The sequence below is a fragment of the Meles meles genome, chromosome 18, assembly GCF_922984935.1.
Source record: "Meles meles chromosome 18, mMelMel3.1 paternal haplotype, whole genome shotgun sequence".
In the NCBI taxonomy this organism is placed as follows: domain Eukaryota; kingdom Metazoa; phylum Chordata; class Mammalia; order Carnivora; family Mustelidae; genus Meles; species Meles meles.
The window spans coordinates 39,243,723-39,298,800 of NC_060083.1; the positions used below are offsets into that span (position 1 = coordinate 39,243,723).

At 50.8% G+C, this 55,078-nt stretch overlaps 2 protein-coding genes across 2 annotated transcripts; both read left to right on the top strand.

Annotated features, from left to right (window-relative positions):
- The first annotated feature begins 946 nt into the window (after positions 1–946).
- Positions 947–45,651, top strand: FAM117A (family with sequence similarity 117 member A). The gene is made up of 8 exons (XM_045985777.1): positions 947–1,177; positions 27,606–27,775; positions 35,531–35,626; positions 37,872–37,982; positions 38,444–38,578; positions 39,755–39,953; positions 41,358–41,508; positions 44,423–45,651. The coding sequence occupies exons 1-8, from the start codon at positions 982–984 to the stop codon at positions 44,721–44,723; spliced, it is 1,359 nt and encodes a 452-aa protein (XP_045841733.1). The 5' UTR covers positions 947–981; the 3' UTR covers positions 44,724–45,651.
- A 2,483-nt stretch (positions 45,652–48,134) lies between these two features.
- On the top strand, positions 48,135–54,822 carry SLC35B1 (solute carrier family 35 member B1). Its single transcript, XM_045986311.1, has 9 exons — positions 48,135–48,424; positions 49,072–49,175; positions 49,729–49,859; positions 50,134–50,164; positions 50,741–50,898; positions 52,037–52,163; positions 52,905–53,011; positions 53,164–53,317; positions 54,566–54,822. Exons 1-9 carry the CDS (start codon positions 48,213–48,215, stop codon positions 54,616–54,618), a joined length of 1,077 nt encoding a protein of 358 aa, XP_045842267.1. The 5' UTR covers positions 48,135–48,212; the 3' UTR covers positions 54,619–54,822.
- The last annotated feature ends 256 nt before the right edge of the window (positions 54,823–55,078 follow it).

Sequence of the window (55,078 nt, forward strand, 5' to 3'; positions counted from 1 at the left end):
TGCATGCATTCTCTTTGGGACCATCTCACTGTAGGTCAGAGAGCATTGAACTGGGAAGACCAGGATTTGTTAATGGAGTCACTGTACAAATTTGGGCACGTTTCTCAGTCACTTTGTTCCTTCCACTCCGCTGAGCTAGACTTGGAATGGACGGCTCTGAAGGGAAATTCCCTGCTCCTTTTCAGTCTCAGTATAATTTACCGGCTAGCGCTGGGTGTTTTTTGGGGGCGGGGGGAGTTGGACCCACACCAGCTAGGGACTTGGAAACGTGGAAAAAGATAAATGTGGGTGTCACATGAGGCACGGTGGCCATTAAGTGCATGAATATAATGCAAATCGCATGCAAATATATGCATACTTTGCATTAATTTGTAGAATCTTACTTTGGCGCTAGCGAGCAGCACTGGGATCCTATGAGGACTCACAGCTAATATTTTTAGGTTAAATCAAAAGTAATGCTTTTTGAAGTTATCGCTTTCTCGGCGCTTGCCGGGCTCAACTACTCAAAATTTGACACTCCTCCCTACCCCCCATAATAATTTCACTAGCGCTCGATTCCGTCTTACACCCGGCCCCACCCCCGCTTAGCCTGACGTCACGTGATAGTGTATTTGCATACTACCTGGGACTGGGTGTGACGCTCCCCTTTTCTGCGTCTTCTCATTGGTGGCACCGGAGAACCAGCCCTCTTCCAGACGGACCAATCAGCGCCCCCTCGGACAGAGGCAAGCGGGAGGGGGCGGGATGAGGGTGGGGTCTTGTGTTGGATCGCTAGGCATATCGGCCAGTCATCCTCCTGAATGGGAAGAACAAGCCGAGGATTGGCTGGGGGGCGGGGTCTGGGACTCTGTAGGCCAATGAGAGTTCTGGGCTGAGGGGGCCGGTCTCCGCCCCGCAGAGCAGATAAGCAGCAGCAGCGGGGGTTGGGGGGCTGTGTGGGGCTCGCTGTGGGGCCGAGGCAGGCAGGCTGTTGGGCTGGCGATGGCGGGGGCCGCAGCGGGCGGCAGAGGCGGAGGTTCTTGGGGGCCCGGGCGCGGAGGGGCCGGGGGGCTCCGGCGGGGCTGCTCTCCCCCAGCCCCCGCCGGCTCCCCCCGGGCTGGGTTGCAGCCGCTCAGGGCCACGGTCCCGTTCCAGCTGCAGCAGCCGCACCAGCGCCGGGACGGGGGTGGCCGCGCAGGTGAGCCGGGCCTGGAGCGGGTGCCGGGGGGAGGAGCCGTTGGGGGAGGGGGGGCGCGTGACGGGGGGGAGGGGTACGGGGAGAAGCGTGAGGGGAAAGTGGATGGGAGCGAAGGAAGAGAAGGGGGTCGCGCGGAGTCTGCGAGGGAGGAGGGAGCGAGAGCGAGGAGCGGTGAACGCAGGGTCCACCGCTGGGACAGAGTGTGCAGGGAGTCGGGGCCAGGAGGTGAGGGGAGGGACATGGCAGACGGAGGCTGGCTTTGGGGGCGTAACCGAAAAGTGGGCAGAGGTGTCGTGTGGGGGTGAGTGGAAGATGCAGGGGTGGCAGCGAGGTGTGAGGAATAAGTGAGTGGCGCGTGATGGGGGCGCCCTGTGCCGGCTGGCGCTGGAGCGAGGAGCTGGTGGGCGCTGGAAGTCTGCACGGGGAGGGGGAGGGGCATGGAGGAGAGCCCCGTGGAGCCATGTGTTACTTCTCCAACTTGAGTTTGGCCCCGGCATCCCGCTCTACGCCTCTGGAGTTCACCCCCCCACCCCCACTTTCACGTGCACTTCCCTATATTGCCACCTCCCGGAGCTGATTTCATCCGAGCCGTTGGAATAAGTTAGTTTAACGGCTTTTACTACGGTGCAAACGCTCTACTCCGATTCCCTACTTTCCTCTTGGTTGGTCCAGAAGTTGTATGTTGCCAGATCATTGACCTGCTTAATATGGCTGTCTCATTCCAGCCATCGTGTGCGTGTGTGTATAGGGCCTGGGCAGTTTGCCCCCGGCCTTTCTCTCCTGCCCCCACCCAGGCTATTTAGTCCCCGGCATTGCCAGCCAACGTGGCAGTGGGGTGAGGGCTACAGGCAAGTACACTGTGGCAAATACCCCCACTTTCTGAACAGCCCTGAAACGGCGTCTTAATAGCAGCTTGCCATGCTGGGTGTGGGGAAATGAGGGAGGAGCAAGATTTAACCTTGCTTTCACACTCAAGAGCTGTGATGGATCCCCCGCAAAGGCAGGCAATGAGGAATGGGAAAAGGAACCTACTTGCATGAGGAGGTTGGCAGTAAGTTGAAAGTGAGGCGTGCATTTGATTCACACCAGATGTGAAAAAGATCATTGCACACTTCCAAAGCCTCAGAGCCTACCAAATGTACAGAAGTCGTGGTCCCCACCATCTAATGGTTAATGACATTGTCACCAGAATTTCTTGAGCTCTTTGTAATTACTAGGCTTCACTCCCTCCTGAAAGTATAGCTGCTACAGTGCTTTTCTAGGTAGGATTGGGGTTAGGAGGGTCTCTGAAGTAGAAAGGCCAACTCTATCTGGACCTCACGGTAAATGTTAACCTTGCATATTGGAACGCAGAAACTTGGTCAAATCTGGTAGCAAGGTGGTGACCAATTAGTCAAAGTATGCCTAGACTCTGGTGGTGGAGAGCAGAGCAATGCCCAGACTTATGCCTATCATGAGCTATAAATCAAAACCACAAGACTACAAACCTGTTGGTTTTGTTTGGATTTCCTTGGAGTCCAGGGAAGTTAGTAGTAACAGCAAGCACTAGAACCTTAGTCACTTTTAGTAGAAATCAACAGAAAGCCTGCCTATGCGGTAGCTGGAAATCTATTAGCAGTCATTTTTTTTAAAGATTTTATTTATTTATTTGACAGAGATCACAAGTAGGCAGAGAGGGAGGCAGAGAGAGAGGGAAAAGCAGGCTCCACACGGAGCAGAGAGCCCGATGTGGGGCTCAATTCCAGGACCCTGGGATCATGACCTGATCTGAAGGCAGAGGCTTTAACCCACTGAGCCACCCAGGTGCCCCTAGCAGTCATATTTTAAGGGCAGTTGTTTTATGTCTGCTATAGAACTAACATGAAAGGCACAAACACTGATGGATGCTGTGGAATGGAGAAGAGTGTAGGTTTGGATGACTGGGTTCTTTTCATGGCCTCTTCCTTTTTATAGGGCCAGGGTCCCGAAGATCCTGGTAAAAAACCATAGGAAGCTAGAGTTCTGCCTAACTTGTTGGATGATTCAGGGCAAGTTGAGTGGTCTCTTGTGTATGAATTGGGCCTGGGGTGATCCCTCCACCTTTCTTTTTTTTTTTTTTTTAAAGATTTTATTTATTTATTTGACAGAGATCACAAATATGCAGAGAGGCAGGCAGAGAGAGGTGGGGGGGGGGGGGAAGCAGGCTCCCCGCTGAGCAGAGAACGTGGGGCTTGATTCCAGCACCCTGAGATCATGACCTGAGCCAAAGGCAGAGGCTTTAACCCACTGAGTCACCCAGGCGCCCCCCCCCCCACCTTTTAGTATCCAAGAGAACTTAATGAGACACTTACCTTGTGTTTATTGTCTATTATCTGTAGATTATCTATAGATTTTCAGTGAGGCTGGAGAGAGGAAAGATAGAAGGAAAGAGTGGTCTGAGCCTGTGGACTTCCTCCTGAGCACGCATTAAGGGAATGTACCTGGCCTTTGATTTGGGAGCACATTGGGTCTTCTATGCGTTAACTTTACTCCCTGTGTGTTCAGATTGTTTCCATTCCTTGCACTTGAGAAGTGGCAGAAGTGGTTTCCTCTAGGCCAGGGGCGTACTTGCGATAGGAGGAAACGCCTTACGTTCATAAACCCTTGAGAGAATCCTCCTAGCGTTGGGGGCCAGGATTCCTGAATTTCAATTCCAGGCTCTGCCATTTACTAGGTGTGTGGCATGGAAGAAGTTTCTTAACTTCTGTGCCTCCGTTTCCTCATCTGTTAGGATGTGAATCATAACTACATCCTGAGTTAACAGTTATAAAGTGCCGAGGCACCTAGAAGATGCCATCCGTGTTCGCCGCTGCTTACATCGTTCCTCTTCTCTCCACCCCGCAAGGTGAGAGAGCATTGTTGGCCAAAACCCATTGCCTTTCAGGCTTCAAAGAGCAAACCCATATTGGTCTGAAACCAGTACTGCAGGTTTCAGAATTTCAAGGCCTCCTCTTGCACTTGTATTCCCTCATCTTTTGAAATGAGGGCTTTCTAATCAGGGCTCCAGACCCCAACTGTTGAAAGAGGCATGTGAGCTGGGACTGGGTTTCAGGGACAGTTTGGTGTTGTCACTTTCTTTCCCATCCCAGAGTGCCGAAGTGCTCTGGGCTGTGCACTTACCTGTACCACATGCCCTGTTGGGTTCCAGACAAGATATGTTAGACCTTGTAAAAACAGGGTAATGATGTAAAGAACAGGATTTACCTTCTGTGACCATTCATCCATGCAGGATGTCTTCATAAAGTGAGGAATGGCTTCATTTTTCTGAGCCTGGGCTAGGGGTGTGGAAGGCAAAAGAGAACAGCTAGAAAAATGAAGGTCAAGTCTAAGAAAGCTAAGATTCCCCCCGTGGGGAATAGCAACCCAGGTTGCTATTGCTATTACTAATTGCTATTACTGCTATTATGGCAGTTCCCCCTTTAATTAAATTCTTGTTTGTGTCTTAGGTCAGTTGGAGGCTGCTAACTTTTATGTTCCTCCAGGATTACTGATGGACAAAATGGGACTGGGAAAATTGTTCTGGGTTCTGGTTTTAACTATCCTGTCTAGTGTTTAGTGTCTCTGTCTCTAGAAAGAAGATAATGTTTAACTGAGCTTTACAAATTCCCTAGTGGACCAGCCTCCCAGGGGTCAGCTGGGTCCTGGGGGAGCCCCATGTTGCCTCTGTACCTCCTCTGCACACCAGAACCTTCTTAAACCCAGGGTTGGCAATTATGGCTTGCAGGCCAAATCTAGGCCTCTGCCTGCTTTTTTAATTAAGATTTTAAAAAAAAATTTTAAAAAGATTTTTGTTTATTTATTTGACAGAGAGAGAGCACACAAGCAGGGGGAGCTGCAGGCAGAGGGAGAGGAGGAAGCAGGCTCCCCGCTGAGCAGAGACCCTGATGCAGGGCCTGATCCCAGGACCCTAGGATTATCACCTGAGCCAAAGGCAGACACTTAACCGACTGAGCCACGCAGCCACCCTGTAAATAAAGATCTATTGAAAACACAGCCATGCCCCTTCATTTAGTATTGTCTGTGGCTGCTTTTGCACAACAGTGACAGAGTTGAGTGGTTGTGAAAGAGACCAGAAGGCCCATAAAGCTTAAAATATTGACTACCGTGGCACTTAACAGGAAAAGTTGGCCTACCCTTGTCTTAAATAATGTTCCTTCCCATTATTCCTACATAAAGATGAGTTTTAGTGCGTGTGGCGTACACCTTCTCAGAATATTCTAAGGGGATAAAGAAAAGTAACAAGCCTGTATCCCCACTTCTGTTTTAGGTGAAAAGAGAAGGGGGGGTGGTCATCAGATTCCAGTCAGTTCTCAGTCTTTGTGGAGGATCAGCACATGTGAATGGAGGCTGCCTCCCTGCCCGCACCCCCCCCCCCCATTGTCAGGTGGCATGTGTTCAGTAGACATTAATTTGGATTTACATAAAAGCTTGACTGTTAGGCAAATGTGCACCCTCTCCCCTCATAACCCTTCCCAAACCGTCCACAACTGCAGGGAACACATTTCAGATCAGTTGGAAATGGCTTTAGGTTTATGTCCTCTCTGGGATTTTTCTCGCTACCTTTTATTTTTCCAAACAGATCACTGACAGCTGGCAGTAGTCTTAAAATACTGACTTCCCCGCAGGGATGTAGGATGGGTTTATTTCAGACGAGATCGGGCGCATTCAGGGTGGTATGGCTGTAGACGGATGGGTTTATTTCAAACCTGCATTTGGTTCTCCAGGATGGCCGATTCAGTGAATATAAGGCAGCATTGTTATTAGCAGTGCTATTGGTAATTATTAAACTCCTTTCCTTTGCAATGCTTTGAAAACTTAGCCCTTGGGGAATGGGTGTTTAGATAGGTCTGGAACCACATAAAGGAGGTCCCTTATTAGGGACCTTGAGAAAAAGCCCTCCTCCAGTCATGGTCCTTCTGGACTCTCGAGCTAGAAGCAGTCCAACTTCTCAATGCCAAGGACCCATCTTGCTATGATGAAGCCTGGGAGTGCATTTAAAGGCCTTTAAGAGCTACTACCATCCTTGAATGTTCTGTGATTGAGGCAGCCTGTGTTTGGGAAGCACTGGATATTGCTTAGCCTGATGCTGCTAGCTTGCTTTTGACAGCTTTGCTCGCCCCAGACACATGTGGTCCCCAGGAGGTACTGCTGAAATCTGTCTTAAAGGTTATCACCAGGGACGGCATCCTTTTAATTTGGGTTCCAAAGTACCTAACTGCTTTATCCCGTCAGTATCTAAAGGAGCATGGGTCCGTGTGTTCTACTGTGTTTTGGATAGCAAAGGATTGTAGAGATGGGAAGCTCTCCACTCATGTAATATAGAGCTGGGATATCTTATACCATTTGAGATCAGTGGAGGAGGGGTGAGAACAAAAGTGGGTGTGGTGATAAGAGGACATCATTCTCTCTGATTCCAAATATAGATGGATCTCCAGAAGATTTGGGGCAGGATTGCAAAACTTCCAGTTACGGTGGCAATGTGAGTGTTGCCAAAGTAGTTGGTGGGCTTTAATGGCAGAGAACACTTTACTCATAGTTTTTGGCTAATTTATACTGAATGGTATGATGGGCACCCACGCCACACTGTTCTTTGATCTTGTTCTTTTTTTAATTACAGTATTATGTTAGTTTTGGTTGTACAGCATAAGGACTTAACAGTTCTGTACATTACTCAGCGTATCCCTCGATCTTCATGGAACTCTTAGAAATCAAGCGTCCTCAGGGGCGCCTGACTGGCTCAGTCAGTAGAGCATGCGACTGATTCTCCAGGTTGTGCGTTCGAGCCCCACATAGGGAGTAGAGATTACTTTAAAAAAAAAAAGAAAGAAAAGAAAAGAAATCAAGCATTCTCCTCTGGATTTTTATACCTCTCACATAGAGCCTTTGTGCCATAAGGATTCACACTTTAGGGTGTGACACGTTCTGGAGACAGGTCTGGTGTTGAAACCTCACTGACACTATCGATTTTATCAGTGCCGTGTGATGTCAAGCTCCAGTGCTTTCCTAGTCTTGCCTGGGCTTACCCTCACTCTGTAGGCAGTTTGGAGCCCTTTGAAGGGGCTGGAAAGGGAAACCTTGTGTTTCCTTTCCAGTTCAGGATGGAGGTGGGTGCCCACCAGCACGTTTGTTGAGTGGGAGTAGACAGTCTCTCCCTGGGTTAGTAAGTGTTTTTTTAAGATTTTTAATTTTTTTATTAGAGCGCACAAGTCGGGGGGAGAGGCAGGCAGAGGGAGAGGGAGAAGCAGTCTCCCCTGCTGAGCAGGGGAAGTCCCATATGGGACTCGATTCCAGGATCACGACCGGAGCCGGAGGCAGTGGCTTAACCAACTGAGCCACCCAGGCGCCCCCTGGGTTAGCAAAGTTTTAACCCCACTTCTAAGGGGTTAGAAGAAGGGCTGGGAAGAGTGGAAACACGAAAGATGAGTGAGAAACCCAGTCACCACCCCCTCCGTGCCCCGGCTGAGGCCTGAGTGGAGTCTTCATAGAGGGCTGCGCTGTTTGCTTTGCAGGGTTATGAATTAACCAAACACCAGCCGAATCTATTCACATTGTTAGGTCAAAAACAAATCCTGATCTCTGAGAGAGAAAAGAGTTTTGGATTCTATTTGAAGTTCTAAATTATCCGTGCTCCAGTTCCTCTCCAGCGGTGTGGAGCTTGTGAAGGGGCCGTTGTTCTTGGGAACAGCTGGATGGAGGGAGTTTCTCTACAGCTGGCTGCCCACACTCCAGCCTCCAGCTCAGGGTCCCCACCAAACCTCCTGGTTTGGAAGACTCTTCCAGGCACTTGGCTCTCCTCCTCCATGCTTTTTCCTCAGTGTCACTACAAAGTTGCATGCTCAGCTGAGAGCCATTTAAATGTTTATCCTCAGGCCCGAATAAGCCTCAGTGGACTTCTACTGTGTCAGAAAACCACAGCCAGCCAAGGGTGGCTTTAATGAACTTAAAAGAAGACTATCGAAGTATTTCATAATAGGGAATCTTTTAGCACCAGCCCTTGGGGAACCTGGAAGTGAAGTCGGAGCTCTGGACACCTCCCATATGCCCTGCTCGTGTGCCCCAGCCGGCTGATGTTGGGGACGGATGGAGAGCCTTGGGTTCAGCTGTGTCTGCGCACAAGCAGTTTCTGCTTCCAGCTCCTTAATAAAATGGGTGGAGGTTGGAGAAGGCCTGGGAAGATTGCTCTGAGGGCTTTGGTTGATCTGAAGCAGTAGGCCTGTGATCGGATGGTAGTTTTCTCTGAGGCCGCCTGGATGTGGCTTCTTAGAATATTTGATTTGGCAGGGCAGAGCTGTAAGTCTGGGATGCCTCTTCTCAGACCATGAGCTCCCCATCTTATGAACGAGTGTGGCTTTTTGAGGTGGAGAGAACTATGCCAATAAGCATAGGTTTAGTCCCTCCCCAGCTCTGTTACCTGAATCCCCTGTCATCTGATCCTCAATGAAAACATGCAGGAGAGCACTGAGGTCTCACCTCCTTAAAAGAGAAAGGTAGGATAAACATAGACTCCAAAAGCAAATGACTAACATGTCCACAAGGGGATAAAATTTAATTCAAGCTGAAGGAGGCATAGAATAAAGGAATATTTATTCTTTTTGTGTTAGGTAGGGTTAATTGGAGAATTAACTGGGATATTTCCAGTAAGCTTTTTTTTTTTAATTGGCCAGTGTGTTTTTCTCCCTAAGGTTAAATGAAATTTTGACTCTTCTTTCTTTCCTTCCCTTTCAAAAGTGGCATATTGGTGTGGCCCTATCTGGTCAGCCGTGTTTCTTCACTTTCTCAGCTCTCTTTAGTCCCTTCAGCCCGTGCTGCAGATTGTGTGCCTGCCTTTTTAAAAGGTAGGCACCTCATGTTTCAAGTTCAAGTGCAACGGAACTCACCCTGCAGCTTGAACAGATTTGAGTGTTTTTGCAGAGGGAGGGCCAGGGCAGATGGGGAGTGTCGTGCTCAATAAATACTTGTTGGATTGAGTTGCTGGAAAGGCAGCAGGGGTGGGGAGAGCGAGTCACACTTCCCCCAGTCTCCCTTGAGATGGTTTTTCCCACTTCTGGTCCCCACACACTGTGCCCCCTTTATAATACCCCTCTCTGCAGCTACTTCCAAGGCAACCTCCCCCCCACCCCCACTGAAGTGTTAGTGTTCTCTCTCTCTTTAAATCACTGGTCTCCTATTCATCCTGGTCATTGGGCCTGAAGCCCAGCTGGTGGCAAAGACGTGGCATTTCCATGGATGTCATTGCTAAGCTTGTAGGTTCCCTTCCCCTCGCACTTAAAGCCAGAGGGGTGAGCTTGGGCAGTTGGTTACCAGGTTGATCCATGGAAACAGCCAACACCTAGGATTTTGTTAGGATTTTATTTTAAAAAACCCAGACTCCCTGGCTTGAGGCTTAGAAGTGGATATGGGTGACAGGCCAAGGAAAGCGAGACGAATACTGGGTCTCCTTTCACTCCAGGTAGATTTACAACAAATTCCTAGTAGGGCTAATGTATAGGAAAGGGAAACAGAAAAATGAAATCTGCATCAGTGACTTTTCTAGGTTAGGGAACAGAACTGTATATGGGCCTAAGGGGGGGCTTCATAGAGGTGTGATCAGGCTGGAAGCCCCCTTTCCCAAGCCAGGCACCATCCTGTTTCACCTTCTTTCCCCACACCTGCCCCTCCCGGCCCAAGCAAGTTGGGAAATGCTGGAAAGAGATGCTTATTAGCATTCCCAGCTCCCTGAACACACACACTGCCATCCATGGGACCCACGTTGTCCTGTTGTTCGGGTTGCCAACCATGGACCTGATAGCTTAGTCAGGTGGTTTTCTGAACCTGCCCAGCTGGGGGTAACTTGGAACAGAGTAAAACTGCAATTGAGAAGAAGGAAAGAGCGCTTCTCTTACCTTGCCTTCCCTTCTCCTCTTCCCTGCCCCACACACTGCCTTCCCTTTAACGAGTTTTCTGTGCTCAGTGCGTGTTTGATCTGTTTGATCGCCCACATTGCTTTGAGAGAACCACCGCTGATAACACGTGCGCTCCCTGCCCCACACCTGCAAGCTGGCGCGGTCTCCATTTAGGGATTGTTTTTGTAACTCATACCCATCAGATAGGACATGCCAGGGCTGAGGGTGGGGGCTGGATGCCATTTGGTGAGCCCAAGGGGATGCAGCCAGAGAGCCGTCGCAGGATTATGTGGTCCGGGGCAGAGATTGGGAAGACGACAGTGTGAGTCACCCCGAGTGGTGCATGCACTCCTCACCGCCCAGAGTAGCACCTGGGTTCTCTGTTACTGGTACCACAGTCCTTAGTAGTTGTGCGTTTGTGGGAGAAGGCAAAAACAGCTGCTTCAGTGGAAAGAAAGAGCTTGGGAATCCCAACAAATTGTTGTACTTTTCAGGGAAGTAGAGCATATAGATAGCTTTCGTTTTAACAGTGTGTTCCATTCATTTAGCTCTTTGTGGCTCCTGGTGGGAACTCCAGAATGTTTCTCATTTATCCTCCTGACACTCAACGCAGGTACAGGTGGCATGGACTTGTTTTTGCAGAGAAGTTACATGAGGCCTAGGAAGGAAGTGACTTGCCCAAGACCATGTGACTCTAGAGCCCTTTTGCTTCCAATCCTGGGACTCTTCCCACACATGCGGGGCGAGTCCATTGTGAATGGGCTCCTGAGCTGGCATCGTCTGTGTGCTGGCCCAGCACATGCCCAGCCCGTGTTTCCCTTCTGCTCGCATGCCTGGATCCCAGGAGCAAAAAAATCATCTGTTCAGTTGACCAAAAGAAAATTGGAAAGGCAGATGGGCTGCAGTGAAGTCTGTTGTTCCTTCAGCGCCCCGTATGGGACTGTTCTCTTGGTGTGGCTAATTGGAAGGTGACGGTTGTTACATTAAATGTGTGACACGGTGGCGGCCCTTGAGTACCTCCCACCAGATTTGAGATACGCAGTTTCCAGGCGGAACGAGAAGCTAACCCCAGCGGCAGATAGACCCAAGGAGGCAGGCAGGGTTTTCCTGCTTTTAAGGGGGAGTCATGGTCATGGTTACTGGGCTTGGGGCCATGTCAGGAAGATAACGCCAAGATGGAACTTATAGGAAGGGGTGTCTCTTTTCTATGTGGAACCCCAAAGAGCACCTGGGGATAAATGTGGGTGGCGCATTCCTTTGATGGGGGTAGGTTCAGGTGGCATGTCATCTTGGTGACAGCTTAGTCTTCCATGTAGGGAACCCGTGGTGCAAACCACCCCCACCCTCCCTGCCACGCTCTGTTTTGAGTATGTCCCCTCCTCCTAGCTTTAGGTTACGTGGAAGTGGAATCACTGTGATACATGGTAATGCCTTTATGAGACAAGTGTGTGCCCAGTAGAGGGGACTAGTGGGGCCTTGAACTCGAGAGAAGGCTCCATCTAGGGACTTGGTATCACAGAGAATTGCTTGGCCTGCTTCACAGAGATTACCTAGCCCTCCTGAGAGGATTCCGGGCAGCTCTTAACCCACTTACCTCTCTTACGAAATCAGGCTCTGTATAGAATTCTTTTTTTTTTTTTTTTTAAAGATTTTATTTATTTATTTGACAGAGAGAGAGATCACAAGTAGGCAGAGAGAGAGGAGGAAGCAGGCTCCCTGCAGAGCAGAGAGCCCGATGCGGGGCTCGATCCCAGGACCCTGAGATCATGACCTGAGCCAAAGGCAGCGGCTTAATCCACTGAGCCACCCAGGTGCCCCTCTGTATAGAATTCTTGAATGTCCTGGTAACCATAGGCTTATGCACATCCTTTCTTTGCCTGTGACCTCTCCACTTCATCAGGTAAAATCCCGTTACAATGGACGTTATAAAAAGAAATTCCGTATAATAAAGCTATTTCTATGGCTCATATCAATGCTTTGTTGGTTTTGTTTTGTTTTGTTTTGTGGCTTTTGTTGTTCAAAGAGAAGAGTAACTAACTTCTTCTGTATCAAGTACTTTTTCTGGTCCCTGTCCATGTGATGGTCCATCCCTAAGCCAGGGCCCCCAGCACTAGCCGTCTGCCTTGATGGCACGGAGGAGGGAGAGGAGCATTGGAGCCATCACCAAGTAGCAAGGTCCCCCCTTCTGTTTGCATTTCATCTCAAACCTCCCACCGTCTGGTACGTCTTTGTTTTCCAACGGAACACCACACAAAACCCAACAAAGGACGTAGGAGCGTGTGTTTATCTGAATGTGAGTGTGAGTCTTGAGTGTGAGTGAGCATGTAGGTGCTGAGTGTGAGCATGTATGTGAAAAAGTGCATGTGAGAGGAAGCAAGCCAGCGACAAAGCAGGTGGGACAAATGTTTGCCCGACAGCGAATCTGGGTAAAGGTTATATGGGTGTCCCATGTACTACTGCTCTTGTTCTCGTCTCTGGAAGTTGGAAATTACTTCCAAATAAAAGTTTAAAAAATGAGTACATGTTAGACTAATTTGATGGGGCCAGGAGTTCTTGAGAGTGTGAGTTCTCTTCTTCTTATAACATCTCTTTTTTTCTTTTTTTAATATTTTATTTGACAGAGAGAAATCACAACTAGGCAGAGAGGCAGGCAGAGAGAGAGGAAGAAGCAGGCTCCCTGCGGAGCAGAGAGCCTGACGCAGGGCTCGATCCCAGGACCCTGGGATCATGACCTGAGCCGAAGGCAGACAACAAAACTGAAACCCAGAGAAGTCCAGTGACCTGAGTTCACGTAGCACCCCGGGGCCGAGGCAGGATTTGGGCCCAGTACTGACCACTGTGGCAGGCCGCCCCTCAGGAGACTAGACTGCTGCTTGCCCGGACTCCCTGAGCTGGACCTGGGGGTGGGGGGGCGTCCAGTGCCAGGAATGATCGGGTACCTGCTGCGGTGTGCCCACGCCCCGTGCATGGCCGGCGCTCCCCCAGCAGGGGGGTCAGCAGGCGTGCCCCAGTCTGCCAAAGTGTGCCGAGCGCACACAGGATGTCCCGGTACCTTCTGGGGACAGCTGCTTCCTTATCCTAAGAAACACTCTTACTCTGCTGTTCACTCAACTCTCTGCGCTTCTTCAAGAGCACGAGATGAGAACCCTCTTGCGCCAGAACCACGGAGTTCTTCTAGTTCGAGCTTTTATGTCTGAGATGGATGCGTTAAAAAGCAGTCGGGTGTGGCATGGAGAGCAAGGCCAGAGTGTGGACCCCGGGCCAGAGAGCTTTCTCGGCCGCGCACACGTCCGTCTGTGGAGGTACCGGAGCCGAGGGAGGACGTTTATCCGGCAGATCTTACCAAGGGGTTGGGAGTTAACAGCTTCATGGGCAGGGGGAGGACTCGCTGTCAGTCAGGGAAAACTGCTAACCGCAGGGCCCGGGGAGGGATCTGATGGTCCTGCTCCGCTGGCGGCCGAAGGAGAGGTTCAGGCACTGCTGCTTGTTTCCCGGCCCCTTCTCTTGAACACCAAACCACATGGCCGGCATCTCTCTGTGCTGGAAGGCACTTAAATCGTTCCTGACTCTTTCACTTACTGCTACTCCCCCCCCCCCCACCCCAGCTTCCAGAATTAGGGTTGGGTGAGAGTCTGACTCTGCTTCTGAAGAAAACAGTTTTGGGAATCTTCAAGTTTAGCATGTGTCCTTTGTCTGCAGTGCCTTCCTAGAGCCGTGAGGCTGTGGTTAAGTTGGCTTCAAAGGATTTTTTTTTTTCCCCATGGGCTCCAGCCAGTTATGTGAAAGACCTGTGAGCATTTACTGTATTATTACCCCAGCTTACATATACTGAGATCGTTTGTCTTTAGTAGGCAGTTATCCTGTTTCAGGCTGTCGCCTCGATTCCCTGATTTCTTTCTGGTTCTGTTCTGCCCCAGCGAAAGTGCTGGGTGGATGTCATCTAAGGGCAGAACAAGATGCAGCAGGATGAGGAAAGGCTGCCCGCCTGATTCCTCATGACTTGTGTGCAGCGTGGAGGTGTGCAGGTGGCAAGAGCCATCTTTTTTTTATTTTTTTAAGATTTTATTTATTTGACAGACAGAGATCACAGGTAGGCAGAGAGGCAGGCAGAGAGAGAGGAGGAAGCAGGCTCCCCACCGAGCAGAGAGCCCGATGCGGGGCTTGATCTCAGGACCCTGGGATCATGACCTGAGTTGAAAGGCAGAGGCTTTAACCCACTGAGCCACCCAGGTGCCCCGCAGAGCCATCTTAAGACGGGACGGCTTTGCGTTCTGGTTCTTAGACGTATAGGTAGGATGGATGTCTTGGTGATGAACATCCCGCACTGTTTGCCTGGATCGAATTCTCCTTTGTTTCAGGAGGCTCAGCCTTTTCTTTGCCTGACTTACAAAAGAAGAGACTGGTACTGTTAAGCCCTTGATTAAGAGCAGACACAAAGCCCTTCGTGTACTTTGTGGAGGGAGTGTAACTTACCCTCTAGTGATGGGTGTTGTCCTGTCCGCCTCTGCCCCTGCAAGCACATGGAGAGAGGTGACCTGACCAGCGTCCTTCTGCTCTGAAGTCCTCTGTGGTCTTGGGTGTACACTGATGGTAGGAAAAACCTTCCCAATGTCATGCCTTTCGAGGCTGTTTCTGGAGGGGGGCCATCTGATCGTACTTTTCAGAAGAGGTTTACCCTGGAGGCACTGCATAACCTTTTGAGCCTCCCTTAAGAGATCGGAACAACTGGCAAGACCAGGGCTGCCACGAAGGGGCTGCCCCGGAATGTTGCCCGGCATGCTTTGGGGTTTTTCCACTGGTGGGGTGACGGCCCAGGAATTTGCCTGGGATTTGGGGTCAGGCTGGGTCAGGTACGGGATGTCGGAGGCCAGGTGGGATGGAGCGGACTTGGATGTCTCTCCCCGTTGCAGTCAGGGACACAGTAGTACTTGCGGAAGGAGATGGAGGTAACCAGAGAAGGCTTTCTGCAAGTGGGGCAGCATGGTCCACACAGCTTTGTAAGGCGGCCAGGGCTGTAGAGTGACCTAATAGGATTTTAGACCCTGAAGGCAAAGTGGATCCTGTGACTATAACTTCCTGGTCCTGAATGATTGTGCAACTGCTTCTTATGGAGACCCTCTCCCCAGCCCTCAGCCCCAAGCAACCTGAGTCAGTGTTCAGAGCAAAGAGCCTGACAGGTTCCAACCTAGTGAGGTGTAGCCAGTGAGCCAACCCACCCTCTGAGTTCTGATGTCTGCTTGCCCAGTCATGTGATCAGTCCTTCTGCCTGTGGCTAGCCACAGGTAAATTGAGTGCTGTTTATACCCTCCTGCTTGGTCTGGGAGCCCACGGCACAGCTGTCTGATCAGCCTAGGTAAGGCAAATCTCCTTTTGATTTTGTGCCTCCCCCACCTTCCCACTGAACTTATCTCACCCCAGATAATAGCCCTGAGCTTTCCATTAAGCAGAATTGGTCAGTGGCCATCTCTTATTTACCCTATAGTGAGAGTTGGGGAATTCTAGAACTAGAGAAGGCTCAGACTCCTCTGCTGCACTTCCCTGCCTTCCCGGGGGGACTACTGAGCCATCTGGGGGGCATGTCATTCTCTCTCGCCAGAGCTGTTCGGGGCAGACTCTACATAGTGGTCTTCCTCATCTGACTGGGATTAGCGAGAAGGTCTTCCTTTCATCTAGCTGAATTCTCTCCTAACCGAAGTCTCTTTTCTTCCCTTCATTTTTGCATCCATACAGAAAACTGATAAATTCTAAGTCCTTCACCATTCCCTGGGACCTACCTACCTACATTCCTGTCAGCCATGTTTACCCATCTTCCTTGAGATCTCACTGCTTTCTGCATTCCTGTGGCCAATGAATGCCCAGTGCTAACTTTGCCAGGCAGAGCCGAGGCTCTGTCCAGTTCCAGCTGTGTTTCTGGACCTGCAGGAGGCCTTTCATTCTGCCCACAGTCTTGTGGTCTTGGTCTTGCTACCGGGATCTTGTCACCTTTCTTAATTTAACATCGCCTCCTTCATTCGGTATCTTTATTCTACCTTGTCCTGATTTACATCTTTCAATTCCTGGCATCAGATTAAGCTTCATTCAGGGTTTCATTTCTTCCTGCCCACCTTCCCTTTCCCCAAATTAGACGTCCAGAGCAGTGACTCAGTTGAATTTGACTACAAATTCTGTGACTGCAACCTGCCAAGATTGAAACGCTAAAGGGTTTAAATCCTTGCTGAGGAGTGAACTGAATTTCCATCCTTCCAAATTAAGCCGGTTCCTTTTTTTTTTTTTTTTCCCCTCACAACTTTATTTGGGAAGAAATTCAAACCTACGGAAAAGTTATAAGCACGGTGCATACCCATTTATCTTTCACCTAGACTCACCGATAACTTTTAGCTGCATTTGTCAAATCTCTCTTCTCTCCTTCTGGGGATTAGATATGTGTGTGTCTAGACTTAGATATGCGTCTGTATGTGTGTTTTGTTTATTTGTTTTGAACTGTTTGAAAGTAAATTGCACATGTCATGACACTTTTTGCCCTTAGCCACAATGGTATATGCTGAGAGTAAGGGCATTTTTCTACATAATCATGATAATATTATTACCCTAAAGAAATTATCTATAATCCCATATCATCTAGTATCCAGTCCATTTTCAAATTGCCCCTCTGATTGTTCTTTTTTGTTTGTTTGTTGTTTATTTTTTAAGATTTTTTTTTTTTTTGTAAGCAATCACAACACCCAACGTGGGGCTGGAGCTTACAACCCCAAGATCAGGAATCGCATGCTTACTGATTAAGCCGGTCAGGTGCCCCTTGTTTTTGCCTTTGAGCCAGAATCCAGTAAAGACTCTCATTTGGTTATATCTTTTTATTTTTATTTATTTATTTTTTAAAGATTTTTACTTATTTGAGAGAGTGAGAGAGCACAAGCAGGGGGAGCTGCAGGCAGAAGAAGAGGGGGATGCAGGTTCCCTGCCGAGCAGAGAGCCCCACATAGGGCTCATGACCTGAGCTGAAGGCAACCGCTTCACCGACTGAGCCACCCAGATGCCCCAGTTATGTCTTTTTAAAAAGTTTATCGAGAATTCCCTTCCACTCATGTTTTTGGTTTTTGGTTTTTAAGGACTTTGAAAAGCATGGACCAGTTCTGCCTTCTAGCTCTCCCACATTCTGGATTTTTCTGCCTGTTTTTTTCATGGTGTCATTTAGCTTGTTCCTCTATCCCCCGTATTTCCTGTAACTAGAAAGTTAGGTCTGGGGCCTGATTTGGTTCTGGTAAAACACTTGTGGCAAGAGCATTTCATGGGTGAAGTTGGGTACTTTATATCACTTTAGGAGGTATATTAGGTCAGAGTGTCCCGTAAGAGTAATGGCTAAACTTGATCACATGAGGTGGTGACCACCAGCAGATTTCCCACTGTAAAAATACATTCTTCTTTTGATAAGTGGTTTTTGATACTTTGGCGTTTATTTAAACATTCTGTTCCCTGTAGTGTTTCTCCCAGTGGCTTGGCACCCACTGGTGGCTCTTCCTGGCTAAGAGATTACTTTGAGAGTTGCAATAAGGCTAGTTCTGAATTAACACTAATGGACATGAGTATGGACATGAGAAGTTCAAAAGAGAAGTAAAAATGTTTTTTCTTTTGGGTTTGGAAATCATAGGTTGGGGGGAAGGCAACAAAACGGGTTCAATCAAATTCTGTCAAAGAGTAGGTGTTTTTGTATGACTTGGTATTGATACTAAATTGAGTAATAATAGTTGCTTACACATATATTGCTATCTGGCAGTTTCCTTCAGGTCAGGGGAAGGCAGGCTGGATGGAGCTAAAAATAAGTTGGTTCACAAAGCAGAAATTTTTTGACTATTTGGGAGTTAGCTGTAATTCTGTTCTCCTTTTCTTTCTTTCATGCAGTTTCCGCTCTCCTCACTAGAAGAGGAATCTCTTGGTTTTTTAATTGTCTTCTTCTCCCCCTTGACTCACCCAAGATGCCCAGTGGGTAAAAAAGGATTCCTGAGACTCAGGTATGATCACCCTGGTTCCTAGCAAGGGAAAGGACTAGAACCCTTCCAGCCCATGGACTAGTTCCTGAACCAAAGCAGCCAGGCGGTCGTGACGGTTGAGTCTGACAGTGGAACGCAGGGGTGGGGATCCGATTGTCACAAGTCTTCTGAGGAAGAAAGATCTGTATCACAGGCCCCCACCTGTGACCCCTTGGAAGCTCTCCCTTCTCTTCCATAGATGAGTTCACGAGTGTATAGGGTGCATGCTGTTAGAGTAGGAATCCGCAAGTTTCAATCACAGCTGTCCTCTCACGGGGTTTATTTTTTTATTTTTATTTTTTTTAAGATTTTATTTATTTGACAGACAGAAATCACAAGTAGGCAGAGAGGCAGGCAGGGGTGGGGGGGAAGCAGGCTGCCTGCTGAGCAGAGAGCCCAATGTGGGGCTCGATCCCAGGACCCTGAGATCATGACCTGAGCCACCCAGGCGCCCCCTCACAGGGTTTATTAATGAACCTCCTTGATCTCTGTTTCTCCCTCTCCCTCACTTATCTTCCAAGACTACCTGAGAGCTGGCTGGATGTCGTGATTTCTTCTTGCCTTGATAGGAATCAGACTGTTGTGAGAAGTGGAGATCCTCAAGGGTTTTTGCCTGTCCTCTGAGTTTAGAGATTGGTCACTCCCAAATAACCATCGGTGGGGCTTTTTTTTTTTTTTTTTTTTTTAAGATGGAGAGGGCCAGGCTATGTGCTATTTCTGTTCTTCTTGCAGAGGCCAAGGAACGGCTCCCAAAGGAAAGCCTGCTCCAATCACTAACTGCTAGTATTTTGTTTTGTTTTAAAGATGTTGAAATCCTACAGAACTCTTCAGAGAATTCAGATAAAAGGTGAAGAGTTCACACCACTTCCTTCTCTTCTAACTGCAGCTTCTTGAGAATCGAACAACCGTCTACAGAAATGCTGTCTGTTCCTTATCCATGCGTGTGCGCATACACTTGGGATCGCCCTTTTCCCTCCCTGCTGATACAGACTCAGTGTTCTTTCTTTCTTTCTGCACAGTGACCTCTCTAGATGGGTTTCTCCTGGCCCTTCTCTTCAGCTTCCCATAGATGTGGACTGTGTGCTGGGAAGTCGGACACAGAGCCCAGAAAGGCTTTTGCATGAGCTGCACCCTTAACCGTGGAATTAGTCATTAATTTAGGGCCTGGCTGAGTTAGTTTTCCATGCATATACAACTATCATCACTCTTCTCTCTTTAGAGAAGCCTCCTTGGTCAGGGAAATGTGATGTCCCTCTTCTTTCCTTCTTTCTTTTTAACTCCCGTTTCTGTAGCTGCTTCTCCCTGCTGTGGCTGAAGTGAGCTCTCTGCTTGGTGTTGAGAGTGCTCGGAGCCCCAGGTGTAATTTTCCCAGCTGGGATGGATGGGGTCTCCTTGGGCTTTCCAAGGAGGGCTTCTTACTCTTATACCGTCGTAAGTGGGGATTTCAGTTTGACCACAACTTCCCTCCCGAACCCACATGTCCCTGAGTTAAGTGGTTCGGTGGCTCTGGATCACACATCGCTCAGAAGATTGCCTGCAGTGTTTAATCCCAACACACGACTGAAATGGAAAAAGAATCCCTGTCAAGCTGCTGGAAGGAACTTCCCCTACTTACTGCCAATCTGTTATTGGGGAAATGTTTAGAAATTCTGATGCCCTGGTTTACTTTGTTCCTCTTCAGATTGATGTATCCCCCCTCCCTTCTGGCCCCCAGCAGAAGTACTGTATCATAGCTGGGGTTGGGGGGGCTGGACAGGGCAGGGCAGGGTCTGCTCCCTCGATGGCCAGCCTCGTGCCCGACCTCCGCTTCCTAGGCTGCCCTGCTCCTGCCTACTCCTCTTTTCCAAAGGAAGATCCGTGACGAAAATAAGCAGATGGCAGAAAAACACATATAATAGGATCTCATTTTATTAAAGAGACACACGTACATGTGTGCATGGGGAGAGACCAGGAAGGATGTGGACAGGCGGTGATCTCAGGGCCGGGGACAGGCCCAGTTTTTATTTTTCACTTCTTGCTCATCTGCATTTTCTTATTTCCTCCAGCATAGGTACAGCTTCTGGTACCGCGAGCTCTCTCTCTCTTAGAGGAGAGGTGGAAGGCTGGTGCTAATAATGCTTCAGAGCCCCCACAGCGGGGGAAAGTGACTCGTACCTCCTTTGTTAGACCAGCTAACTGTTGAGTTTGGGCCACGCGTATGACCTCATTGGCTGTCCTTCTTGGGTATTTTAGGTGGGGGAGAGTAGCCTCGTCTCATTTCCCAGGTTTCTGTTTCGCTTCAGAGGTGGTAATGGGAGTGACATCGCCCCCCAGCTGGGACCCTTTGGCCATCGGCAGCTGTTCTCCCTGTGAACTGCCAGACCTTCACGCCACGCTCTGTCTCTGGCTAAGCTGAGAAAGGCAGCCCCAGAAGCCTCACTTCCTGCCTCGTCTGCTGCCTTCCCCTGACCCCCTCGTGCCCTTCTTCTGAGTGCTGTCATCCTCCCCTCTGGGTTCCTGGGGCGGGGGTTTGCTGGCGTGGTCCGGCCTGAGCCAGGGACAGGAGGGAGGTGCAAAGTGGGTTTGCTGGTCCTTCTGAAGGGTTATTCGCTGGGGGGGCCCCCGGGGGTTTGTGTCTGGTAGCCTGGCCTCTAGGGATCGCAGCGGCGTCGAGCACTTCACCTTCGCTGGCAGCTTCTGGCGTTCCTCCTCTGGTGTCAGCAGTGGTTGTAGACGGGCTTGGTGTGGGCACTCAAAGTCCCGCCGGAGGAATCGGTTGGTCCCTGGTGGTGCGCCGGGCCCCTCTTGGCCGCTCTCGGTCCAGTGTCTGCTCTGCTTTTTGCTTTCTGCCCATGGACTCCTCCCCCAAAGCACAGACACCTGACCGATGGCTGTCTGCACTCAGAGCCCCTGTCCCCGCGGCCTTACGCATGCAGCAGTTGGGAAACAGAAGCGGGTGGCTCTGGAAGATAGCACCCAAGGCGTCTTATCTCCGGTGTGTGCTGTTTTGTTTTGTTTTTTCCATTTGCTGTTGCCCAAGAACCCCAGCATCCGCCGCTGCTCCGCTGCCTGGTGAAATGGCCTGGCCCCATGCCAGGGTGCTTCGCCAGGTGGTTGGGCTGTGGAGGCGGCTGCATGCGATGGGCCGATAAAACCCCACCGCGCCGTAAACAGGACACTCCACCCTCCCGCAGGCACCCAGCCGGGGCCCCCGCAGCCTGCTGCTTTGTCATGGCCTGGCACGATCTGGGCATCCCTGCTCAGACCGGGGAGCCGATGGTCCTCTTGCCACCCCCCCCCCGCCCCCGTTTCCCAAATCCGAGAGAGGGGTACTTTCCAGAAATGAAACCAGTTCAGCTTCCAACCACAAACAGCCGTTGTGACTTCTCAACGCTTCTTTGTTGACCATAATCACACAACGGTGGGGCAGAGCCCAGTCCCCAGATCTTTCTGGTATATTCCATGAGGGAGAAGCCCACGAGCTCCTGTTTGAACTACGCTCACTTGTGAGATTTCTTCGGGGACATTCCCCACAGAGCTAGGGCCCCCGTGGGCAGCACGGGCACACACAGGCAGCCTCTCCACCAGTTCCTCAAGGCAGTGTCCGTGCTGGGGTAGGCTGTCACTCCGTCCATGTGTCCCAAGGGACAGTATGGCTGGAACTCATTCTGTGCATCTTTTCTGGGCTGAATCCTTTTCTAGGTTCCTTTACCCGACTTTGTATCCTAAAGAATTGTGGAGGAGGGAGGGTTTAAGTGATGTTAACTAGTTCGACGTAAGGTTTCTAGTGAAGGCTTCAAGCAGCTTTGCCTCTCACCCTCTGTTCTTGAGAGCATCGCTAGGAAGTACTGTAGGCTGGGCATGAGCTCCCACTTGCCAGATGGGAGAGCAGGCTCGGGGAGGTTGGGTGGTGTTGGCTGCAATCCCATCAGGAGGAAGGTCAGAAGTGGATCCTTTCGGAGCCTTGGTCAGAAGTGGGTCCGTTGGGGCACCTGGGTGGCTCAGTGGGTTAAAGCCTCTGCCTTCGGCTCAGGTCGTGATCCCAGGGTCCTGGGATCAAGCCCCGCATCGGGCTCTCTGCTCAGTAGGGAGCCTGCTTCCTCCTCTCTCTCTGCCTACTTGTGATCTCTGTCTGTCCAATAAATAAATAAAATCTTTAAGAAGTGGGTCCCTCATATCTGACCTCTTGGGGACCACACTGCTCACACTCCACTGTCGCCCCTTGGAGGATGGCACAAGACTGGTCACCGTCTGATTCTAGCTTTGGTTTGTATTGTACTTGGGGGGAACTTGACACATGGGTTTAGCCCTTCATCGGTTTCAGCGCCCACATCAGCAGGTGCTCACCAAACCACTTAGGATGAGGTTTCTGAAGTAAGTGGTGAGTTTTCTTTCCTATCAAAATCGAATTTTTCAAAAAGTGCCCCCTCATTTTCTGGGCGTGAAGGAAACATGGCATTTTAACTCTCTTCAGAGGTGTCGGGACATGCCAAGAATTGGGGACTGGGGAGGGGAAGTGGGGACTTGCTGAGGTGTCTTGAGACAGAAGGTGATTCTGTCACCTTGTGACTGGTAGGAGCTATGCCAGTGGTAGGATGTGGTCACCCTAGAAATAAGGCTGAGGCCCAGCTGCCTCCTTGAAGGAGAAGAAACTGAGGCAAGACCTCCAGGTTTGACTTGGATGCAGTGAGGTCCTTGAAGGTCTGGCAGAGAGAAGGGCATCAGGGGTCACTGGTCCTGGATTGGGGTCCTCAGTTTCTCTCCATTTCTATCTCCCACCCCCATGTCGTTTTCTTCCCTTTTTTGTGTGTGTCTCTCTTTGTGTGTGTGTTGGGGGGGGGGGTGGGGGGGTTTGTTTTGTTTTGTTTTTTTGGTTTATGGAAGAGCAAGTCAGGACCCATGACCCCTTCAGAGTCTTTGTGAATCACTATGGTCAAAGGTAGCCAGAAAGCATGTAGAGTTGACCAGAGTGGGTGGTTGGATTCTCACTACATATTCTAGGATTCTGGATCCTCCCTTACCCCAGGGGTACTGTGAGTATGGTCCCATCTCTGATTGCCATCCTTGAGGTGGATTCCTACTGTAGCTCATGGGTAGGGTGGATTATGAGGGGCAGTGTGAACAGTTATCAAATGGGTGTGCTTTAAATTGTCCTTGAGACCCTGGGAGATCGTAGAATGCCAAGGTTTCAAAAACTTCAAAAAAAAAAAAAAAAAAAAAAGAAAAGCCCAACCAACCTGAAAAACAGAAATAATGCCTGCCATCAAAAGACTCCCTTCTCCAAAAAGGTGCTCTAAAGACAGTCCTTCCAGCAGGTGTCTAGGCAGGTGTCCCTTGCAACCTCAGAGAGTGTTTCTGATGCCGAAGGGCCAGGAGCCCGAATGGGGTGATTGAGGAGGAAGGAGACTTGGGTTTAGGTGTAGGACTGCCTCAGACCTCATGGGCTACCGAGTCCAGTCTGAGACTGGCCGGCTCTGGGCCTCGGTTCCCTTACAGTCCCCGCCCCCCCCCCCCCCGCCCCTTTTGGGGCTGATGGGAGAGTAAAGACCCAGAAAGGACTCTGCAGATGGGGTGAAATTTAAAAGTTCTCTGTAGATACCAGAGAGCCCTTATGGTCTCAGTAAAAGAAAAATCTCCAGGAGGCTTTGGCAGCAGTTTTTGGGGGAAGGCTGGGCAAGGCTGTTCCCAGAGATTCCCTCCTCACTGTTTTCCCCGCCTAGGAGTCCTGGCCCTCTTCCGCACAGTGATGAAGCAGCTGTCAGGATCACCACATTCTGGCCTTCATGCCAGCCTCTTCCTCATCTGCTTCCCACCTGCCTCTCTGTGGCTCTGTCATGTGATCCCGTAAACTCACTTTCTGGGGCGCCGCCCGCCTCATCCCTAGGCTCTCCTAGACTGTTTCGGAGGCCCATGGGGCAGTGGTGTTGTGTCTGACCAGTCTGTGTCAAAACCTCCCCCAAAATATCTGGATTGCCATCTTTTAATCTTAAACCTAGGATGGGAGAAAGAGTGGCTGACTGCAAATGGGCGACATGAAGTTGGGACTGGAACCCAGCATGCCAGTCACTGACTGACTGGGTGACAAGGCCCAGGGAGGAGAAGAGAGAGGCCAGGCCTTCCTGAGCCAGAGAAAGAGACAAGCAGCCCTGAGGGCTTTACTCGTGGGTGGGCGGGGGGGGGGTTGTTGAGCATGGATGCGCAAGGCAGACAGACTTCGAATCCCTGATCTAATTAGAGTAGATTCCCTTGTAGTAACATTGTTTTTTTTTTTTTTTTAATTTTATATGAAAACTTAGACATTTGCCAATCACCAGCCCTGTGTTCTCAGCACAGGGCTTTGTACCCGTGTGGGGTACAAAGATAAATTAGAGACAGTCCTTGGCCACAGGTTGTTTATTATCTAGGAGTTAAAACACCCATAATCCAAGAGAGAGGATTCTAGGTACTAAAAAGTACAAAGTGCTGGGGGAAATCAGAAAATTCTTCCAGGGAATCCAGCAGGTTTTGTGGAGGTGGAGACAATTAGGCTGGCCCGGACGCATGGGGCAGATACCAACTCTGGGCTCCTGTGCAAAATGTCAGAGGAGGGAAGGCACAGGGCATGGTGGGAAATGGTGCATTGTACAGCTTGTCCAGGACACAGAGACCATGAGGAGGAGTGAAATGTACAGGAAAGGTAAGTGGGACCAGGACATAAGGCCTTTGGCTACTGTCTTCGAAAATGAAAATGAACCTTTGAAGAGTTTTAACAGAAATGTTAAAGATCTTTTTTTTTAAAGATTTTATTTATTTATTTGACAGATAGAGATCACAAGTAGGCAGAGAGGCAGGCAGAGAGAGAGAGAGAGAGAGAGGAGGAAACAGGCTTCCCGCTGAGCAGAGAGCCCGATGCGGGGCTCAATCCCAGGACCCTGGGATCATGACCTGAGCCGAAGGCAGAGGCTTTAACCCACTGAGCCACCCAGGCGCCCATAAAGATCTTTTAAAAGAGCATCTTGCAGGCCAATATATACTATTTAGAAAAGTGTTTATGGTATAAGTTGAAAACATATTGCAAAGCAATATGTACAGCATGATCCCATTTTTTTTTTATTTTAAAGCACACGCACAGCAGTCCGGCGGACAAAGGTGTATCTCATAGTATTGCGGGGCTTATCTCTGGGTATTGAGAGTCGAGGTTTTTCTTTTTGTTTGTGTATTTCCTGACTTTTCTGCAGTTCACACTTACTACTATTACAGTGTGTCATTTTCTTCTGGTTTGTTGTTTTTTTTTTAAGATTTTATTTATTTATTTGACAGACGGAGATCACAAGTAGGCAGGGAGGCAGGCAGAGAGAGAGGAGGAAGCAGGCTCCCTGCTGAGCAGAGAGCCCGATGTGGGGCTTGATCCCAGAACCCTGGGCAGAGGCTTTAACCCACTGAGCTACCCAGTGCCCCATTTTCTTCTGTTTTAAATGAACACATATGATAGCTGAGGGAGAGGACTCAGAAATATGCCAGGAATTAAATAAAAACAGCCTGAAAGTTATCAAGGCAGTAACATTTGTGATGTCCAGATTGTGGGCAGGGAGACCCTTCAAATGCCCAATAAAATGGGAATGGCTAAGCAGGCAACTGTATACCAACCTAGTGGGATATAATGTAGTCATTGGAAATGGCAAATAAGTAGATTGTTGATATTGGAAGTGGGTATATGAAATGGGTAGAACAAAGCAGAACATAATGTATATTTCACGTTGATTTCAACTATGTCAAAATGTGTGTAAGTAGGTAAACAGATTTAGAGAATATACAGTGTGGTTAGCATTTCCTTCTCTATCATGGTAAATGCTTTACATAAATTTTACCATTTAACCATTTCCAGTTCGTTATTCAGTGGCATTAAGTACGTGCACGATACTGTGTAAACCTCCCCACCATCCATTTCCAGAACATTATCATGCCAAACAGAAACTCTGTGCCCACGAATACTCCCCATTCCCTTCACCCCTAAGTCCCTGGTAACCACTATTCTACTCTCTGTCCCTATGAGTTTGCCTTCTAGAAGTGGAATCATACAGTATTTGTCCTTTTGTGTCTGTCTGATTTCACTTAGTATAATGTTTTGAAGCTTTGTTGTATTGTAGAATGAGTCCGAATTTCATCCCCCCTTTGATGTATCCACCACAGTTGGTTTAGCCATTCACCCATTGATGGACATCGGGTTGCTTCCGCTTCTCGGTTGCCATGAATGGTGCTGCTCTAAACATGAGCGAGCAAGAGCCTGCTTTCAGTTCTTTTGTATGTTTACCTAAAAGCGCAGTCACTGGATCATATGGTAATTTTATGTCTAACTTTTTGAGGAACTGCCAACCGTTGGTGTGCTTTTAATATAAAGCTCTTCAAGTTGATTTATACCTACGATCCCCAGTTCCTTTTGCTCTGCTTAATGCACACACAAGTTATCAAGGGATTGCTACAGATGTGAAAACGTTTTGCTCTGTTGGAAGGAACGAGCCTTTACAGATCTTCAGATAGTAGAATGTTTTTTTAAAGATTTTTAAAAATACTCATTTGCGAAGAGATACAGAGACAGAAAGAGCTCAAGCAGGGGGAGAGGGAGAAGCAGACTCCCCGCTGAGCTGGGACCGCCCCCTGACGTGGGGCTTGATCCCAGGACCTGGAAATCATGACTGAGCCGAAGGCAGACAGACGCTTAACCATCTGAGCCCCCAGGCACCCCAAGATAGTATAATGTTCTGAATGTGGCCGTGGAAAGCAGGGTCAACCCAGATGATTGAAACTTAACAGATAATTCCAGAACCCTTACATTTATCAGCAGCCTCAGTTTTTACCATCTCCCAAAAAGCTTTAACCAAGGTAAAAATTAAATGGATGGATTTATAATCGCTTTATTTTTGTCCCATTTAGCCAGAAGAGGGGAGACAGAGGAGGGAACCAAAAGACTGATTTTCCTAAGCTAGATTCCTCCATCCCGGATGGTTGAAAGGAGTTCTATTGTTCTCTTTGTCTCAGTCACCTAGGTTCCCTGAGCTAACCAGTCATGAGGGAAGTGTGAAGAGTCCTTCAGTTAATTGGGTTGAATCTGTGCAGTCCTCAGGAGCCCTGCAGTGGGTGCTGGAGGGAGGCAGGGCAGAGGATAAAAGCTTGTTTGGGGGCCCCTTAGAGTTCCCTCGTTAATGATGGGAAATAGTCCTGCCCTTGGGAACTTAGTCCGAGACTTAGGAGTTCAGGGCTCCTGGTCCTTTAGGAGCAGGAAAAAGAAGACATGTATGAAATCACCCCTTGTCTGAAGTAAAATGATGTAGATTGTTTCCAGTGATAAAGACCAGCTGGTTAAGTCAGGAAAGCTCTGGCCAGACTGTATTTGCTTTTATAGGCCTCTTCAAATAATCTTTTAGGATGGAGGTGGATACAAGTAAAGACATGGCCGTCAGGTGAGGCTTTCCTAGGAGACAGAGGGTTGGTTACTCGTCTCCTTCCTCCATGCTGACGTCAAGGTGTGCGGGCTGTGCTCTCTTCCAGCCAGTGTCCCATGCTCCGTGGCCCCAGAAAAGTCAGTGTGTAGGCCTCAGCCGCCCCAGGTCCGGCGTACATTCTCCCTGGACACCATCCTCAGCTCCTACCTTCTGGGCCAGTGGCCACGAGATGCCGATGGGGCCTTCACCTGCTGTACCAATGACAAGGCCACCCAGGTAATGACGCGTTCTCCTAAGGGGACAGGGATGGGGGGTGGGGACTGGCTCAGGAGGCCTTTGGTCTACTTACCAACTCTCAGTCACTGACTTGATCTGTCCTGGGTTTTGGCTGTACGTCTTCACCATGTGGCCTCTCAGCATCTGATACTTACCAGCTCAGTTTTGTCTGTAAACCTACCCCATAAACGCTTGCATCCCACCTGGCTGGTGGAAGAGAGAAGTCAGTCTGGGTTTCCCCATCTGGCTTTGAGTATTTGTGTGTGGGTAAGCAAGAGTTGACTTTGGAATCTCTTCTAGGTTTTCAAAAATGAGATTTACCTTTCTAAAATTAAGCAGGCCAACATTCAACCGAGTTTGCGTTCCCCAGACAACTGGGAGAGGGGGCAGAAAGCGTGTTGAGCCAGGAAAGATCCCCCTGGAGCAGTAGGAGTGGAAAGCGCTCAGATCGTGAAGACTCCAGCCCTAGCCAGCAGCCCATTGGAGTCCAGTGGGACCGTTTGAGTCCTTTGGAGCCCAGGTCCTCTCTGTCAGTATTTTTCTTCCTGGTGGTCTTTTCAATAAGAATCCTGAACTTCGACGGAAACTCCACGGATCACCTGGCCCATTGGCCAGTTTTCGAATAAGATAGTGTTCCCCTGAGCAAGGGGTCATTTCCTATGTAAAATTATACAAAGATTTTTTTTTTTTTTTAAAGATTTATGTATTTGAGAGAGAGAGGGAGAGAGTGTACAAGCAGGGGTGGAGAGGGGCAGAGGGAGAGAAAGAATTCCAAGCAGACTCCCTGCTGAGCCCAGAGCCCAACTCAGGGCTGGATCTCACCACCCTAAGATCACGACCTGAGCCAGAATCAAGAGTTGGACTCTCAGCTAACTAACTGAGCCACCCAGGCACCCCATACAAAGATACTTCTTAATCTGATTCAGGACTTCACCATTCTTAGCAGTTGAGTCCAATCTTTTCCCTTTTGACACATAAACCCATTCCTCTTTGACTTCAGAACAAATGACTTGTTCTGAGGAAAGAGGAAACAGGGTGGGAAGCATGGGGCCTCAGAAGCAGGCCTGCAGCCTGGGGGGTCCTGGGCAAGTCAGCTCTTCCTTTGCAAGCCGGGAGTGTGTACCCGCTCGGCTTGCTCGCAGGTGGCGTGATGGCCAAGCGTGAAAGCGTTTCGTGCCCTCATGTCCCCCTGCCTCTTCTGTGCACATCCCGTTGGTCCCTTGCTTTTATTTATTTATTTTTTTTAGTAAGCTCCATTTTCAAAAGTTGCTAGTGAACGTCTGAATGCCCAGTACTGTTCTCGGCATGTTGGAATGGAGGATAAGGAAATGAGAACAAGATTTGGCCTCTGTGAGTCTGGATGCCAGTTCCGTGAAGGCCAGTGAGCAGACAGCCAAGGGATGAGATGGGGCCAAATGTTTGGCATGGTTTAGAGGAGAGAAATTCTCATGGGAATGCCCCACCTTGAACCAGAAAGAATTTGCCGTAGCTGAGATCAGTGGCCCTCTTTCGATCTACGGACAGAACGCGAAGGGAGGACACGCTCCAGTGGTGGACAGCAGGGGCCTGCCTCCTTGGAGCCCCAGGCACTGCTGTGCCCTGCATCCTTGGGAAAGGCTGAGTAAGGTGCCTTTTGCTTTGCCCTCCCAGGCCTGGAGTACACACTCCCTTCTCTTCAGAGAGGAGGGTTTAATTCAAAGAAGGTATCTAGTCAAGCAGGGCTTCCAGGAGGACAGGACCCGAGGCTCCTTCCAGGGTGCAAGCTCAAATGTGACGTCCCCCTTTGTCAGGTGAAGGCTTCCCACCTCTCCCTGTCCCTGTCACTTCCGGCCACCTACCTTCTAGGAGGCCTCTACCCCACTCCTTGGAGAGTGTTCTCTTTGTCAGCTCAAGGGAGGGTTGGCCTCAGATGTTCCCTGGCGGGATTTAGAGGCCTGGGCTCTAGGCTGTGTGTTTTTGCTCGGGCTCCAGCTGCAGGCCAGATCTTTTATATAACAAGTCTGGGCTTCTTGCCACGGCGAGACAGAGGTCAGCGATGCGCCTCCGTGGGTCTGGCAAGGCCAGGCTGTACAGCTTTCCTCTTTTCCCGGGATGGGCTCCAGCCCTCGAGGAACTCTTAGCAACCTGTCAATATTGTGGCCGGAGTCAAGATGCGGGAGAATTCTGATCAACGTAGGCATCCAAACCGAAGTATGCATCCTGCCCATCTTTCAGTCCTGGTCTTCTGGGAATTTTTGGCTTCTAGACTTGGGGCTCCAGTCACATTTTTGCTTGAGGCCCCCACTCTTCCCCAGCCTGGCACAGGCTACCTCCTTCAACACTGGCATTACACCGGGAAGCCCTGAGGCTTTCCTGCCCTCTCCCTAAGTGATTGGCGTTCCTTCTCTCTGCAGGTGAGCAGATCACCAGAACGGGCATATCCCCAGAACGGACTAGAGATGAGGGAGGGGTTTTATTGGGAAGCTACAAGGGAGCATGGACAAACGTAGAGGGAAAGTGGGGAGGCAGGATTTACCAAAGCCCTTGAAAGCTTTTATGTTGTTAAAAAAATATATAAATCGAGGCTGGCACCCTTCCCTTCTTCTTCTGAGCCCTACCCCTGCCTTTTTCCCCTTCTCTTCCAGACACACCAGTGTTAGGACTCCTGCTATGTCTGGCAGACAGGCCCTTGCTTCTGCCCTCCCATTTGCCCCCCGCCCGCCCACCCTAGAGCCAGCAGCTAGAGTGTGTGTGTTTGGAAACCATGTCAGCCCTGGTGTTCCCGGGGACATGCCTTGTAGTGAAGGCAGCAGCCATTGTTAGGCTGAATGTCCTAGAGGAAACAAGAATGCTCCCAGTTCCAAGCAAGTTTCTGACCTAGGCAGCAGACACAGAGCACCTGTCATTTGGATAGCCAAGCATGCTGCATTCTCAAATTTTTCTCGCAAGATGGTTACTCAGATTATTTGGGGCAGAGAGGGGGATGAGTCTTATTTGGTGGAATAGGGTGTTCTGTGAAGCTCTGCATGTTCTGAGCCCAGGAGAGCCACGGGAGAGAGCTGCCCAGGTCTCCCAGAGACAAGCTGGGTGAGCCCAAGGAAGAGCTTGGGTACGGCGGGAGCGGGGCACAGAGCAGCCAATCAGGGAGGACTGGCAAGGCTCCTGGATGGAGTCACCATCATCGGGAGGAGGTTCTTCGTGTGTTGGAGGACTTTCTCAGTTTTCTTCAGGACAGTTTTCTGAAGACGTTTTCCCCTCTCTGGACCACCATGTCCCCAGGTCAGCTGGTAAACCTAAGCTGGCCACCTAGTGCTCTGGGCTGGCCCGGCTTGTGGCTGGGCCAGGGCTGGGTGCCGTCTCCACCTCCCTTCTTGCCGTGCAAACCCTCGTGTCTCCATGCGCTCTTCTGCAGAGAGGAAGTGGTCTCCCCACAGCTGGAATGACTGTTTGAGCACAGTTCCCCCGCTGGTCTCATCCTGCAGACACACGGGACCCCGGGTTCCCGCTCTGCCCGGCCCCCCGTGCTGCTCATCCCAGCCCTGGGTGTGGGGCCTGGGCATGGTGCCTGGTTTCCAAACTGGCAAGCAAGACCAGTTGTTCAGCAGATGGCTTGACAGCAGCACAGAATATTTGAAAATGGGTCCGTGCTGGAAAATCCAAGGGTGCCATAGTCACTGGAGGGCCGAGGCCAGTGGCCTTGGCCGCCTCCAGCCGGAGTTCCTGGCCTGGGCCGGCGGACCACCCTCAGAGAGCCTTTTCCTGCCTGTGTTTCGCCAGAGTCCCCCAGGGGCTGAGTCCCTTCTGACTGTCATGTTCCGCACGTAGTCACTGAGCATCTGTACCAGGCCAGGCACCACGCTGTTCTTGGTCCCCGCACAGGTATGCAGAGCTGTGTTCCCAGGGCCTGCCGGGCTCTGCCAAGGTCCCTGGAGACCGCGCGGTGGGGACTCTTGCCTGGGAGTCCAGGTGGAAAGTGATTTGGGTTGGGGTAGGGAACCAGGTTCCAATTCGGAGGGTTTCGGCTCCCTCCCGCCCCTGCCTACTTGTTCTGTCAGGCTCTTCTTTGGAAAGCTGCCCTCCGTGCCCACCCCCAGTTAATCCTTCTGCATGTGGCCCTGGGAGCTCGGATGCTCAGGCAAGGCTTCCTGGCTTTGACCCCCATCCAGGCTGGCATGATCTGATCATTGTCCTGTATGGTTGGCTGATGTCGCTTATGGCTAGTACGTGGTCCTGCTTCTCTCTCAGCTGCTCCCCGTGGGCCAGGGTGTTAAAATAAATCTGTTCCAGTGCCTGAATCCCCTCGATGAACATGACGCTTTGGTCTGCTGAGCTCAAGCTCCACTTCCAGAGGATCATCTGGAACGACTTCTCCTGCTGCTGTCCTGCCGCGTGGCTTGACCCTTGCTGTGCGATAAAAGGGGGACTCTTTGAATGGTAGCCTTCCTTAGCTGTGGCTTTTCTGTGCCCCAGGGAGACCTCGGCTTAGACCTCTGCGGTGAGACCCAGAGGCGAAGCCGTCCATCTACCCAGATGCACTGGAACTAGGGAGCAGGGTGTGGGCCTCACTCTTGACACACCCCGTTCAGTCTGAGGGGCCGAAGCCCACACCCGTGCATGGGCTTGCTTTACAGATGCTCGGATGTCCATGGCTTCAAGCACAGGATGACCTGCTGTCTTAGGTTCCCAGGGCTGCTGTGACAAATGATCTCAACCTTCGTGGCTTAAAACAACAAAACTTGATTCTCTCACAGATCCGGAGGCTGGAAGTTGAATTCTGTTTCACTGGGCCAAGATCAAGGCGTTGGCAGGGCTGGGTGCTGAGAGAGCCATTCCTTGCATCTTCCAGCTTCTCTGGCTGCCAGCGCTCCTTGGCTTGTGGCCACATCGCTCTGGTATTTGTCTTTGTGGTCACATCACCTTATCTTTCTCCGTGTGTGTCTGATTGCCCTCTGTCTCTCTTATAAGGACACTTGTAATGGCCCAGGTTGTGTGTGAGATCCAGTATGGATCTCAGGATCCATAACTTAATCACATTTGTAAAAACTTTACCATATAAGGTAACACATATGGTTTCCAGGAATCAGGATCTGGTATCTTTGTAAAAGGGCCATTTTTCAGGCTGTCACACCAACTGACCTCATCTTCTCCTGCTTTGCCTCTTGCTCACTCTGCTCCAGCCACCACTGGCCTTGCCTCCTTATCGTTCTCAAACAAACCGTGCTCACTCCTGCCTCAGGGCCTTTGCACTGGCTGTTCCCGCCGTCTGGACCTCTTGTACCTCAGATATCCGCCTGGCTCACTCCCACATCCCCTTCACTTTTTCCTTCAGATGTTACTTTTTAATTGAGGATGTCCCTGACATTTAAAATCATGTTTCCCTGCCTAGCATTCCTATCTCCTTTCATTGCTGTGTTTTTCTCTTAGTACTTATCACTGTGTCCCCAGCTAGAACATAAAGGGAACAAGAATTTTTGTTGTTTTGCACCTGGCCATGTCTCCAGCACCTGGACCAGTACCTGGCATGCGGCGGCGCGTGTTTAGTAACTGTATGTTCGGTGTGTGGGTGATGTGTACTCCGAGCCATTTGTATAGAGGAGACGCGCAGAGGAGTTGTCAGCAAGAGGTACACAAGGTTGTGGGCTCCCTGAGGGGCAGGCTGGGAAGACTTGGTAGGGCAGGCCCTCAGATGGAGAGGGCAGGCTTAGAAGTCCAGGGTAAGGGGAGAAAGGAAGCAGAGCTAGGTTTGCCTGGGCACAGCGAGGGTGAGGGCCCATGGGATGGAAGGTAAGACAGCGACATCTGTGACCAGGGCGTGGCCAGGTGTTGCGGCAAAGCAGTGACCTTGTAGCTTGGTTTACACAGGGGTGGCCCTGGTTGCTAGATGTGGCTGAGCAGAGAGAGGGGAGGTAAGATGGATCGAGAGACATGATCCCTGTTTGGCGTGAATTTTCACATCCGTTGTAGACTCCACATCAACCCACGTGTCTCCTTCCAACCCCTCACACCTCTCCAAAGGAAGAAGGCAGTTGAGGAGCCTGTAAGAGATGTTAGTGGGTGGGGCTGTTGTGAGTGTGGTACCTTCCCGACGGAAGGGAAATGGGCATCATCACCTTCGCCATCCCTCCCCTGTGGCCTGTACGCGAGCTCAGCTTGGACGAGCAGAGCTAATGATCTGTAGGGCTGGCTTTGAAGCCCGGGGCGGGGAGGTGTTGTTTGTGTGTCTGCTGGGCCGAGGAGACTGGGGGCGAGGGGGACCTCCTCGTTTGCAGTATGCACAGCAGCTCTCCTGAGGCTCTGTGTACTGGCACCCCAGTTCGGGGAGAAGCAAGCATTGGGAAGTCGACCAGCTAGCCGTTTGGTTGCCGAATGCTATCACAGCTAGCTCTGCCTCCAGGGCTTGGGCTGTGGCCTGAAGGATGTGCTCCCTGCCCTCTTCCTGAAGGAGGGGGCCGTGGACTCTGGAGCCCTGGCTGGTCTTCCTTGTGGCGTGGTCAGGGAAGGAGGGTGGGGTAGCCATCTTACCCTGGCTGTGTCGCACAGGAAAGGCCCTGGTCAGCAGCTGGGAGAAGGAAGAGCCAGGGAGACTCAGCTCCCTGTTGCCCCTCCGTCCAGCTGTCGCACAGGGCAGTCTGCCCCCCACCCCCTCCCCGGTTCTTCTTCACAGCTGTTGGGTGGTGAGAGGTTGGGTTTTTTTCCCCCCTGCTCTTATCCTCCCCCTTTGCTGTTTGCAACAACCTCTCGGGGGAGGTCAGCAGATCTGCTGGAAGAGATGGTTCCCAGGCCCTCATGGTTTGGCAGCTCGTGCAGAGAACTTAGAGCTGGTTCCCCTGGAACATTCCCCCTTGGGCCCCTCCCTTGGAATGGAAGCAGGGGGTGTTGGTGGTGGTGGGAAGTGATCTAGTCCTCCTTTGCCTCCTGCTTGAGCCAGCAGCTTCCTCCCTCAGGTTGGGGCCCAGGAAATGGGTCTGCGACTCCGCCTGCCTCAATCTTGGCCTTCCTATGCAGCCAGGGAGGGGGATGTGGCCGACTGAGAGGTCTTTTCCCACAAAGGGCAGCACAGGGCCCCGGAGAAGGAGCTGTGATAAAGCCAGGAAGGGTCAGGGTCAGGGCTGAGTTCAGAATTCGGGCTTCCTCCTTGCTGAGAATATCCCCTCCCATGACTATTTAGGAGGACTTTGGGGCCCCCAGCATTCAATCCATGTGCAGGGAAAAATCATGAAGCCAGCAGGAGACACTGCTACACAGAAGCCTCTTGCTTCGGTTGAAGATGGAGGACGGGGGACCCCTACTGACATTTTTCCTGTTTTACCAAGTAATGATTGCTTATTGGAGTCCCGTCTAGTAACTTGTTTTGCATGACACTCCCAGGATCCCAGACCTATGCCAGACCCATAAAGGGTCCAAGAAGGAGGATGCTGGTGGTTCCCTGAGCCTGTGTTCTTCTGGGGCTGGTTGGGATAGGGAGGGCAGGACTTGTCCCGTGGGGAGCACCTGGAATAGCTGGGGCCAGAATCCATGTGTAAAGGTCACAAGAGAGTAAAAGCAGATTGGCCTTGTTGGCTTATCAGGGAGGGCTTCCTGGAGGACGTGGACTGGGAGAGAGGCAGTGAAGGTGGAGAAGCCTCAAAGAATAAAAGAGGCGGGCAGTGTTCGGGAGGCTGATGACCAGACGACAGAGAAGCCTTCAGAGAGCCACCACTTATGACCAGGAAGTGGCTGCTTCCCTGGAGCCTGCCTGAGAAGCCGCTCTGTCTCACGGGGTTTCTCTCCCTGCAGACACCCCTGTGCTGGCAAGAGCTGGAAGGGGAGCGGGCCAGCTCCTGTACACACAAGCGCTCGGCGTCCTGGGGCAGCACAGACCACCGAAAAGAGGTAACTGACCCCTTTGACTCATTGGCCATTGTAGCTGCCTCCTGCCTACGCCCAGTGTCCTGGATATGTCTGCTCCAAAGTGGCCTCAGATCTTCGGTCTCACTTGCCTTTTCCTAAACTGTCAGTGTCATGGCCCGGCTTAGGAGTCCATACCTTTCCACCAGCAGGAGCTTTGCCAGGGACCACAGGTGCCCTCCAACAGCCAGGTGCAGGGTGGGAGCCCCCACTGTTCTCTGTGTGCTTGGGGGTAAGCCATTCCGAGGCTGAAGAAAGACAGGGAGTGAGTTTCCGGTGAGCTGGAAGCCTCCAACCTCACCTCCTACTTAACTATGCATCCAGCCTTATTTTTTTTTAATTTTTTTTTTTAGATTTTATTTATTTATTTGACAGCACAAGCAGGGGGAGCGGCAGGTGGTGGGAGAAGCAAGTTCCCCACTGAGCAGGGAGCCCGACATGGGGCTTGATCCCAAGACCCCGGGATCATGACCTGAGCTGAAGGCAGATACTTAACCAATTGAGCCACCCAGGCATCCCATCCAGCCTTTTTTTTTTTTTTAAGATTTTATTTATTTGATGGACAGAGATCACAAGTAGGCAGAGAGGCAGGCAGAGAGAGAGGGGGAAGCAGGCTCCCTGCTGAGCAGAGAGCCCAGTGCGGGGGCTCGATCCCAGGACCCTGGGATCATGACCTGAGCTGAAGGCAGAGGCTTTAACCCACTGAGCCACACAGGCGCCCCCAGCCTTATTTTTAGAAGAAGAGAAAAATAGTTGTGTGTTTCCACTTTTCGCTGGCCCTCCCCCTCTCTCAGGAGGATGCCAGTCACTTAGGCCGAGTAGAGAGCGGCACAGATGGGGATCCTGGGCCGCAAACCACCTCCACCTGCCATGCCAGCTGGCAGCGCCTGAGGGCCGAGCCTCTGGGAGTCCCCTCGAGCAGCTCTTGGTTGCAAGAACAGAGAGAAAATGTGAAGGGAATGCTCTCTAAGTTAAAAGCTAGTGGGAAATACAGAGTATGTGAAGTTTGGAATGATCAGTAAGCAAGGTGTTTCCACTAAGGGTGGTCACGGTGTGAATGGTGCCTGAGAGCAGATCTAAAACCACTTCTTGGCAGTGGTCATAACTTGTATGGCACATCTCCTCTCTGATCCTATTTAATTTGGGCCCATATTTATTTATTTATTATAAATTTTTTTAAAAGATTTTTATTTTGGGGCACCTGCGTGGCTCAGTGGGTTAAAGCCTCTGCCTTCGGCTCAGGTCATGATCCTAGGGTCCTGGGATCGAGCCCCGCATCCGGCTCTCTGCCTCCACAGGGAGCCTGCTTCCTCCTCTCTCTCTGCCTGCCTCTCTCCCTAGTTGTGATTTCTCTCTGTCAAATAAATAAAATATTAAAAAAAAAGATTTTTATTTTATTTGACAGGTCTTTTAAAAGATTTTATTTATTTGATAGAGGCACAGCAAGAGAGGGAACACAAGCAGGGGGAGTTGGAAAGGGAGAAGCAGGCTTCCCGCTGAGCAGGGACCCCGATGCGGGGTTAGATCCCCCATGACCTGAGCCGAAGGTAGACGCTTAATATTTGAGCCACTCAGGTACCCCAATTTGGGCCCATATTTAAAAAGATCTGCATTTCCCTGGCCTTCGCCAGCTGAGGGCGAGTAGGTGGAGAATTACCCATGTGACAGGGATAATCCAAACCATTTCTAATAATGCGTAATTGTTACAAGATATGGAAGTCAGGACAAAATCTGAGACTCCCTCTTGAGCGTGGGCTCCTTGCTCAACCAAGTCTCCTTTAAAATGAGGGGAAATCCTTCCAACATTCCTGGTCCTAGGGCCTCTGCGATAGCTGTAAATGGACTTTGAAGAGTGAATTCAAAATCATCATTTCCCATTTCTATTAATAGCATGGTATTCCACGCCTTTGGAATCCGTGAAAGACAAAAATGGTTTCAGCATTGCGTATTTTGAATTTTTTGGAAACTGATCCATCTGATTCATTTTTCCAACTGATCCATGGAATACATGAAATTCAGAAACCGCAAATACCTCGTTCATAAGGTCTCCAGCTTGCTCGATGAGCGTATCATCTGTTCTGAACTCACCGAGCTTTCCTGGGAAGTTTTCCATCTTCCTCTTAGGCGTTTGGGTGGGCCTTGGGCAGCAGCTGCACCAGGGAGGAGGGACCCCCGTGCCCTTTAACTTTGCTTCACCTGCCTCTCCCTCCTCCCATCTCTGGGCTACCAGATTTCTAAGTTGAAGCACCAGCTGCAGAGGACGAAGCTAAGCCGCAGCGGGAAAGAGAAGGAGCGGGGCTCTCCCCTGCCAGGGGACCATGCCGTGCGGGGAGCCCTGAGGGTATGTATGTGTCCGCCCCCTTCCTGGGCCTGCGCCCCTTGTCGTCGCCCCACGTGGGCAGGTCCTCACAGGTCTTATGGCCGCTGATTGAGCCTGTCACGCTGCCTGCCCTGTGACCACCTGGCTGCCTAGGTAGTTTAGGCGCCAACTTGGGCTTGCTGAGTGAAGCCAGGAGGGCCAATGGCTCTCCCCTCCACCCCTGCACCCCCCTACCATTGACCCAGTGGTGAGCCTGCACATTCTAGAAGCACGCTCTAGACCTCTCAATGCACTAACTTCTGAAGAAAAGCCCCCTGAGTTTTCCTACTACAGTCGGCCCTGTCCCCAGATCCTCCTTGACCCACTTGGTTCTGCTGTGTAGACATGACCTTACCCTCCCTGATCAGAACTGGTAACTCTGCATGGCTTGCAGGGCCGGGGGCAGGCGTGGTCTGTGATTGTTCTGTCTGCCTCCTCCTCAGGCATCCCCTCCCAGCTTCCCCTCAGGGTCACCTGTCCTGCGACTCAGCCCCTGCCTGCACCGGAGCCTGGAAGGGCTCAACCAAGAGCTGGAGGAGGTGTTTGTGAAGGAACAGGGTGAAGAGGAGCTGCTGCGGGTGAGTGGGACGCGTCCTTGGTGCGGGGCAGCCAGCGGCTCGCTGAGGGTGGGTACAGGCCGGCGGCACTCCGGCTCTCTAGGGGGCTCCGGGCCATGGCCGTGTCGGGAGCACGGTGCAAACACCAGCCTGCACAAGGAACACAAATCGAGTTCATTAGATTCAAATAGACTTGGCCAGCAGGACAGCAGAACCGGGTGGTGGAGCGGAGGCTTGTGGTGCTGGGTGGGAAGAGAGAGAGCCGGCCTCAAATGGAGGGGAGACTCCGCAGCCAGGAGGAAGGGTCTCGGCACTGCCTTCTTCAGCTTACCGACCAGCTCCCTGCTCCCCGCCTTCTCATCCCTGTCACCATCACTGTCCCCCGTCCATGCCTCAGTCGCCTGTGTCCCTCACCTCTCCCCCCATGTCCACCTGGGGACCTGCATTCATCCATGTCCAGGTGCCCCTGGGCAGCCTCCCCTGACCCCACCCCACTCCCAGGCAGAATCATGTGCTGTGCTTTCTGCCATCTCAGGCACATTCTTATACTGACACAGTACAATTGGACAGTGCCAGTTGGGCAGTATTAATATAATTCTAATGGGCACACTCCTCAGTTTATGAGTTACATGCTGGTTGGTTTTAAATTAATGTCCATGTAGGATTTGATACCCACCCAGACACCTGCACACAGTTCAGTGAGCTATGGACACTAGTACCAGGGATGGTCAGTACTAGTACCTAGTACCTAGTACTAGGTACTAGGGTTAGTTAGTACTAGTACCAGGAAGCAAGGAGGGGGTATTTCCTATGTGATGGTGACGTGCGTGCCTGTCCTGCAGGGGCTCGCGTGGTCAGCGTCCTGGTGGTTCACCCCTTAGCATGTTTCTCACATGTTCTTCATCTTTGTGTTCCCGGAGAATGTCCCCGCCCTCAAGGCTTACAGCCTGCTGGTGGCATCACCTTGACGAGACCGTACAAATAAACACGTGATTCTAGATTGGGTCGCAAGGGCCAGGGGAGAAATAAAGAGGGGCTTTCCCCTGAATCAGTGACTTGAGAAAGCCGTGTTCCGGTGTCGCTGTGTGTCAGGGATAGTGGCCAGAACAGCGAGGGGAGGAGCTTAAGGGACAATCGCACTCTGCCAGCCCTGAAGAGAGGGGCCTGAGAGTACTTCCCCACCCTTTTCCCTGGCAGATCCTTGATATCCCTGATGGGCACCGCGCCCCAGCTCCCCCCCAGAGTGGCAGCTGTGACCACCCCCTCCTCCTGGAGCCTGGCAACCTTGCCAGCTCTCCCTCCGTGCCCCTGGCATCCCCCCAGCCTTCGGGCCCGGCCAGCCGTGAGGAACACCGGGGTACAGTCGAGGAGCTGGCATCCATCCCTCATGACAAAGGTAAGCTGAGTGGGGGCCAGGCAGGGCCCGCCTGAGGTCCAGGGGGCCCTCCATGCGCTTTCCCCCTCTAATCAATTTCAAAGCCTGGGAGTCCTCCTTACTAACCAACTAGAATATCTTCATGGGTCGTCTTTATCCTGTATGCCATACTAGCCATAGAAACGGTGCTTTCCACAGATTCTGGTTTATAATTTATATAAAGTCTCTGCACCTGCACTTCTAGTCTCAGTGGGACCCAGGCAAGCAGCGTCTCTCATCCTCCTGTTTTGGCTAAGGTTAGCATGCGGAGTGGAAAGCCTGTGGGTCTGTCTGGCTGGTCCACTGTGCACATTACTAGCAACAGGTCTCAAGGCAGTTGGGAAAGATAGACAATGAGCGAATGTGGTCTCTCACTCCAGGGTCACACTGCTTGACCCGGATTAAAACCCACCCTTTCCGACACCAAGTCTCTACTTTGTCCTGTGCCCTGTCCTGTGTCCTTCCTGGGAGAATGAGACCCAAGCCCTTCCTCCCCACGATAACGACCCTCCTCTCCTATAGCACTGTGGCCTGCCTCCTTGAACTAGATCCTCACAACGGCCTGTGAGGTAGACGGGTCAAGGGCATGTCTCACACTACGCAGAGGTAAACAGAGCATAGAGTAATAAGGAATAAATGACAGATAAATACAGATAAAATCAATATTGGCAGCCTAGACCAAGTATGTTCTCTGTGTGGAAAGGGAGAGGGATTTTATCCCATGAGTGGGGTTGAGTAAAGACTGTTCAAGAGCTCTTCCCGGCGGAAGGGATAGCTTCTCAACACCGTGGAGAGGACGAAGCTGTGATATGTTGTAGCAGGGCGGTGTGGTTTTGGAAGAAAGCAGGGAGACAGAAGTTAGGATTCCTTTAATGACGACTTGGAGTCCCAATTGTAGTCTGCTTCCTGGGAATATAGAATTGCTGTTAGACCTGATTTTTCTATCAATTCAACTGTATTTTAAAAATATATATATATTTATTTATATATTAGAGAGAGCACAGAGGCAGAGGGGCAGAGGCAGAGGGAGAGAATCCCAAGCAACCTTCCCACTCAGCATGGAGCCTGACATGGGGCTCGATCTCACGACCCTGATATCATGACCTGAGCTGAAATCAAGAGTCGGTTGCCCAACCAACTGAGCCACCCAGGCACCCCTCAACTATATTTTTTTATCCTATATCATGAAGTACAGACTTTCGTAAGCCACCTCAAAGCTGTCTTCAGGTAAAGCCTGGTCAGACAACGTGGATTATTCGCATAACACTGCCAATCCCCCCCACCACGTGTCCTAGTCTCACCCGTTTACACCGAAGCCTGAGCCCAGGAAAGCAAAGAGCCTCCTTTCCTTCAGCTCCACTGACCTCAGCTTCACTCCTTTTGCAGCCTCCTCTCCGGGCCGCCCAGCCTGCCTTGAAGACAGCAGCCCATCTCCGGTCCTTGCCTTTGCCGCCTCCCCTCGGCCCAATCACAGCTACGTCTTCAAACGGGAGCCCCCAGAAGGCTGCGAGAGAGTGCGTGTGTTCGAAGAGGCCGTGTGAGTACCTCCCGTGGACCGTGCACTGTGGACGGGGCAGGGTGGGGCCAGGGGTGGCGGTGACAGCCCCGCGCTATCCTCTCTGACAGGCCCTTCTTCCGCCTTGGACTCGCTCTCGGCCTGGGGCCATGGTCAACTTCAGATGCTCCGGATTGCACTTTTTCCATGACCAAACTTGTTGACATTACCTACTCAGAGCCCTTCAATCTTTGCTTATCATGATCTCTATGGAAACCTGCTCCCTGCCCACATGCCAGCCACAAGTGCTAGGGGAGCTGGAAAGAGATCTGAAACCCAAACCCTTTGTTTTTTTCTTTCTTTCTTTCTTTCTTTCTTTTTTTTTTTTTTTTTTGTTTCCATCCCTGGGGAAGGTGTGAGTTTGCTAGATGGTAATCGGAGAGAGAGAGAACATGCTAGTAGTTCTTTTCAGGCAAAGAGGGGGAAGTGTCTTGTCCCCAGTGGAGTGGTGGTGGGGGGGCCTGAACAGCTTCCTCCCTGCTTCCCAGTCTTCACCCTGGCGCTGTAGTAGTTCAAATGTCATGAACTCCCAGACAGAATTTTCCAGTCCTTACAAGGAAGGACTGGAATATTCCCAAGCCAGGTGGGGCAGTTCAGAAGTCGTTCTGATGTTGACTGACTTCTTTACCACAGTGCCTTCCCATTAGCAGAGAGGATCAAGGGCTGAACCTTTCCAGACGCCCACCTGGTCCCGCATAGCAGGCACCCCAAAGAGCTCATTTCCTTCCCCCCACCAGCTTCACAGTCAGCGGGACAGATTATCAGTCAGGAAGACTTGGTCCTGGCATGTGAGCTGAGATGTCTCTAGGACAGGGTTGGAGCCTTGAGAGCTCCATTCGCGTCGCAGGTAAGGGAGAGAACAGTGCGTGGTAGCGACAGAGGATACAGCTCGAAGGCAGAGTGGGAGTTAGGGAGAAAACATGGCCCCCCAGGCTGTTTGCTCCCAGCTTCGCTACGTAGCTGTCCAAGAACCCTGGGTCCTCAGGGGTGATGTGGAGGAAAAGACCAGATCTTGCCCCTTAAGCAGACTGGGCTCATGTGTCTCTCCCCAGTCCACGTTACGCTTGAGGAGCCACAGTCTGGGATTACTTGTGGAAATGAGGCCGGTGGCCTTTCCTGACTCTTCCACACTCATGACTGCCAACACGGTTCTTCAAGCCATCTCCTCCGGCTTCCTGGCCCTGTGTTAATCCTTTGAAAGAGATGGTGACTCTTGGGGCCCTGGGTGGCTCAGTCGGTTAAGCATCTGACTCTTTGATTTTGGCTCAGGTCATGATCTCAAAAACAAAAACAAAAACAAACAAAAAAAAGAGGTGGTGACCTATAGATTGCTTTCCAAGAGGCCCTGGGAGAGAAATTCTCAGCTCAGTGGGGCCTCTCCCGTGTATCAGCTTGCCCAAAATTGGGAAAGTTCTTGTGTTTCATAGTTCTTCTGTCCCATTTTCCTTTTACTGGCTGCTGATCCTGTAAGATGGTCTGGATTTCCCAGGAAGGGAGTCAAGCCATTCAGGGTCATGCCATTCGCCCTCATGTCCTTCAAGTGGGGCTTGGCCTCCTGGGTGGGCGTGCATACACTGAGAGCGTTCCCCTCTCCTGCCCATTCCTCACTGTCCGTAAGGTGGGATTCTTGTAAACCCTTCTTGGTCAGGGGAGACCTGGCCGCTGTGGACTCCGCTGGGACCCCAGGCCTTCCCAGAGACCCCCAGCACAGGGGTCTTCACCTCTTTCTTCCACCTCTTGCCCTGGGCTCACCCCTGCCCTCTTGCTGTCTCCCTCTTCTTCTGGGTTTGGAATTACTAGAATTCTGCAGTTAGAATGGTCATCAGTGTACCATGCTATATGCTAAGTGCATTTTCCTGTCTGTACCTTATACGAGAAGGGGAAGGCGATGGAGGAATCTCCTGGTAACAGAGCTTCACCATCGCACTACACCTTGGCCTTCCTAGGAGCCCTCACAACCAGCGGCTTCTCAGCTGCTTCCCCCTTAAAGTATGGCCAGACACTCCTCATCTTATCATAGGGATTCCTTACTCCAGAACTCCCTGACCTCCCTCCTTTTATCCTTCCATTTCTTCCACATGATCAGAGGAGTGGGGTTGGAACGGTGGTCAAGACCATGTGCTGAGTTAGAGCCCAGACCTCCTGCGAAGGTCGAAGGTCGGCCCGCCTTCTCACCTGGGTTGTTACCCTTGTGTCTGAGCAGGGGTTTTGGAAAATCAGGAATGTGTTCAAGAATGAGATTCCTTAGGTCAGTAGATTTTAGTAGGACACATTCCCTACCCCCACACCTGCCCAGGAGACATTTGGCAATGTCAGGGAACATTTTGGGTTGTCACAACTTAAGGAAGGCACAGGTGCTCCTGGCTTCTAGTGGGGAGGTGCCAAGGTCACTGTTAAGCACCCTCCAGTGCCCAGGGCAGCTCCCCACAACCACAGGTTATCCGGCTCAAAATGTCAATAGTGCTGATGCTGAGAGACCCTGCTTCAGGCTATGCAGTGTCTTAGGAAATCATTTTGCCTGAGTCTCTGCTTTTAGGCAAGCAGTCTGCCCTCAGAACACTGTAGTGATGAAACCTCTCAAATTAAAAGATCCCTTGGTCTCCTCTTCTAAAATCACCTCGTCAGGAAGTTCTCCTTCCCGTCTAGCTTCAATCCCTCCTGTTTCTAGCTGTGAAGTAGATTTCCTGTTGTTCAGCCATATTTCTCATAAATGGACTACTGAGCCTAAAGACTGGTGGTTGCTCCGTGGCCTGTAGTTCTTTGAGTAACTTTGAGTAAGCTCCCTGCTTGAACAGACACCCAGCTCCCCTGCTCCCCTGATGCCATGGCACTTCCCACCCCTTCTCACTGGCTGTTTCTCTCCCTGTGTGTGTGTGTTTCTCTCTCCAATCTCCAGGTCCCCAGGCCCTGATCTGGCCTTCCTGACTTCCTGTCCTGACAAGAACAAAGTCCATTTCAACCCGACCGGCTCGGCCTTCTGCCCCGTCAGCTTGATGAAGCCCCTCTTCCCCAGCATGGGCTTCATTTTCCGTAACTGCCCCTCAGGCCCGGGGTCCCCCCATCCCCCTGCCAGCCCCAGGCCACCGCCTCGGAAGGATCCAGAGGCCCCCAAAGCCGCCTCGCTGCCGTTCGAGCCATGGCAGCGCACCCCGCCGTCAGAAGAGCCCGTGCTTTTCCAGAGTTCCCTGATGGTCTGAGGGCCCCAACCCCACCACTTCGCCATGGAGACCAGTGCCTTGGTGGCAGGCCCCTCACTCGCTCCCCTGACGTGGGGGATGAGGGAGCCTTTCCCTCGCGGCCTTCGAGCACTTTCATTGATTGTGTCAAAGCCCTGTGTCCTCCTCCTGAGGGACACCGGCCCCTCCAAATGTGAGGGGACCTGCCTTCTCCACTAGCATCTGGGCAGCTCACAAGTCACACCTGTGTTCCTTCCGCCTCTCTCACTTGGTGGAAAATTCACCTGAAGGTCTTGAGTCACCCCACCCTGGGGTGTGAGTCCAAAGGACTGTCTGTGGGGCCCTTGACCTTGTCATGGAGCAAGCTAGCCATGATGGAAGGAGAGGGACCCCCACAGATTTCCTTCCCTCTCCTCCACAGACATGGAAGAGGAGATCTGAAAAGAGACAGCCCCATCCTCTCAGCCCTCGTCCCCTTGCCTCCCTCTCACTGGAGGAGCTGACCAAAGCAGCCCTAAAGGGGCCAAAACACTTGACCAATCCAGCTGCTGGCAGAGGGGGGAACCAAGCGTTTTTCCCAAGTGGCATTTTCATCTCGCTTTCACCCTAAGATTGTCCTCAGTGGCAGCCCGGCTTGCCCAGCCCCAGGTGGGTGGTGGTGGAGAGGGAGAGCTGGCGTTCTTCCCGGTGGCAAGCGGTGACTCCACCCCCCCCCCCACCTGCCCCGGGACTGGGGTGGATTAGAAAAATGCCTATTTTTCTTGTATCGATGTAGAAACTCTATTTTCTCCCAAAGACACTATTTTTGCAGCTGTTTGAAGTTTGTATATTTTCCGTACTGCAGAGCTTACACGAAATTGAAGAATGTTAATGTTCAAGTTTTCTTATCCTGTGTTTAGAAGTTGTTTTTTTGCAGATCTTGGTGTTAATAGACCAAATAAATAAGTATTCCCAGCAGCTTGAGGTTCTGATAAACATTTTTAGGGGAGGGGAATGGGATGGAGATTGAGTGTGTTATATTGAGCATCCTTGTCTTCAAGAGGGGTCTTTACTTAACATGGAATTATGTGGATGTGGGTGTTGTATGCATGTGGGTGTTACGTGGATGTGGGTGTTATATGGATGCACAGAGTCCCTGTCCTCAGGTCACCAGGCTCGGATTCTTTAGATGGACATCTAAGCAAGAGGTCCATGGAAAGGCTGTCCAAAATGAAGAGCGTGGTGTTGTGGGGTGAAGGAGTCAGTGGGGGAAGTCACTAATTCTTGGATGAGTCTGGGAACGCTCCCTAGGGAGAGTGGGTTTCAGAGAGGAAGCGACGGTGACCAAGTTTGACGTTGGGGGTGCTCCTTGCACTGGCAAGGGGAACAGGACCAGGGAACAGTCATCGGGTTGAATCTCTTGGCCCAGTTTTAGGGAAGCTTTAGCCCTTCTGGAGTATTCGTTCCATCTCTTGAGTACCCAGAACAAAGAGGGGTTTGCGGCCTCTCAGCTTTATAGTGCTGCACCTGTAAGTGCTCAGAGGCTCTGGGGAGAACTCAGAATAACCATCCCGACATTCTGATGGCGCATTATGATTTACAGACATTTTCACGACATATTATCCCCACCATATGGGTGAAAAGTTGGACTACCTCAAAGTCAGGCATAATAACTACAGTTGTATCTATGTCAGAAGACCATTCACCAGCTCAGTAAGCATCAGACACTGTGTTAGTGCTCGACATAAAACGTTATCAAGGGGTGCCTGGATGGCTCAGTGGGTTAAAGCCTCTGCCTTCGGCTCAGGTCATGATCTCAGGGTCCTGGGATCGAGCCCCGCATCGGGGCTCTCTGCTCATCAGGGAGCCTGCTTCCTCCTCTCTCTGCCTGCCTGCCTCTCTGCCTACTTGTGATCTCTGTCAAATAAAATCTTTAAAAAAAAAGTTATCAAAATATCACAGCAACCCAATGAGAGAAATTGATAAATCCCACTGGACTGACAAGAGGACAGAAAGATTGCATAACTTTACCCCCAAGACGCAGATACAAAGTGGGGGCGCCGAGATGGGGAAGCAGATCACTTGAATCCAGTGCCCATGCTTCTAACCACAGTGCTCTCCCCCTTGTTACTATTTTCCCATTAATTTCAGATGAGGAAACGACTCAGAGGCCAAGAGAATTGTTGGAAGTCCCGCTGGGGAAGCAGCAGAGCTGGGTCGGCAGCAGAGCTGGGTCTGGAACCCAGGTTTCTCACCCCAGCTACTGTAGGGTGCCTTGGCATCACAGGCTGATTCCGTGGAATAAGCCACTGGGTGAGGGAACAAATGTGGGGGCCCTATCCCCACGGAGATGAGGGATTGAGGACAGACCCTGTCTTCTATTTCTTACCCCTCCCCCTGAAAGATGTTTGGCCTACCCCCAAAGCCTTAGTGAGTCAGGCCCGGAGTGATGGGTGTGGTGCTGCCCAGAGTTTCCTTCCTTTGCCTGAGGCTGTGCCAAAGAAGTGGGCTGTCAGAAGCAGAGACGGAGCTTCTACCCAGATAGCAGCCCAGAGTCCATTGACTAAGTAGGGACTTGGAGGTTGTAGTGGAACCTCCTGGGGTCTTGCCCTAGCTCTTGGGGCCCTCAGGTGGGCCCAACCCTTGGATGAGGGAGGGGTTCCAAAAGGAGGTCACAGGTGGGAAAATCTGGAGGGCAGCATGAGGGTTTGTTCCACTGTTGGTGAGGTGTAACCAGAGGGACTCCGCTTCGGTAAGCTTCCATTTCCACCTCTAGGATGTGAGGAAGTAGGATTAGAGTTGAGAACGTGTAATGACTAACAATGCCTTAAACTTGCATAACACACTTTACAGTTTCTGAAACACTTTCACAAACCGCAGCTCATTTAATCCTCAGAACAGTGGAGAGGCGACAAGGGGGGGTGCTACTAATTGTCTATCCCAGGTTTCCGGGCTGGGAAAACTGTCGGCGACAAGCAAAGTTACCCCTTTGAAGCCTAGTGAGGACCCTTAGAAGGAGGACGGCTCTCAAACAAACGCCGGCCTTGAACGCTCTTCTTGCAGAAGGTGAGACGCCAACGCGGGGCAGCGGCTAGGGGGCGCTAGGGTTCCACTAGACTACCTGGCGTTAGGACCCAGCGGAAGCCTTAATGCCGACCGGCGAAGAGACTCGGATTAGCCCGGCAGGCCTCCTTCCAGCTCACCTGTCTGTCTTCGCACAGCGCAGCCAATTGGTGACCTCCACATTTACATACGTCATCACTCCTCGCCCGATAGCTCCTAGGCCATCCCGTCGAGCTCCGAGTCGCAGTTGTCCTCGGAGTTGCCTGATCGGAAGAGCCCGAGGGCTCGGCACTAATGTCCGGGCAGTGGCTCTTTCGGCCATCAGGAACGAAGGCAAGGTCCCAGGGCGGGTGTCCTTTCCTTGGGAAGGCTTTTGAGTCTCGAAGCTTTTCCTTCTCGGAGGCTCTGAGCTGGCAGCTCTGGCGGTGGCTGCTGGGGCCTACTGAGCGGCGGTCGCATGCAGCTCCTATGAGGCCCCTGTCGCCGGTCGGCGATGTCCGGCTGGAGCTGTCGCCGCCGCCGCCGCTGCCGCTGCCGGCTGTGAGCGGGTCTCCGGTCGGGTCGTCCGGGCGTCTCATGGCCGCTAGCAGCTCCCTGCTGCCCGACCGGCTGCGCCTGCCGCTCTGCTTCCTTGGCGTCTTTGTCTGCTATTTCTACTATGGGATCCTGCAGGAAAAGATGTGAGCAGATCCCCCGGGCGGCGCGCAGACTTGCTTACCCCACCCCCCCCGCCCCCGTGGCCGGGTTTGCGGGCCTCTGGCCCCTGACCCGGGTGTTCCCTCTTGCCCGCCCTCCCAGCCCTCCGACGACTTTGCAGCTGCGGCTGAGCCTGCTCAGATTGTGGTGTCCGGATTATAACCTGGTTATTTTTTCTTCTTTGTTTTTCTCCCTGTTGGTTCTAAGGGCTTGGGTTTTACAGGCTGAGAAGTCTACCCCCCACACAGGTTTCCTTGCTTACTAGCTACTCTTTGCTACTTCCAGATGTTTGCAGACAGCTGGTTCTTTTGCCCTCGGCATTGCTTGTGTTGCCCACATCCCCTCATCTGCTGCTAGGGGTACCTCGTTTTACTGTCCAATTTTCCACGTTTCCTCTAGCTCCATCCTTTACGGATATTCTTTCCTTAGGCTACCGGATAAGCAGGCTGGGATGTCTGGCTTCTAGATCCAACAAAATCACCCTTTTGTGAATGAGGCCAGTGAACCTTACATCCAGAGAAGCAAGATCATTTTAAAGCTTTCGGTAACTCTAGACATACTAGATGACACTGAGTGAAATACACTAATTCTTCTTCTTCTTCTTTTTTTTTTCTCATAATTTCATTCTTAGAACAAGAGGAAAGTATGGGGAGGGAGCCAAGCAGGAGACGTTCACTTTTGCCTTAACTTTGGTCTTCATTCAATGTGTGATCAATGCTGTGTTTGCCAAGATCTGTGAGTACCTAGTAATCTAGTAATCCCTATCCACTTTTAAGGTTTAACTTTCAACACTCCCACCTTCTTTAGTGCTTTCAAAGTCTCTCTGTTCAGTCTTCAAAACTAATGGCTTTGGAATGGGGTGAAATCCTATTTCCTTAAATTAGACCCAACTTCTGAGTCAGAAATGTGCAGAGAATGGGTATTCTGTGTGCCGGATCCCCGTTGAGAACAGTTAATTTTTTTTTCTTTCTTTCTCTTTGATTTTCCTTTATGTGTCTGCTTCAAACATGTTTTGAGCTGCTCTTTGTTCCCTGGGGGCTTCAGCAGAGCTAATTCGTCCCTTGAACTGAATGAGCCCCCATTCCTGCTCTGCATGTGGTCTTGTGTTAGGTATAGGTGAGATTGGAGAGTTGAATAACCTTCAGAGATTTCCTAGTCTAAGAAGACAGAAATACTTTGTGCTTCTCGTCTTATTTGGCACATTTCCTTTCACTTGGCTTCAGCTTTGGCTCAGTGGCCCATCCCAGGCCCACCAGGTTTCTCTTATATGTTTTTTGTCTCTTCCCAGTGATCCAGTTTCTTGACACTGCCAGGGTGGATCGCACTCGGAGCTGGCTCTATGCCGCCTGTTCTGTCTCCTATCTGGGTGCCATGGTCTCCAGCAACTCGGCACTGCAGTTTGTCAACTATCCGACTCAGGTGAAACCTCAGGGTGTGATGAGGGTTGGCTCAGAAGTTGTTTGAAAAGAACTAAGAATTCTTCGCTCAGGTCTGTGACTTAAATAAAAGAGATTGTGTTGGGAGAATTTCAGAGGGCAAAGAACCAGAGATCTGAGGTCTAGTGGCGGTGGGTTGGCCATGATAGGCTGTGGTTTCTGGTGCAGACCCGACATGACTTTTCTTAACAGAGTGCCTAGCACAGTGCCTGGCACATCCCAGAGGCTCACGAACTATTTGCTGAATTTTATTTCAGGTCCTTGGTAAATCCTGCAAGCCAATCCCAGGTAAGCAGAAGCAGATGGTCTCCCGCTACCTACCATTGTCAGTCTTCCTCTAGTAGGCTCTCTGCTCGTCTGCTAGAGTTGTGTGTCCTTTCGGGTTGTCATCCCATCACAGCTATCTCCAAAGCCAGCCCTCCTTCCCTTCCCCTTGTCATCCTGTCCTCTGTATCACTTCTGGTGGTGTTGGGTATACATGGGCTGGAAGCTCGAGGCTGACCAAGTCTGCTTCACATGCCAGTCATTTTGGTGTCCTGTGTGCTTACATTGTCATTAGAGTTAGGTCCCATTTTGATCGTCAGTTTCTTTCTTTCAACCTCTCACTCATCCACTGTCACCACCCTTTCCCTTGTTCCTTCTTGGATCGTTCACCTTTGTTCTCTGCCTTTTCCCTGCCTTCTGCCCTTTGTGCTCCCCATTGCTCAACCCTGCCTATCCAGGTGCCAGCCTTGTGCCTTCCTCATAGCTTCTATAGGCCTTCCTTCTCAGACATTCTTTTCTCACAGGAGTCTCCTAAGAGGACAGTGTTGGGCTCATCAGTGCCTGTGGGTATCCGAATTTTCCACTGTTTCTTCCCTGTAGTCATGCTCCTTGGAGTTACCCTCTTGAAGAAGAAGTACCCAATGGCCAAGTACCTGTGTGTGTTGCTAATTGTGGCTGGAGTGGCCCTTTTCATGTACAAACCCAAGAAAGTAGTTGGGATGGAAGAACACACAGTTGGCTACGGAGAGCTGCTTCTGGTATGTGATCCTGGTGGGAAAGGCAGCCTTTTCCAGTAATCACAACCAAGGAGCATCCCACCTGGGCATCCAAAAGGCTGGTTATGTGTCAAGAGAGAGATTGCGATGCTCCTTGCCCCCCATTTTGGGTCTTTGTCTCTTGCTGCATGGCCCCCGGCTCTGCTAAGGCTACAGCAGGAAGACTGAAATCTTGAACAACATCTCAGCTCTCCTGAGGGGTAACTCTGAGTCCTGCATTTAAGTGCTGGTGTGAGGCCAGAGAGACCTGAGAGCAAATAGGGAAGGAATGGCATGTTTCTCACTGTGGCTTTCTGAGAAACCTGGAAGCCAGAGTTTAAAAATAACACTGGAGTGGCTCTTGCTTGCTGTGTATTAGGCATTGTTTCCAGTGGTTTACCTATTAGTTGGTTAATTTTTTTATTTTAAAAGATTTTATTGCTTTATTTGGCAGAAAGAGACACAGTGAGAGAGGGAACACAAGCAAGGGGAAGTGGGAGAGGGAGAAGCAGGCTTCCCGCAGAACAAGGAGCCCTATGCAGGGCTTGATCCCAGGACCCCGAGATCATGACCTGAGCCGAAGGTAGACGCTTAACGACTGAGCCACCCAAAGCACCCCAGCTGGTTAATTTTTACAACAGTAACCTTATATGTAGTATTAGCTCCATTTTCCATATGAAGACACAGACAGAGGTTAAGTCACTTGCCATGGTCACACGGCTGTGAAGTGGCAGAAGTAGTGACTCACTTTGCCCAGGCTTCTAATCCCGGGCAGTAGGAGCAGAGAATCTAGTCCAGAGCACTCCTCCAGGGCAGGAGGCTACCAGGCCGGTACCAGGTGTCTGTTCTCTACTCTCACGGGAAAAATACGTGGCTCAGCACGTGTTCCAGGCTTCGTGGCACTGCCTCCCATCCCACTCTGATTATATTTACTCTGTGGCTCAGATAGTTCTAGTGCCTAGGCGGGGCAGTGGGCAGCCAGCACGATCTCTCCTGACCGAATGGTAGCAGTTTGTTCTGAGGACTCTGTCTTAAGACAGCAGCTTTGTGAGGAGTCTCAGAAAAGTGAGAGTCCTGTGTCCTGGCTTAGGGACGGGCCCTGGTGGCCTTCTCACTACAGGGTGCACCCTCTCTTTTCCAGTTACTATCTCTGACCCTGGATGGACTGACAGGTGTTTCCCAGGACCACATGCGAGCTCATTACCAAACAGGCTCCAACCACATGATGCTGAATATCAACCTTTGGTCGACATTGCTGCTGGGAGCCGGTAAGGAGCGGCTCTGCTGTTCTTTCCACACATCACCAGAGGGCAGACTGTCGCCCTCCAACAGATCCCTAGCTGAGACGCCGGTTGCAAACTTGCCCAGGCCAAAGGACTGTCTTGGCCCTAAGATACCCTTCTGTCCAAACCTTCCTGGAGAAACGTTCCCTGGCAGGCTCTGCTTGCTACTCATGACTGGCACGATCATAGGCAGACCTGTGACCTTTTCCCTGGGAGGACATGTGGTAGCAGGTCACAGGGGTGCCTTGGGAACTCGCCTTCTGAGAGAGATGAGATACCGGTATTTGGCCTATACTGACTGTAGTTTGAATACGAATGCATGTGCTTTTAAATCAGTACTTCCTAACCTCTTTTAAAATCTAGGCGCGTGTAGGAAGTACTTTTTGTACAGCACAGTGGGGTTAATGGAGGAGGCTGCTGATGACTGGAAGTGGCCAGCACTTGGGGCTGCCTTGAGCTGGGGATGTGTGGGTCAGTGTCTCCCCAACATCTGAGGATCTCTGCTTCCAGTGATTTTGGCAGAAGTAGCTAATTGACTCAAAAGCATCTCTGGGAAGAATCTTCGGTTAGTTTCTCTCATCAGGAAACTAGGAGCAGGATGCCTAGTGTGAACTCAGTCCCTGCATTTGTCCACACCCCATTCTGTGGGGTCATTTCCCAGGCTGTACAGACACGGGTGCCAACATAGGCTCCGTGCTCCATTCATCCTTTACCATTTCTCCCCAGGAATCCTGTTCACTGGGGAGCTCTGGCAGTTCTTGAGCTTTGCCGAAAGATACCCTACCATCATCTATAACATCCTGCTCTTTGGCCTGACCAGTGCCCTAGGTCAGGTGAGTACCTCAAGACCGGCTAGCCTGGCTTCCCCGAGAAAGACTGACCCGGGAAGACGGCGGCAAGACCAGCCCTGATGTACTGCCACAGATTTTGACCTTGGGGCAGAGCTGCAAGAGCCGGCCTGACCCCACTTTCTCGGTCTTTCTAGAGCTTCATCTTCATGACAGTTGTGTATTTTGGCCCCCTGACCTGCTCCATCATCACCACAACTCGAAAGTTCTTCACCATCTTGGCCTCTGTGATCCTCTTCGCCAACCCTATCAGCCCCCTGCAGTGGGTGGGCACCATACTTGTGTTCTTGGGTAAGTTCCCTGCGGAGCTCACATCTCTGGGCACATGGAGCAGCAGTCACAGAGCTTGCTTTTTCCTTTTTTGTTTTAATTAAGTGGTTTTTTTTGGAGCGAGAGGGAGAGAGAATCCCAAGCAGTCTCCTTGCTCAATACGGAGCCCAACTCGGCGTTCAATCTCAGGATCCTGAGATCATGACCTGAACCAAAATCAAGAGTCAGATGCTTAACCGACTGAGCCAGCCAGGTGCCCTGCGACAGAACTTTAGATATTTTTTTCCTGAAGTGTGTATTTATGAAATTGATTTATTTCATTTTATTTTATTTATTATTATTATTTTTAAAGATTTTATTTATTTATATGACAGAGAGAGAGATCACAAGTAGGCAGAGAGAGAGGAGGAAGCAGGCTCCCTGCGGAGCAGAGAGCCCATTCGGGGCTTGATCCCAGGACCCTGGGATCATGACCTGAGCTGAAGGCAGAGGCTTTAACCCACTGAGCCACCCAGGCACCACTGATTTAGTTATTTTAGAGAGGATGTTTTTAAAAAAGGAGAGGAGCAAAAAAAAAAAAAAAAAAAAAGCAAGCATTGCTCTTAATCCACCCTTCCTAATGAGCATTTCATTTTAGTGATCTTCCTCCAGCGACTTGGGTTTCCTCAGACACTGAGCAGATAAAATTGTTGTACTTACTCCCTACCAGTCTGTGTTGCTATGGATGAGATGAGGGAACTAGCTAAGAAGTACTGACATTTTTTCTTTAAGTTTTACTGTATTTTATTATATATATGTAATTATATATGTAACTTTATACACATATATATATACACACACATACGTAATTATCTATATCTTGGTGATTTTTTTCATTTGATGACTTACTTTTTCTCTGAGAGAGTTCTATAAAACCAGTGTTTGGAGTTAGTGTGTGTGTGTGTTTTTTTTTTAAAGATTTTATTTACTTATTTGACAAAGATCTCAAGTAGGCAGAGAGGCAGGCAGAGAGAGAGAGGGGGAAGCAGGCTCCCCGCTGAGCAGAGAGCCTGATGCGGGGCTCGATCCCAGGACATTGGGATCATGACCTGAGCCGAAGGCAGAGGCATTAACCCATTGAGCCACCCAGGCGCCCTGGAGTTAGTTTTATTTAAAGCCCCAATTTTGGAGAACGAAGCTGACCTTCCCCTCCCCCCATGCCACTCTTAAAATCATTGGTAGGTTTCATTTCTCATCATAAAGCTAAGCCCATCTTCTCCCTTTTCATAGGTCTCGGTCTCGATGCCAAGTTTGGAAAAGGAGCCAAGAAGACATCCCACTAGGAAGAGAGAGACTACCTCCACTTCGAGAATATTTAAGTTATTATCTCAAATACGGACATCTCTTAGGCAAATGGACACAATAGGGATAAAGGACTGGGTTCCAGTCTGCTTTTGGTTTTTGTGGGGTTTTTTGTTTTGTTTTGTTTTTTAAAAAAAGGAAGCAAAATCACATATTCTGAAAAAAGCACTTGGATTTTAATAAGACAGAGTTGGCAGTTTCTGTTCTAGACAACCTGGAGCACAGCCTAACTGGAGGGGAGGAGGGGGAGGAAGAGGCAGAGCCTGGTGCTCTTTACCCAAACTCCCGCTCGGGTGCAGGAAACTTGGCTGGGTGGTTCACTCCCCCCGGACCCCAAGCGTTGCAGGGAAGACCTTGAATAGATTTGCAGTTGGCCTTGTGGCCTCTGTTACCGCAGGTGAGGATCTGAATCTGCCAGGACAGGTGGCTGGCTGTTAGAGC

Excerpts from the sequence above, each read along its gene's own strand:
- SLC35B1 (XM_045986311.1), top strand. The coding sequence starts at position 48,213 with ATGAGGCCCCTGTCGCCGGTCGGCGATGTCCGGCTGGAGCTGTCGCCG. Across the intron at positions 48,425-49,071 it reads GGGATCCTGCAGGAAAAGAT|AACAAGAGGAAAGTATGGGG; the intron begins GTGAGCAGATCC and ends TTTCATTCTTAG. Across the intron at positions 49,176-49,728 it reads TGCTGTGTTTGCCAAGATCT|TGATCCAGTTTCTTGACACT; the intron begins GTGAGTACCTAG and ends GTCTCTTCCCAG.
- FAM117A (XM_045985777.1), top strand. The coding sequence starts at position 982 with ATGGCGGGGGCCGCAGCGGGCGGCAGAGGCGGAGGTTCTTGGGGGCCC. Across the intron at positions 1,178-27,605 it reads GGACGGGGGTGGCCGCGCAG|CCAGTGTCCCATGCTCCGTG; the intron begins GTGAGCCGGGCC and ends GCTCTCTTCCAG. Across the intron at positions 37,983-38,443 it reads CCGTGCGGGGAGCCCTGAGG|GCATCCCCTCCCAGCTTCCC; the intron begins GTATGTATGTGT and ends CCTCCTCCTCAG.